The sequence below is a fragment of the Neopsephotus bourkii genome, unplaced genomic scaffold (genome assembly GCF_033783945.1).
Source record: "Neopsephotus bourkii isolate Nb327-2 ecotype Australia unplaced genomic scaffold, CSIRO-AGI_Nbou_v1 NB_1589, whole genome shotgun sequence".
Lineage (NCBI taxonomy): Eukaryota > Metazoa > Chordata > Aves > Psittaciformes > Psittacidae > Neopsephotus > Neopsephotus bourkii.
In genome coordinates, this window is record NW_026902065.1 from 7,168,428 (window position 1) to 7,240,121 (window position 71,694).

General features: G+C 40.9%; 3 protein-coding genes across 3 annotated transcripts in view; 2 read left to right on the forward strand and 1 right to left on the reverse strand.

Moving 5' to 3' along the window:
• The first annotated feature begins 4,017 nt into the window (after window positions 1-4,017).
• On the forward strand, window positions 4,018-30,085 carry FAM180A (family with sequence similarity 180 member A). Its single transcript, XM_061372010.1, has 3 exons — window positions 4,018-4,513; window positions 26,171-26,271; window positions 27,231-30,085. The coding sequence occupies exons 1-3, from the start codon at window positions 4,438-4,440 to the stop codon at window positions 27,570-27,572; spliced, it is 519 nt and encodes a 172-aa protein (XP_061227994.1). The 5' UTR covers window positions 4,018-4,437; the 3' UTR covers window positions 27,573-30,085.
• A 1,561-nt stretch (window positions 30,086-31,646) lies between these two features.
• Window positions 31,647-59,872, forward strand: SLC13A4 (solute carrier family 13 member 4). Its single transcript, XM_061372023.1, has 16 exons — window positions 31,647-32,285; window positions 37,841-37,969; window positions 40,548-40,684; window positions 41,230-41,411; window positions 44,337-44,391; window positions 46,046-46,085; window positions 46,765-46,842; window positions 48,477-48,667; window positions 49,447-49,566; window positions 52,417-52,518; window positions 53,694-53,795; window positions 54,796-54,893; window positions 56,018-56,148; window positions 56,950-57,111; window positions 58,655-58,792; window positions 59,436-59,872. Exons 1-16 carry the CDS (start codon window positions 32,187-32,189, stop codon window positions 59,571-59,573), a joined length of 1,902 nt encoding a protein of 633 aa, XP_061228007.1. The 5' UTR covers window positions 31,647-32,186; the 3' UTR covers window positions 59,574-59,872.
• A 7,754-nt stretch (window positions 59,873-67,626) lies between these two features.
• Window positions 67,627-71,694, reverse strand: part of STMP1 (short transmembrane mitochondrial protein 1) — a 6,471-nt gene continuing 2,403 nt past the window's right edge. The window contains exons 2-3 of the mRNA XM_061372011.1: window positions 70,455-70,508; window positions 67,627-68,091 (exon numbers count right to left, since the gene is read on the reverse strand). Coding sequence (XP_061227995.1) covers window positions 68,011-68,091; window positions 70,455-70,508 — 135 coding nt within the window. The 3' untranslated portion in view covers window positions 67,627-68,010. The remainder of the gene's footprint in view (window positions 68,092-70,454; window positions 70,509-71,694) is intronic.

The following is a 71,694-nucleotide window of genomic DNA, read 5'->3' on the forward strand; positions in this document are numbered from 1 at the left end:
GTATCTAATCATATCACTGAGAATGGCATAGATGTCCATTTTCACCTCAAACAGCTTGCAGAGGCAGCAGTCACATCTTTCCTGTGCCTGAAAGGTCTAGCAAGTACTAGGAGCACTGGCTTGCAGCTTGGATTGGAAAAGATCATGATCTGTAGATAAGCCTGGCCTTGAACATTGCCAGAGATGGGGCAGTTACGGCTTCTCTGGGCAGCCTATGCTGGTGTCTGACCACCCTCACAGTGAAGAGCTTTTTCCTTATATCTAACCTAATTCTCCCCTCTTTCAGTTTGAAGTAGTTACCCCTCATCCTGTCACTGCGTGCTTTTCTGAAAAGTCCCTCTCCAGCTTTCTTGTAGGCCTCTTTAGGTACTGGAAGGCTGCTATAAGGTGTCCCCAGAGCCTTCTCCAGGCTGAACAAGCCCAGCTCTCTCAGCCTGCCTCCATAGAAGTGCTCCAGCCCTTGTATCACCTTTGTGGCCTCCTCTGGACTTGCTCCAACAGGTCTACATCCTCCTTGTGTTAAGGGCCTCAGCTAAATGCTGTACTCCAAGTGGGTACTTGAGTGAGAGCAGAATTGAAGGGCAGAATCACCTCCTTCAATGCGCTGCTCCTGCTCCTTCTGATGCAACCTAAGACATGGTTGGTTTTCTGAGGTGCAATCGCACACTGCCAGCTCATGTTGAGCTTCTTGTCAACCAAAGTAATCTGAAAGTGTTCAATATTTAATGAGGATTTCTACCCTGCTTTAGCATTCATTATAGTTGAAATGATCCAAACCTCCAGCATAGGCAGAAAATGCCTTTAGCTTAAACTGAGCAACTATCTAGTAAAATATAATAATGAGATAAATAGAAGCTGTATAGATGAAATGCCCTGAGCATGTTTGTAAGATTTATTTCCTGGCTTCAGCTGGAGGGCTTTCTACTAGGAAGGATATGATTTTCTGTGTATGCATCCATATGGGAGAGAAAAAGATCTACAGGTTTGAGGGGTATTTACACTTCTCAGGGAGATGCCACAGGGAAGCCATTTCTTATTTTACATGGACCTGTTGTATTTACAGCTGCATTTCCTGTAAGAAAAAAGGTGTGAGTGCATGATTCAGAGTCTTAAAGTAAAATTTGCCCTTCAGTTGTGGTACATGCAGGGAGGCAGTCAAAGCCGGAATTCCTGATGACTGTGCTGAGGAGTGTGGCCTTGAACCACAGACAGGGAGAGTTTGTATTTGAGCTCAGATAAGGAAAAGGCTGCTAGAGAGGATTCTGTAGCCTGACTCAGATAAAGGAGAAATGCATAATAATAATTAAAAAATCACATATAATATAGATTCCAAGCAGTACTTCTAGGGTCTCAAAAAGGAGAGAGCAGTAGTAATTTTATACTCTCATACCCCTTTGAGCTGTATGCCAATATTCTCACACATCTCTTCCATCGTTCTCAGTTGCTGTTCCTCTGTTGCTCCAAGGGTACTTGCTCCAGAGGCTGGACATGGAAGGGAAGATTAGGGAAGGAAATACCTGGGATTTTTCTCCTCTCCATTTCTAGGCCAGAAGCGACAATGAACAGCCAGGAGGTACAGCCATTCTGCAGAGCTCTTTCTGCAAAATAGTTCTGATTCTGGTTTAGAGGCTGATGGAGCCTGTCTATGCTCCTTCATTCTCTTCTATCAGCTGCTGTTTTCTTAGATGTAAACAATGAAATCGTACAGAATTTCAGAAGAGTTTCCATCCCTTCATCCCCCAAACCCACTGAAAATGTGTTCCTTTGTTATCCCACAGGATTTTAAGTTTTCTCATAACTTTCTTTCATTTCTCAAGCCTGCAATGCGCATCCCAAATGCTGCTTCTCCCTTGTCTCACTCTGAAACATGTTGTTCACAGACCCTGATGACATTACTTATTATACCAGTGTAGTTAGTTAGGCTGATGTAGTTACATGCAATTCTGGTATGTGCAGTTCTGGTGTCCTCAACATAAAAAAGACATGGAACTGTTGGAACAAGTTCAGAGTAGGACCACGAGAATGATCAGGGGACTTGAGCATCTCCTGTATGAAGATAGGCTGAGAAAGTTGGGGCTGTTCAGCCTGGAGAAGAGAAGGCTGCGTGGAGACCTCATAGCAGCCTTCCAGTATCTGAAGGGAGGGACTCTTCATTAGGGACTGTAGTGACAGGACAAGGGGTAATGGGTTGAAACTTAAACAGGGGAAGTTTAGACTGGATATAAGGAAGAAGTTCTTTCTTGTTAGGGTGGTGAGGCACTGGAATGGGTTTGCCAGGGAGGTTGTGAATGCTCCATCCCTGGTTGTGTTCAAGGCCAGGTTGAACGAAGCCTTGGGCGAGATGGTTTAGTGTGAGGTGTCCCTGCTCATGGCAGGGGGGTTGGAACTAGATGATCTTAAGTTTCTTTCCAACCCTAACTATTCTATGATTCTATTCTATGATTCTACATTAAGGAAGCCATTTATATCCACTGTGTTTGCTTGCTAGATAATTTTTATTAAGGTGGTTTACTAAAATTAAGGGCTACTTCCTCAAGCCCTCCCTGCTGTTTGAAGTCTTTCCAGTAGGAGTTACACCACAGTGTTTTGTCCTCAGTGATTAACAGATCATTATCCCCTTATTATGGGGTAAGTAAGTTGCACCTTCTTGATGAAAATTGTCTTGATGTACATCACGTCAGTATTGGCCATTCTAATGAGTGGATCCACCTCCTCCAGGCAGCAACTCATTCTGTTCCAAGTGTCTTATCTGAGCTAAGTAGGAATAATCATCTTCTTGTGTCATCTGCTTTTCTTTCCCCGTCTCTAGGGAACGTTAAACTAGTTTACTCCAGCTCCGTAATTTCCAGACAGTATGAGTGAGCCTACTCTTAGCTTTAAGTTCCATTCAGACCCATCCTAAATATGTTACAGTTAAAAAGAGTACATAGCAAAACAGTTACTTAGCCACCTTCTGCTTGAATTACACCTTTTGTCATCTCCTTGGCATATAAAATACTGTCTTACATTCATATGCTGTAATGTGGGAGTAACCTGAGGCAGCCTGAGCACAGGAAAATCTGTATATGTAGGAAAAGAAGGGGAGTTGTCTTAAGGAGGACAACCTTATTTGACCCTCCTCCTTCCTTCATAGTTGGTGTTACTTGAAGCTGGGACAGAGAAGAATGAGGGGACTCAGGCTTAAGGCCAGATGTTGGCATGAGACATATAGGAGCTGAACAGGTTTTCTCCGTGCCTTCCTGCCAGTGCCCATTAATTCTGAGCCACAGTGCCCTCTGTCATTCCAGCTCTTGATCCTCTCCCTTAATTCTTCTATTTATACCTTCTGAGCTGGAGTCTCTTTTCTTATGTGCCATTTTTACACCAGTGTAAATTCATGTTTGTGGATTTGCTCCTGGCTTACACTCACCTATAAAAGAAGAGAATTAGACTCATCACTTCTAGGCACCACATGGTGTATCCCCTATCCCTTGATTCTGCTAAATACTCATTTTTTGTCATTCTGTTCCAACAAACAGTAACTTGCTGTTATTTATTCCAGTGTTGTATTCCCACAAAGGACCCCTCAATGCTGCTGCTACAGCTGTGCCAGGGACAGTAGGTACCTGCAGTTTCTTACACGCTGGGCTGCTCTGGGGTAAACACTTCAGTGTTGTCTTCCCTGGGGTCAAGGTCAAACAAGGAGACCTCTATCAGTAGCCTTGTCAGCACCACCTCTCCACACTCAGACTGGCTACTGTAGATTGTCCTTTAGGATTGCTTAATGTTCCCTTTAGGGTCATTGAAGAGCTAGTTAAGGATTTGGACCTTCCTGTTCTCTTCACTGGCCAAATGATTGAAAAGACCAACTGGTCTAAGTGTGGCATTTTATGTTCTTAGTAAAGGAGTGATTATATGAATCACAGTAGCAAAATGTTCTTGCAGAGCACATACCCCACTCCCTGACTTTAGCATCCAAGGGAAGCTGTTTATCATTCCAGATGAGGGCTTTACTTTAGACATGGGTTAGCACATAGCCCCCTGCATTACAGAGCAGTAGCTACTGAGCTAGGATCCAAAAGTGTCCTTAAATGAAGTTACTTGTGGCTCTTTATTGGACAAAAATAAATTCCAACTGGCCTGTATAACAAATGAAACTCAAGTACAAAAATGTAATGATATTTATTCACACAGCTGCCAGCAAACTCACATGCACTATGAGTCATTCCAGATGTGGATAAAAACAAAGTCTGTCTGTGAAAGTAAGTTTCCTGATCCCGAGGAGACTTGGTTTGGGAGTGGAGCTGCACACTGACTTCAGCTGTACTCAGAACAGACAGGTTCTCCTTCAAAGGGGGAGGGGGAAAGGAAAAGCCATTTATTTATTCCTGAAAAGAAAGGAACTAGGAAATTAAAAAAGCTACTATACAGCTAGACATAAGTATTTTAAAGAGAAGGATGCTTTGGAAGACTTTACTGCTGCTGCTGTTCTATTACAGTGCTCATGCCACTGTGACCCACAAATGGAACAGAGGTAAGATTTAAACATGAAAAACTATTTAGTAGAAAACTTTGAGTTTTTAGATTTGGTCTGAAATTATGTTATATTCTACATATACATACATATATTTATATGTAGTATATATAAATATATATATAATCTGTCCCTTCCAACTCTCAAATTCTTTTTCTCCTTTAAACAGGTCAGCTAAGTAATTATATAGACAAATAGAAAAATGCACATGCATAAGTGCATAAAGGTAAAATGCTATATGTATTGTATTATAATATAAATAATATATATAAAATATCCCAAGAGCCAAGCCAACATTATTTTCTTAATTTTTTCTTTCTCATTCTTTCTCCCTTTTCTCCTGCATTAATAAAAATCGTAGATGATGAAAGCTTAAAGCAAAAGCCTTTGCAGTCACAGGTGGCAAATACCAGGCAGATAACTCATAATAGTAAACACAACAATGCCTGGATTTTGAAAGGTGCTTAGGAATGCCTACGGTGTTACACTGACAGACTAGCACATAGAACATAAGGAAAGTTATAAGGCTTCAGCTGCCAATATGACAATATGTAGTTGTGACATATTTGTGTTCAAGTGTGTGACAGTAACGTATGAAATGTTTTGGGACTGTTGGATTGTATAGGAGATGCTTGCTTAAAAGCTAGGGATGATGTCCTTTCCCTTTTTTGTTTTATTCTTTCCTCGGTATTTGGCATGGGTTCAGTAGCTGCTTGAAGTGGAGAAAAGAAACACCTCCCCAAAGATTTCTTTGGTTCTGATATTGAAATTCCCAGATATTTAAAAGAACTGGAGTCTGTTAAGACCTCAAGCATTCAGGTGCCCCTGTCTCCACCCCAATCACCCATGTCTTCCTCATTATAACTATAGCTGATTTCTTTCTAGTCTACTGTTTGGGTTTGGTTTTGATTTTACAGGGGAGGCAACAGCTGAATGAATCAATGAAGAGGTATGCAATTCTGCTAGGGCTGTATGAATGCTTAGTTGCTCCTTGCAGTTAGTGGGGCTTACTGTCAGGGCAATGGCCTGGGACTCAGAATGGCAGATTCTTTCCCCAACGTTTTCATCAGTCTCTTGGATGACACTGGATGAGTCATTATACCTGCATATATCTTACTTTTCTCTTACTGTATAATAGATGGTAATGACACCAATTTTCATAATAAAATCTCTTAATTCTGTGGGTAAGTGTTCACATTTTCAGAGGTGACATAAAAGGGTGATAAAATCAGAACTAAATCTGTATATATTAAAAAAACCCAACCCTACCTTTTGGAAGAATGAGATCACCTTACCTCTGAAATGGAAAAAAAAGAAAAAGGTTCATTTCCATGGAATAATCTCTATGCAATATAAGGATGTTCTTCAGTTCTGCTAACACTTATTTTCATTAACAACACAACCCTCAAATGAATCCATGCAACTATTAAAGGCCCATTTAACTGCCATGAATATTTAAAGAAAAACATCAGAATTCTATTATGCCTTTTGGGAAAGCAGACTGTTTTCATTTTGGAAACTCTAGAGTTTGTTTTTTGAGACTTCAGAGGGAAGAGAAGATTCATTCTCCGTTGTGATAAGGAGTTCAGTTCTCACAAGCACTGTATACAGACATTTGCTGAGGAGGAAACCACATTTTTTCTCCACAACTGTTGGGACTATTCAGCTCCAAATGTTTTAGAGGCATGATTCCTTCAATAATAGTTACGTCAGAGAACCTCCACTCCACTAAACTATCTATCTGTCAGCCCAACCAATGCCATCCTAATTTGCAGTATCTAGAAGGCCAGAGCACTGTCCTAAGATTTGATTTGCTTAGAAACTTCAGAGGCAATTTGAGCACTGAGGCACGACACACCCTTCTGCACACTCAGAGCTCTTCCCCCCTCCACAAATAACAACTGACTCTGGGTTAAACCTCAGTCATTTAGGTCTTATCCTATTCCTGATCTAAGTTTTGCAATGGAAAAGCAAAGACCTGGTCTGATGGAAATGAAAGACAGCTCTGCATATGATCTCCATTTTTACTAGCAGTCCAGATTGTTTACAAACCAGTATGACAAAGGATCCTGCCTTAGTTACCAACAGTGGTTGGTTGCAGTAGAAATGGACAGTCAATACCGGATAAAATCAGGTCCATCTTTTATTGTTTTTTCACTAGGGGGCACTGGGGCAGCCTTGGATGCCCAGCCCTTGTAGCTAAGTATTGAAGCTTTGGCTCAAGAAAAAAGTCAGACGTCAGGAAAGATGAACATACTTGTGCTGACTGGTGAGTGGGAACTCCAGGCTGCCACCTCCCTTTTCTCTTTGCTTTTGCAAGTGTCAATGACTGGAAATATATATACATAGATACATATATATATAAGCATTTATGCAGGAAAATTGAGTGGCTTTGTTTTCCTTTTTGTTTTTTTTGGCTTTTTTTTTTTTTTTCTTTTTCCTCACTCACCCATCCATTTGTGTTATAAATATCACAGTCTTCAACCTGCCTAGATCCAGCTGTGGATATTAGTCCAGAAGTCATACACAAAGCTTGGTCCCTAGGATGGACGTGTTCGGAGTAATAAGGAAAAGATCCTGAATGGTGATGAAATAATTTGTTTGTCATCGTCTCAGGTTTCCTTGAAACTATTGTAGGATTAGCTGTGTGGCATTACACTCTCAGATTTTGTGAAGCACCTCTTTTCAGGGAGAAAAGAAATGTTAGGTCTCTAATGCGTGATATTCCCTATGCGATGGTAAAGGTGAGGACAGATTTCTGAAGGTCACAAATAAGAATCCTAGATCTTAAGAGGTGTTTCTGATGGAGAAACCAGGGAATAAATCCTGTTATTTGTCAACAAAAAATAAACAAAATCTCCCATGCAGCTGTGGTAACTACACAAAGTGTCACTGGTTGACACTCGTTGCATTCATCAAACTAGTCTGATGAGCGCCGGTATGTTGGAAAGCAGAAGTTATCTTCAGATCTGCAATGTAAGAATTGCCTGCTTCTTCGGGAGAAACCTCTAAGGCAATCCTTATTAGCATGTTTCACCTTGGCTGGCTGTAATTTATTTGCTGTAAGGGCTTCCTGATCCAAATAAATGACACACAAACAGTACCACGCTTAACATGATTGCTCAGGGAGTGAAGATGCTTTTTGATTTTCTGTGTTGAAGACATGAAATAAGAAAGTAAAAATTTTCACTCTCAAGTGCGAAAATGATGTAATAGCTATATTAGCCTACCGAGGTTTCATGCTTTTGCAGAATGGCTGTGCTGTACCTTTGAGACCTCAAAAGCAGTTACTACAGTTGCATCCAGCCCTATCTGGTCCAAGTGCATTATTTTGTCTCTAGAGCTCTGTGAAAGTCAAATGGTTGTTCTAAAACATCAGAGGAACAGTTTGCTCTCCTTAGAGGCGTTCTGCAGAAGGCATTACTTGAAAGAACAGAAGGCCCATCCTCATAATTTCCTCACAGCAGTGTAAAATTTTAGTATTTGCTCTAGTGTTGTGGCAACTGAGCTTGTGAGTTTGATGGAGCAGCTGCTACATGAGCAACTTTTGCACGGTGCTTCTGCTTGTGGGCGTAGCTACAGCAGGCTGGCAGGTCTCTGGTGCCAGGAGAGGGAGGAATATGTAGAAGACAGAGTTAGGCTGTTGCTAGAAAGCCAGACAGTCCTTTTATAAGGAAGCTGTATTTAACCTATTCTATATTATGTAATAATTTGCTATATAGCAGGTTGCTGGTGATCTTGCTGTGTGGGCAAAGGATGAATGCCTTGGAGACTAGGGCATGTGGTGTATCCCCACACCTTGTGCCCTTATTTGCCTCTCTTCGTCCCTCATTTCACATGGAATCCTTACAGCCAGGCACTCCCTTATTGAGCAACTTGTGGGATTCCACTGCTGACAATAACACTTGGTTTGGCATTTTGGCTTGTACAGACAAGCAAAAGGAATATGGCCTGAACACAGCATGTAATTACAACACAAATGGTCAAACACATATACACGTATGTCCAGAGGGCCTTGAGTATACCAGATTGTGGTCTTGTTAAAAAACAATTTGTCCTACACTGTAAGTCATAGAAAGGAGGCATTAGAAGAATATTTTCTGCCCTTTAAGCAACCAGAAGAAAGCAAGGACAAAACTACATTTTCAAGCAGATCTGGAAAATATGTGAGAATTAATGAATGAAGGAGGTAAAAAGGATATCTGCATGGCACAATGATGTGTGGAGTAGCAACCACAGACACAGGGCTGAGAAAAGCTGCCTGCCTTGCGCTTCACGGGATAGTGTAAGGACTCCAGCTGGTGTCCCTGCAGGATGATAGTCACATGCATAGGACGTGCCCAAGAGAATGAGCACTGCCTTTCAGCAGGAATCACCTGGTTGGACCCAGTACCACACTGATATGCTTACACTTCTTCTGGCTCTGACACCTCTGCCCTAAGCTTTACTGTGTAGCACAGACATGGCGTCCTATTTCTAGTGGCAAATTCCTTGGGCATCAGCTGCAGTGACAGTCTGAAACTATTGAATAAAGAGCTATTGCAGAAAGAGCAGAGACAGAGGACTGAAGAAGGGGCTGAAAAGGGATTACGTATTAATACCTGGGACAACTGCTTGGTGTTAAGAAAGGTAGCTAGAATGTAAGAGTCTCTTAAAGGATTTAACCTGTGTAGGATAAATATCCAATGGGGTAAGGCTGCAACTGTAATCAAAATCCTTTTTAGCATGTCCTGATTCCCCAAATACTTCTTTGAGGGCAGACTTAATTAATTTAACCTGCATGGAGGATGATCCCTAAATCAGAATTCACAGTGGACACCTGAAACAGAAAGACTTAAAGGATTCTTTAAAAAAATCAGAGTTTCTAATCTCTTCTAGAGCAATGATGCCAAACTGTGATGAGATCAGAAAGAGGATAGATTATAGAATCTTCTACAGTTTAGTTTAGATCACAGATGGGTATTGTACTTTATAAAAGCAGTCATGCTGTTATCAAGGAAGGCTCTAAGTGATTCTGAGGCTCTTTCTCCCCAGGAAGCAGCCAAAAATGGCTAAAGATTACAGCTCATACAGTCATAAACTAGATAACAGAATCAAAAGTCAGAAAGGAGCTAGGCAATTTTGAAGAAAATTGGGTAAGCAACAAGTGAAAGACACATGAAGTAAAGATGTTTTCTGTCTGATATGTGCTAGACTAAGTAAGAACTATGAGCTAAAAATGGCACCAGTACAACCTTTTCACTAACCCCAGTTCCATCCCAGTACTGAGGACTGGCAAGTCAGTAAGGCATTTGTTGCCATTTTGCTCCTTTTTTTTTCCCAGGATTCTTGGATTTTAGGACACTACATGCTGTAGTGTCCCATTTATTTGCCTCAGTGCCAGGTATAGAACTGTCATGGGATCTGGATCAGTTTGTACAAGAGTCCTCATGTCCCTGCCAAAGTTCAGCTCAGAAGCACCTCCTGCCATTCAAATCCCTCCTCACACTTTCACATGGAAATACCTCCCTTCACCTGACCTTTAACAACCATCTCACCGCTCTTAATGTATGCTGTTAAGAAAATGTTCCCTTTCACAGGTGAAGTAGCTCTGTTAAAATGAAATAACTCATGAACACATGCAAAGATGTACAGTGCTATGTGAGTCCCCTCCTGATTATCTTACACTTGACTGATGGGCCTAGAGACCCCATTGGTACCTGACATTATGCGAGCACACAGAGTGAAAAAAACCTTTCCTTCTCCAAAGAACTTTCAGTGTACTTAAGGAGAGGAAATGTCAGCATCCCTTTTCATTGTGATGCACAGAGTAATTAAATCAGTTGCCCCAGACCTCTTCAGGACAGCTCTGTGTGTATGGTCCTGTATGTTGTGATTTAAAAAAAAATCTCTTTCTGAAGCATAAAATGCTCTTCTTGTTGGGTAAATCATGCCAGATTCATCAGGAGCGAATGACTTCTCAGGCAGAAGAAATCTTGTCAAAAGCACTGAATAGTACAATGTCATTGAAAGGAAAGTCAGCAGGTCCTAATGAACATCACCAGGCTGCAGAGACTCTGATTATTCAAATAGTGACAGCAAGATGTAAATTGCTGAGGTAAAGCACTGAGTGGTGGAGCAATTAACTTTGCATGCAGTGCCTGTGCCTGGGTACAAGGCAGGGCAGGACCCATAGGGCCAACTTAGGTTACTGGAGATAAACACTGGTGCTTGCCTGCATGCACAGCCCACACTCACCTTCAACCAGGCTCTGAAAAACCTAACCCTAACCTTGGTTCTGCTGCAGGGAGCTGAGTTTGTCCAAGATGCAGAGAAGCTAACTGGGTACATGGTACATGGACCCAGCTGCAGCAAAACTGGGAGCTGTGCGAGTGTCTTGGTTTGAAGTGGGCAAAATAATCTGCTCCTTGTTTTAACTTTGAAAGCACCTAAATGTGCAAACCAGCACCCCTGAAGTCAATGGGAGTTTTGGCACTCACAGGAGTGAGACCACAATCTCGGTCATTCTCTGGAATTTGGTTTCCTGTAGTAACCCTGGTTGTTCAAAGCTTCCAGCCCAAATGTGTTATTTGTTGGTTAAAGTGGTTTTCAGCAAAATGGCACTGGCACGGGTGAAATTGGTGCAGGTCTGCTACATGGATAGGTGATGGCAGAAAGCAGAGGAAATGTATTAAAGCATCATAAAAAAGATTAGAAACAAAACGTAACTTGAGGATGAGCTGCAAATAACACTTGTGGAGAGATACGCAAAAAAATGCCTCCAAGAGGAGTCATCTATGGGATATTCTGTCCCACTTGAAGGAAGTAAAGCCAAGGAAGGGATCCTCTATGCCTCTATTGCTCCTGTGTTTCTCATTACCATGAAATCCTGTTTTATTTGGCTGTTTCTGTTGCAGCTTTACAATAAATCCCCCACAGCATACATGCTCATTCAGGGACATTAAACTAGACTGTCTGCACCACAAGCCACGGGGCTCCCTTGCCTACTCAGTGGCTAACCCTTAGCCACTAACTCTTTTTATTCCCACAGAGGGTGTCGAGGCTGCAGCAATAACCTGGCTCTTCTTTTCTCACTGCCACGGTGCTCGTGGCAGCGCAAGCTCAGTGCTGGGCTTGTAACTAAAAAGAATGTGAGGAGGAAAGGAGCAGAGTTAAATAAGCTCCGCTATTCCCAGTTTCCACAAACATTCCTTTCCTCTGGTGAAAGCGTATGTGCGGCCTTTCCTGGCCCAGTTTGCTGGTTAGGCTTGGCAACACCCCCATTCCCCTGAGATCGGCACACATACCACTCATCCTCTGGAAATTCCTCCCCAGCCACAGGGAAACAGGTCACCAGCCAGGAGCCAGGCTCCAAACTTGCTGAGTGTCTCTCTGCTCAGGAGGGGCCAGGTGGGTAGCTGAACAAAAGTTGCTGAGAAAGGGAAAAATAAGTTGTTCAAAGCTCAGAGGTTATTTGGGAGGAAGCGGTACAGTGGAAAGGCAATGATGCACTGCAGTCTCTTGTTGGAGACCCAAATGCACAAGGTCTGCTGCGATGCTTGTGATTACCCCACCCTCTGGCATGACACTGGGGGAGCAGAACATTCTGGTTAGTTTTTGCCTAATTGTGAAGAGAGTAAACTGCACTGGACTGGATGTAGGTATCTGCTGTGAGCCAGAACATCAGGATTTCATCATATCCATCTATTTGGCACATGGTGGCATGCCCAAAACAACGCTGATGCTTCTAATCTCTGTCTCAGAGAAAGTACAGACTTTTCAATCTGTCAGGGCTTGTCTGAGCCACTGAGAGGCAGAAAAGAAAGGCAAAGTTGAAAGCCAGACATGCTGTGAAAAAACAGAGAAAAAGCTGGAGGTGAAAATGTCAATGGAAGGAGGTAGCACAAATGAGAGGAAGAAAAAGGTAAATTGTGGAGAGACAGAAAAGGTGATAAACATGGATGGGAAAGATTAAAGCACACAGACATTTAAAATTAGGGTAGCTGACTCTTGTCAGCATGGTATGTATCCCCATTTGAACCCACCCTTCAGAAGATGCCCATCTGTCACAGCTGGTCTTCATCTTACCCGTCTGCTTGTCAGGCTCATGGGATAGTTCAATTTCTCTGGAGCTGGCACTGCCTTTTTCTCACGTAAGCAGGACTCGTGCTTGCTTCTGGTCTGACCAGCCTCTCAGCACACTAGGATGATGAGAAAAGCTATTCTGGGCAATTCAACACTGATCACAGTATACAAGTTAAAGTTACTGCTACTGAATCAGCAATATGTCAAGGTGACTGCACGGTTATTTTTTTTCATGTGTGTCCTTTTGGGCTTTATGAACTATGTAGGTATGAAAAAAAAAGACTTCCTACAGCCCAAGAAACAATCTGTTTTATTCCACAGAAGCTGCAAGAAACTTTCTCGTTTATGGGGCTGTTGGACTGCAGATTTTCCCATTAATGCCAGTCGTAGTGCCATAGCTCCATAAGTTCCTCTTTCCCCCTGTCAGACTCTTGAGGGGTGGATCAAGTTCTGCAAGCTCTCACTTTCCTCTCTGGTTTTCATAACAGCCATGACATTAAGTTTCTGTTTATGCGTGGCACTGAAGGAACACAAAGTAATTGTTTATTCAATTTATTTATTAAATGCAGGTTTTATGTCTGAGGGAACTGTTCATGTCTTAAGCCCCCTCCTAAAACAAAATACATTTCAGTCATGCCTCATTTTTACTTACTGCAATTGTTCATAGCTTGGCACTGAACAAACTCCATTTTCAATTAAACACTACTTGTAGACATCCTAATATAGTACAGCCTGTGTTAAATGAAACCATTCATTTGTCACAGCCACAGCAACTTCTGGTTTTCTGGATTGCCATGCCAATTTGGCAGAAAGCTTTGGAAGGTAGTAAGTCTAATGACAAAAACATATATACTGCTTGTTCTGTTGTTTTCTACCACTGGGGTTTTTAATAAACAGTACTCAAAGGGGTTGACCTACCCTGACTCGTACTTAACAAATCAAAAGCTCATTTGGGGCCCCTCAAAGACAGAAGAATAGAAAAGTACCCAAAGGTTTTTCCACCCTGGTTATCCCATAATAGGAGTCAGATTTAGCCATCAAATATCAGATACAATCAGACTCAGGCTCAAGTGGCAAAGGGCAGTGTGTGACTGTGGTATGTTGGGCTCTCCAGCAGAAGGATGAAGATGATGTGACCCTGCTTCCACACAGGATGCCTGGGAGAAGTCAGGGTGAAATGAGCAGGCAGCACAGTGTCTGAGTTCAGCTCAGAGGATCCCAGTTTTGATAAATTGAGCACTCATACAAGGTGTTCTCTGTCAACCACCAGGAACAGCCAAAACCTGCTTTCTGGCCCAGGCTTGGGGTTTTTAGCTTCACTATCTAACTTTCCTGCCATTCTGTATCAGGTACCTCTCTCACTGTACCCAATCTCTCCCTAAAACTAGCCCGGCTGCAGAGAGTGGTAAGACACCCACCACTTGGCTGAGGTCTGGGCAGCGCTGCATGCTGCGGTTGGAGGGAATCCCCCAGTTATGCAGAGAAGGGATTCAGATGTTTAACAATGCGACTGAGAAAGATGAGGCAGTCACAAGCTGGCAATTGCACAGGTTGGGGCTTGTCTTGCTATGGTGCTTTATTTCTCATGTTCACAGCAGGCAAATGTGGGCTCCAGCTGATGAAGAAATCTGTCTTTTAAAGAGTCTGCCTGGTAAATAGCTGTTAGGGTTACTGTAAGCAATTGTATATCCCTAGAAAGACACTCCTTTTTCTAGCCAGAAATGGTATTTAGGGAACAGGCTGTTGGACATTTGCTGGGAATTTCTGGATGCCCTTCAAACCCTGAATGACTAACTGTATGTGCCACAGACCAGCAATCTGTCAGTCCAGCACACGCCCAGTTATGTCAGCCCTAATCTCTGTGCATGCTGCTCACAGCCAGCATGGTCCAGCTGAGGTGAACTCTAAAGCTGAGCGACACGTGCCCACATATGCTCCAAAGGAACATGTGAGGGCTCCTCGGTGAAATGTCACCTTCAAGGCAAGGAGCTCAGTTTCTACTTGCACATATTTGTCATTGAGGTAAATGTAACCAACTCATCACATGTCTTAAATAGTCGGTACCCCTCCTTCCTCTCTATTTACTTGATTGAGGATGGAAGTGTGTATCATGTCCAGCTGGCTTTTCAGACCCATCTATCATATCCCCCTGGACCTTCTAACGTTTGGTTGAATTTGTGCTGCCAAACAAGGCATTAACTCTTGAAGAAGCAAATGTATCTCAATTGATGCCTCTGTATATGAACGCTGCTGAAACCGAGGCTGGACCTCAGCACCCCCTGAATGTCTGCCCACCAAGGTGGAAAAGAGTGATAGTCCTTCTCACTGCAATTCAGCTGGGAGCAGCTACTTGAACATATTGTGATTTACTTACGTTTTCAAAGCCCATTTCATTTCCTTATGGGTGCTTTTGCTGACAAAGTAGCCCATGCATTATTTAAACAAAGTTACAATCACCTTCTGAGAGTCCTTTTCACAACAAACTGGAGCGCTCACATAAGCCTCTGTCTGTAACCCAATGTGATGGGTAACAGCTACTAACCCAGCATGTACAAGGAGCTCAGCCATGACAAGCTAGTTTGCATTTTGCTTCATCCTTAACATCTGTGCACTGCTCAGAGGTCAAAACAGAACTTAAAGATTACTGGGGCAAGTATTTAGAAGTATAAATATGGGGACAATCAGTCCCTGCCTTATTTTATGGCCATGCAAAATGTCAATCTACTCCTATAAATGATTATTGTGTTGTATTAGTGTGCTCCAGGATCTCAGGCAATGATTACCTCTTACCTATACTCCAAAGACCAGTAATAAAATTCCCCTAATATGACAAAAGACTGTCATGAAGATGATGTAAGACAAGTATCAATTCCAGGCTCATAATCAGATGATCTCTGCAAACTTATCTGGAAGATCATTACCACCACCAAGCTGAGGAGGAACTATCATGTAGAATTATCACACGATGAATCTAGTGTTTGAAAGGATTGCTCCTCTAGGGACAACAGTTGTCAGATTGACCAAAAGGTTTTTGACTGGCGGCCTATAACCACCTACGGAGTGTATACATGCTGGCCAAAACTTTTCTAAGTGAGCACCTTTTATAATGCAATCTTCAGAGTGTTTGAATTAGTAACAAGAAAGCATAAATACAGGGAAAGACAGCTGAAATTTACAGTATCAGCATCACAAGAGCTTAACAACTTCTCCAGAGTGATAATGCCTTCTTTAGCAGCCACCATGCACAGAAGAGTTAAATCAAAGACTAAATTCCCAGCTGGTTTCAGTCAGCAATATGCTAGATGTTTTCACTGGAAATTAAGTCTTCCTCTCTTTCTCCAAATTCATTTTTCCTAAGTTTAGAGCACGAGGTTATTAACATTTTTTCCTTAAACATTTTCTTAGCCTATTTTCCTGTAAGCAAAAATCTTTTACAACTTCACCTCAAAAGACTCTAGGAGAAGAGAATATATGGTAAGGAAGAACAGCACTGAACCAACATGTGGGAAAAATTGGCAGGGTCATCTTGGGCTGGGAGCCATTGAGGGATGGCATCCATAGGAGCAGGAACTGCAGCAGCAGATGATGTTGAGTTTTGGATTTTCACCAATTTCAGAAGCAACTGTCAGCATTTTTGTGTCTTTCAGGTCATACTCTTCAGAAAACAAGGTATTTGGGTTATTTTGTTGGCTGTAAGATTTATGTAGGCCTGAATCTAACCTTCTTCTTTTCCCTCAGATCCCGATCATGTCTTTCACAGCACAGGACCCCCTGTGACCTGGCTACCCATAAAGCAGCATCACAGGGCTGACAGTGCCAGCTCAGGTCATCTGAGGACCTTGTCCACAGTGTCCAGCTGCCTTTAGCAACTTGCAATACTCAAGGTTCTAGCAGGTCTTTATGTACTTAATGGTGAATCCAGTTGTATGTCAGTCTCAGCTTTATTTCAGGAGACTGAGAAACCTGAAAGATCTAGGAATAGTCAGATTTCAGCAAAGCATGAGATAACAAGGAACAGTGAAAAAAACAACAGCTTTGTAGAATGGAAATCCCATATTTCCATGGAGTGTGGGGAAGGCAGCTATACAAACAATTTTTGCATTGATCTGTCAGATTTCTTTGCTATGCTTCTGGCAGTATCACAAAGATTGTCATGGCCCACCATCAATCTGCACACATTGAAATTCACCAATTAGATTTTGTGAATGATTATATTTGAGTTCCATTTTTTTTTTTAAATACTGTTTTCATGCAGATGCAGAAATTAACGTAGTGGGGCCCAGACATTCATGCAGGTGTGAACTTGACAGAATAGATGCCTTCTTACAGTGCTCTTCGCTCACTGCTGCAGGAGGGGTTCCCCTGCCTGTTACCCAGGGATACAACACAGCTTTTCACCCTTCATGTTCTGCTCAGGTGGCAAAACAGCTGTACCGGTCCAGTTCAGAAACATACTTGAATCAATATTCAGCTCTTAGTAACTTTCCCAGACGTCTTTATCATCACTACTAGAAAATATGCAATGTATGCCCCTACTTTTTCTTTATCGGGCAAGGCTGATTTACACTCTTTCTCTATCCAGCACATATTCATGTCATTAAGAAAACCAGCAGCAGGTGCACTGACATTTGGAGCTCAATGAACAGCTGGAAAGGCAGCTGGGGTTTCCCTGTTTTTAAAGAACAAGTCAAATCCCAGAGCAGAGGAAGCAGAAAAATAGGATTTGTGTGTTCTCCTCCTAACAATTTATTTCAATTGGATGGGGATTTGAAGGAAAATGGAAGACAATTCTGACTCTTTCTAATCTAAGGAAGAAGATAGAATCAACATAATGCTTATTCCTTCTCAGTTTTGAGCTGCACTATTGATAGTGAGTTTGAGGATGTGTGCTAGTATACGTGGGTGAGCAGTTCATACACAAATAAAATAATAAATAGTTTGTTATCAGTTCAGTAATAGTTCCTAACTCCACCATCAAATACTTGAATTTACTTGCTAGTTGAAACAATTCACAGACTGCTTAAGTGAATAATTTCAGGATCCCCATAATTTCTCCTGTTTTTCTTTACCTCAGATAACAACTCCATGATCTCAGGTAGGACAGTTCCCATAGGATAATTCAGCACAGGACAATTCAGTCAGCAATAACAAGAAACCTTCATCATTTTTCTTAATATGCAGATCATAAATTTTAAAGTCAGAATAGCCATGTATTTTATCCATTTGGCCACCTGCACAGAATTTCATGTTGTGTCCCTTTCAACATATCCAATGCACTGTTACTTCATTAACACACATTTCTGAAAAGGCAGACACTTCAAACTGGAAGCCATCACGAAATGGTAATCTGCTAGTTCTGTTGTTAACATGTAGTAGGGCATTCCCATTCTGCTAGATAAAAAGGCATGATAATTTTAAAGAGACCTCTTAAACCTACATAGTATTGGTCATTTAGATAAAGCACATGATATTGTTCCTACTCTGAATAGACATTTTATGGAAGTAGTCAATGACAGCAGTTGATATTTAGACTGAAGAATCTGAGCTGTCATTTGTGATAATGAAGAAGTTCATACTGCTCCCTGCTAGATGTGTGGTTCAGACTGGATCTTTGATTCCCTTCTCACTATCCAGTCTGTGAATAAATTTTAGAAATTCTTTGTGCCGGTTGAATTTACTCTGTTAAAAGTTCTGGGACATGTAAGCATAAAGGGAAAAGAAGCATTTGGCAGCTAGTGGTCCTGCAGCCAATCCTCACCTCTAGCAGGGGTAATGACTACACTAGTTGAGGTGACCATCCACAGAAAGGAGCCCATTAGTTTGGTGATCTGATCAAGGGTGTGCAGGCATGAGAAAGGGCAGGGCTGATACCCATCTTTGTGTCATTTGAGAACTGGACTGTCCTAAAAGCAGTTGGACCACAATTTCTCTGTTTCTCACAACTAGGAGTGCTGGTAGCGTAGTAACTGTGATAGGGAGTGAGACAGCTAAAATCTACCACTCTTTTATTGGTTTGCTTTCCCCCTTCATTCATGACCAGACAGAATGCTGGCTTGACTCACTGTGTGGCCATGCAAAGCAGTGTCAGCACAAAGAGAAGGAGGGAGAACCTCACTGCAGGTCCAGCGTGCCAGACTGCCCCTTGCAGCTGCAGCTGTGATTAGGTCAGCCTCAGCAAAACCCTAGCTTCTCAGTTGCCTTTGCCTGCCAGGAAACCAAGGAAGCCTGACTGAAAGAGTGAAACAAAATGTAAAAAAAGCCATTCTAAGCTACTGGACACCTCTCCTCTGTGGGGTGTCTCAGCTCTGTATAAATACATACCTGGGAGGAGGTGGTGTGAGGCTTGAATCCTCCCTTTGGGCTCTGTGATGGTAGTACAAAAGGAGAGCAGAGAACTGGAAAAAAAGAATTTGTTTTGAAGGGCTATCTTTTCAGAGCAGCAATAGCATGATGCATAGAGCTCTTGGAGCTGCTGCAGCTCTGCCTTTTCCCATGAAGCAGAGCTTTGATTTTCAGTGCTCTCACTCCATTAACAGGAGTCATCCACTTCACTCTGATATGGTCCTTCCCTATGGCTCAGCACATAAACACCAACATCCAGCTGTATTTCCTCCCTCCCTTCTCTGCTTCTTCCTGAATAAATGGAAGTAGAATGGATCATCATCAGATACCTTCAGTTGCTCATTTGTAAGAAACATTTTCAAATTTGTTTCATTAAGATTGTTTTGTTTCTTTCCCTTGTATGAGAGATGTTGTGAGCAACACAGATTGGGAAGGAGAGCTTGCAATGAAGACAGAGATATTAAACACTGCTTCCTTTTCCAACTCTGCCTGAAATTTCCTGTGTTGCCAAAATTTCTTATCGTGTCAGTGTTAAACCTATGGAACAGAGTTAATAGTTCCTTTATTATTTCCTTTCACTCATACAGTGTTCACCATAGTCTATCCCCTAGTTCCTGGTAATATGGCAGCAAATGGAAGGATAACAATGTATTTCACATACTTTCAGTTTCTTTGTGTTCATTTTTTCTCTTCACACCTTCTGTGGTAACTTTACTCCAGCTCATTAAAAGCCTCTCTTGGCTGACTGCATCTTCTTTTTTTCTTTGGGGCGGGGAGTGGGGGGGGGGGGGGGGGAGATTTATAATTCCAGGTGGGAACACCCTTCTTATGACCAAAGGAAGAATAAATAACACAGTGTATATTGCTACAGGCTGGTACAGATGAAAATGCTGCATAATGGAAATTTCATCTGAGGGAATAAACTCTAGATCATTCCAGTTGGTTGATGCCAGTCACATCTTTGAAACCATTTTACTTAAATAATAAGAAAAGAAAATCCTCCACCTCTCACAAACACAGTCTCAGAGGTGTCATTTCCTTCTCCAGCAATACACACTTCTGTAAACACAAGGGGTTTTCTGGTCTTTCTAATACACCTTCACATTTATTATTCATGCCAAGTAGCTGGAAAGGCTATTATCCCTCTAGATTTTATGTAGAAACACTATTGCACGCTAATCTAAAATAACACATCTCAGGACATTTATGAAGAGCAGAAGTTAGGTTGGAGTGGGTTCTGTTTTATGGAACTGGGATACCCTTTCAGATTACATTTGTTTCTTACAAAAACAAAAAAGATATTAAAAGATAACTTCGAAAAAAATGGTTTTGTGATGATCTAAGGATTTTAATAGAGTCTGGTATTAATTCTAAGTGTTTTAAATGGTGGGTGGTTGTGGGGTTTTTTGACAACTTTTTTAGGGAGATTACTTCCTACATCCATATTGACAAAACTTAGACTTTTGAGAGAGAGCTTTTTGCTCTTAACCACTCTTTTTATAACTAAAGAAGAAACAAATTATTCTTTGCACTTTTAGCCAACCGGCAGGAATAAAGAGAGACCATTGCCGCTACTAATTTTAGTCTTAGGAGCCAAGATAGCAAAGATGTGGAGCTGAAATTAAAAAAAAAAAAAAAAATAAAAAATACAACAAGAAGCAAATTCTCTTGGTAGCTGCTTTTAAAAATATGCTAGTTCATGTTGGTTTGTAATTAAAATGTCTTCTCCATCTCACAGCTGTGTTCTCTTAAGGGTCGTTGGGATTTAATCTCCCAGTAATGGAGATTTAAATGTATTAAAGTTGGAATGTAGAAGCCTTTGCATTGCATTTATTGTCATGGGAGGTACTTGCAATTCCAGATACAAGTTTCAGAAGCTGAAGTGTTTTCCCATCTTTCTAGGTTTTTGTGTGTGTTTTCCTTATTTTATTCCTCTTATTTTATTCCTCCAGCTTCCCATTCTTTCAATTTCTCCTATGCTAAGGCAAATTGTTCAATGACTTGCAATACAGCAGTTTTGATGCATAAATGCAAAAACTCAGGAAGCATAGAGAAACTATGCCTGAGCATGCTCTGCTGCAGGTCTAGCCAGCCAAAGCTCCATTTTGACTGTGGCAGCGATTGCAGGCCCAGGCAGTATAAATACCTTTTAGGTGATGCACAGACATCCTTCTGGGGATGAGGAAAGTGCAAGACAAGAAGCAAAGGATGGGATTACTATACATGAAACCTGTTCATCACTTAGCACTGCATTTTTTGTGATTTATGCCACTACTTTCACTGACCACCACGCACCTCCCATAGGTCAACACCACCCTGAAGTTTCACCACTGCTGCTGGTACCAATACCTGCTGAAGGCACAAAGCAGCAATGACTTCTAGGAACTGCCCAGCAGTTGCTGCAACAGAATAGGTTCAGCCAGCCTAGATCACTCATAATTTTTGCGTGGCATTTTAATGGCTGCTGCTTCTGCCTACACAATCACCCTGCGGACAGTGCTGATTTCATGTGCTCTGGGAAATGCTTGAATTCATCTTGAAGATTCATCTTCATCTTTCAGTGAAGTCAAGGCTAGTGAGGAAATCTCTAATCAGGTTATCAACAAATATCTTCTTTTGACAGGAAACTGTGGGTGTGCTAAGACCTTTTTAGTGCAAGTTCCAGGCAAGTTAGAGAAAAATGTGGTGACACAAGGAAAATTTACAGCTCACTAGTGGAACCAGCAATGCTCCAAGCTGACTAGCAGCAAGCTTATAAAGGGATATGCATCTATCCTGGGAGATGTCTTTCTCAGCTCTTGCAGAAGCTCACATGAAAAAAAATCTCAGCATAGCCATACTTTATATTTTATTAATTTTCCTAGCTATGTGATATTTAGGCTAGCGAAAAACTCACACCAGTGGAGCATAATTCAAATGCTTTGTTTCTCTGGGCTTGTTGTGGGGCAGAATAAAACAGCAGTAGCCAATAAATGTGTATAAATATGTTTTACATACTTTACTGTGCCTTCATGAACAGTAACCTAGAAAGTTTTGCATTTTCCTTTCATTTAGGGGGCAGTATGCGTGTTTGTTTCCACTCATCAATATACTCCAGTGCCGAACAACTGTTTTCAGTAAACAATTTCATTCCCTGCTTTACTGATAAGATAAAGCCAAATAGGGAGAATTTACTGTCATTATAATTTGGGATGCATTAACTTCCTGTTGAGGTCTAGGAGTCTGGACTTCAAAAGCTTTGAGCAGGAAAGGGAATCTTTTGCTGTGAGGGATCAAGCTGGATGTACTGCTGAGCTTGTAGCTGTTTCTCACTAGTAAGGGGTTCTTTTGAGCTTGCAGTAAAAAGACAGTTGTGGTAGTCTGAGAGGATACGCTCTTGCAGAGCCCTGTTAATCCCTGTTACAACTGCTGGTGAAGACATAAAGGAGGCATCACTTTTCCTTTTGAGGTGTATCACTGTACAGGAACTGCTGCTGTCTGTGCAACTGCTTCTTGCTTTGCACTCTCAGAAATAGGGGCTGGTCCCAGGAAGTCCATGATACCCATAGAAATGATTTTCATGAGTTACTTTGAGTCAGATCCTAATAATCTAAGACAGGAGGATACAACTGGCAGCCTGCTGACTGAATTTGGCTTACAGGACAACTCCAGCTGGGCCACTACCTTTCACCACATCAACAGGCAACTCCCCTTTGCTTTGCTTGCGGGGAGACAGGAGTTTTTGGCCCACACGTCCTTCTTGTTCCTCTGTTCCTTCCATCCTTCATAAAAAGGGTCCCACTGAAACAATGAGATAGCCCTTTTCCATGCCTCTGAAGTAAATAGAAATAATTCCTACTGAGTTGTGACCTCAGTTAATCTGTGTTCATGGAGCCCTGGGGAGCTCTACGTGCTTTGGAGCAATTGGCCTGATTCACGGTTTTGGCTTTATAACTTTTCATAGAAAAAAAGGGCATTGATGGTACACAAATAATTGAACACTCCTGCAACTATGCTCTGTACTTACTGAGCAAACACATCACAGGCAGCAGCTGGGAAATGGTGAACTGGAAAGCAAAACTAAACATTGTAACATCACCAGTAAAACTACATGGGAAACCTGAGACCATCACAAATGTTTATTACGAGGTTAATGAGGTACAGAAAATTCTGGCATGGTTCTTATGACAGATGAAAGCATCTTTAAAATAAAACTATTGTCAGCCTCAATATGCTTAAACTGTAAAGAAATTTCTAAGCTGTCATGAGCTAAATAGAAGCAGGCCAATGAGTTGGCAAACACAGCTGCACCTTTTGTTTAAAAACCTGGGTAGCTCTGAAGGAGAGGTGGAGTTGAGTTGACAGAGTTGTGGGAGACTGGATAAGTTCCTGCAGTGAGCAGTGCAGAAAACAGGGGCTCCTGCACCACATTTTGATGCAGTTTTAACCATCCTTAGGAGTAGACTTGTTGCTGCCCACTGTCTTCAGGCACAAGCAGTGATGTACTCCAGGGCATAGGATAAAGCTGTTCAGAGCTGGGCAGGTGGGCTGGGAGCACATGTCTGTGCCCAGCCCACCATTCCCATCCACCTCCATCCCCGAGACCTCAATGGGCACAAGGGAGGTCAGATCAGGGAGCTCTACTAAGGCCCCTCTGAAGAAGGGATACATAGATACACAACAAAAAATGTTTTCAGTAAGGATAATGAAAACCCCTTATTTTTCTTTCTTCATCTCTGTCAATCATAAGCTTTTTATTATGTGACTGTTCAACCCTCAGGACGTAAGCACCCACATCCCCACTGAGATGTCTCGACACATTTGTAGGAGAAGTAAAACCAATAAATCACTAGGAGTCTCTACATTGACTTCAGAGATCACTGGGTTGGTCTTTCTCTTGCTAATATTGATCTCTGCTCAGACATTCACAGCTACTGCCATTGAAATGAATTAGCTGCAACATCAACATAAAGTGACACACATTGCTCTGCATCTTCCTATGGAAGATCTGCTTGATGGCTTTACTTGGAACTCCATTAGGGAAGAGAATAGTAAAGAGATGGTAAGTCACAGTAATAGCCTTTTGCTGTTCTCTGATAGTGCGCCACTAGCTCATGTCAGATATGGAAGTAATTGCAGGAGATAAAGCCAGCAGAGAAGCTTCAAGTAGAATTTGCAATCCCTAAATGCAGAAACTGGCTTCAAATCTTTCTCTGTCCCAGCTTTTGTGCTAAATTTACATGTGTGTTAAGTAAGTGTTATGAAAATCAGAGAATGCTTACTCTGAATACTTGCACAGTCTCAGAGGAGCTTGTGAATTTATGGAAAGGACTGTGTAGGGAGAGATGCTGGAAGGATTTGGCTATTGTGCAGAAAGAGAGAGAGAGGAAAGGAATGAAATAAAACGTAGATCACGAAAATCAGATTGTTGTGACAAAAGCAAATGAGCTCTGAAAGAGTTTCTGAGTAGATTCTCCAAGAACTGTAACAAAGTTTGATATGTTTTGGGAACAAGATAATGAGATCAGGGAGTCAGTGCTAGCCTGGTCCCTGCAGAGGATGCTTCTGATATGCATATGAAGTCCTTTCTCACAATATAGCAGCTCACACTCTTGTCCTTTTGAATCTTCTAACCTAATCCATGTTATCCTGGGAACACCTGGGTAGGAAAACTCAGCTGCTTTCTGAGATCCCATGATTCAGCAAGTGGGTCACTACTAAATTCCTAATATGGTATTCATTTTTGTGCGAGTCCTTCACTGGGGTTTTTCTGGCTGAGTGGTGATGGGCTGAATCTGATGACTCCCAGCTCAGCTCCATGGTGGGAATCTGCGCTTGAAAGCGAAAACTGATTGGTGTCGTGACAATAAGCAGGAGAGCACCGAAGGAAGATGCCACAGGCACCTTTTCCATGACTCAAAGTATATTTGAAGTGTAAATCATCTGCATATGTAAAGGCTGTTCCCCCTGAAAGAGGGTCTAAAAGAGATAAAAATGGATTGTCATCATTATGGACTGGATTTCTGCCAGCTGCTTAGCAATTAGAGTTTTAATTGCCCAGTAATAAAAGTTTTAATTACTCAGCAATTAGTGTTTGAAGTTTGAAGTGATTCGCATGCACTCAATATCATTCTCGAATTGCCAAGAGCAGAAGATGGGATAGCTCCATTGTGTCTCAGCAAATCTGTGAGCAAACGGGGTGAACATCAGAGATTGAGTAGCAGCAGAAAATGGGTGTAGGCCAGTTGCCAGTGGTCAGCCAGACAAACATTCTTGCAGAGTAGAACCTGAAGGCAGCTTGTGGCCTTTCCCAAACTCACCACATTCTCAGCTGTGCCAGACAAGATGGTTGGGTGTTAAAGGCATCATGCTGGAGGAAGGCTACTGCAGAGACCAAATCCTTTTCAATATCTCTGTTTTTTTGCTTGGCACATTCATGGTCTGTAATATAGAATTAGATGTTTTCTATACTCTGGACTGTACAGGTCACTGATTCCACATGTGCTCTACCTCACTGGGATGCTGAATTTAGGAGCTATACGTATTTTTTCTGTCTCATTTCCATGAACCAATATCTGTAGTACACTTTGCAGTAGTGAATAAGTATCTCATCATAGCATACTCTGTTGTTTCTAGCTATAACACTGTGAAGTATCAAAGTCATAATAAATGGGATTCGCCTCATTGAATGTACCTATCTTGTCTAAGCTGGTAACAGGCTCAATGAATAGATAGGTATTCCCAAAGGGTGAGTAGCTCTTTCCAGACATATATGCCCAGGACAGATAAGGTGACCTACTCTGAAGGCGTAGTTTTTGTCAGGAGAGACTAACATTTAGGCAGCTGAAACCAGTAGAAACATAGGGTCTTAGAAGTGTGATGGTAGGAGAGTGGCCTGAAGAAAGAAGGCTTTGTTGAGGGTCATTATCAATTTCCCCTTGCAGAGCCAGGAGAAGAATATGTATTTCAGGCAATGCTGATATTGCAGTTATCATTATTATTGCTTACATCATGGCTGCATCTCAGAGTCCCAGGCTTGGACATTCCCTCTGTATTAGACTGTACAGATACAGGACAAACAGCTAAACTCCATCCTTAGTAGATTAGAGTCAAAGCAGACCACGTCACCCATTTTATTTACAGTGAGAAGTCAGTGTAGAATAAGTCTTTGCAACAAGAAGTTCTTTGGTTGAATCTACTGTTGAAAAGTACTTCCTCTTTTCAGTGTTTGCCACCCTATGGAACCTCTCTTTTCCCATTATTATTTTCCAGCTATGCTTTTCCCAGCTGCTCAGCGATTCAAGAGGTCCTCAGCTGCCTTCCTTAACCCAGTGCTACAAAACTCGCTGGAAGATGTGGTCCTGCTTTATGAGGTTCAGTATACTAGAGCAGATGGTACCTTAAACCTTAACCAAGACTGGGGTTATTGTACACACTGGGGTTATCCATTATCTGTCTTCATGACACTTTTACTCATTCCTGCAGTAAACCCATTGCTGACTATGTAACAGCTCACCAGAAGGGAAGGAATAGACATATATACGACAACCTCAGCTTTTTCAGCACTTATGCAGGCAGAAGTTGCCTACAGTACCTCAGACTAGTGGGTTCTAGTTCACTGACAGGCAAAATGAAAACCAAAGCAAACAGCTTTCTACTGAAAGCAAGTTTCTTCCAGAACAGTTATGTATTAACAACATAATGCATTAAAATTCTTTGTTTTAAATCTTAGTCCCAAGATCCCAAGGGCCTGAGTGTTTCACTTCAAAATAATTCAGGTCCCCTCTTCCACAGCAGTGGAGACTGCAGATATAATGCACAGTCTACAGTATCATATGGTCAGCTAAGGAACAGTGGCCCACCTGAAGAAGGTACATGGGTCAAATCTATCTATCCCACACCTTGAGAAACTGGGGCTAGTGTCCAAACAGGGGAAATGGGCAGGGAAGCCAGTGCTGTGCTCTCTCATAGAGCTAGGCCACTGCTGGTATCCCTGACAGGGTAAACAGCCTTTCCCAGCTCTGCTGCTGTCTCTCTAATACCCATGTAGCACCAGCAGCAACCCATGCCTGTTTTTGACAACAGAAGACTACCTAGATTTTCCTTTTCCTTCCTCCTTTCCCCATAGCCTGTCTCTAATTTTCCCAGGTAGGTAACACAGAAGTCTAATATTGGCATGAAGTCTTTCTGCACCACCTCCAACCAGTGCAATGAAAGTTTTGTCTCTATTTGACCTAAAGTAAAGACCTAAGTACATGTTTTTAATTCACATTTACTGTGCAGAGTTTCTTGGAGAAGATAAATAGCTTTCTGTGTTCTGATTTTGTACCAGTTTCTCTTAGCTGAACTTGACATTGACAAAAGTCAGAGGATCTCCATCAAAGATGAGGAGCTTGCTTCACTGAGGAAGGCTGCTGAGTTTGACACCATCTGCAATGAGATTATCCCCAAGAGCATCACAGAGATCCGCAGGCTGAGTAGCATGCTGTCTTCCTACCCAAGGGTCCTCAAGAAAGAAGATTTTGAAAGGACAGTGTTGACCATGGTCTACACAGCCTACAGGACTGCACAGTCCCAGGGGCACCAGAAAGACGCTTGGGCTGAATCCTTTGTCAGTCTTTACAAAGCCCTGAAGCACGACTTGATGTTTCCATACAACCAAGACACATCATAGTGGGAGACTTGATGCAATGGTAAATCAGCCACCTCTTGTGGTTGATAAGGGACAAATACAGCACGTCCATCACTTTATGCTGTAAAGGGTTTAATAGTCTGCTTCAAGAAAGATTATTTGTTTTCTAGCTCCCTCTTGTGGAATCCACTTTCTAGTTCCATGTTAAATGGAGAAAATTGTTATCTTCGGTCCTGGGAATTTGATTTTTGTGCTGGCTTGGGAGGCACATTCTGTGACAGGCAAAGAAATTTCAGTGTATGCCCCAGACAGACATGTGCTTGTTTCATCCTGTGGGTTTCCTATAAGCAGTACAAAAGTATACTATACTTATGCTTACATACCTATGTGTACGAGCTGGAGAACGCTGATTTCTTAGCTAGGGAAGCAAATTCATATTTTGGCTGGCCAGAAAAACAATATTATAAAGGCATGCAAAGGCCCTCTGAAAAAGGAAGAGGTTTCATAACTGTCAGTCTAAGAAATTATGCCATATATAATTCATTCCAAATATTCTTCTAATAAGCACTGTCTGATTCACTTCATTTGGCTGAGCCAGTTTTTAATTGCAATAACATTTGCAGAAGACAAAGGGCATTGTGGATACCAGCAGCAAACAATGCCTGTGAACATACCCTCTGCTTCCTAGAGCTGTCCTCCCAAACAGTCTGCAATGATTCTTTCATTATTTGCACATGACTTTGCTTCTGCTCCTTCTTTTTTGAAGGGAACATGTCCTCAGCAGAGTCAAAGGCCCTGTTTAATTTAATGATGACACATTTTTTCTGGTTCTATCACTTGAACGTAGGTCATCTAAACCCACGCTTCAGAACCCTCCTGAGGCAAGGGAGGAAGGTGCATTAAAACGTGGTGCTGAATTTAGCAGTGTGGCTCATTTTTGGAAGTAAATTATATATTTACTTGTGTGTATATGTCTGTGTATGCGTGTGTATGTTCATGCATAGGTGTGCATCTAAGTGCTGAGTACATGGAGAATCCTGAATTGTTCAATCCCAGAACAATTATATCCAGTCACTTAGCAGAAAAGGACATTCATCAGTCCAGTGATGGGAATTATGAGTCTAGGAGCAGTGGAGAAACAGCACTTGTTTCAGCAGCAAAAACTGTTTGTAAAAATACTGCAACTATTATGAACTATAAAAAATCATGGACAGAAAATGGACAGAAAAAGAAAATAAATCTTGTCAGACAGATGTCTACTGTCGAAAAATGCAAACTCTTCTAAAGCAAATCCCCTACATTTTAAGAGCAAATTACACAGACTGTTTCTCCATTGATATTAAAGGTTCTTCTACTTCCAGAGCATGGGAAAACAGCTGAATATTTATTTCATTCTTTCATACCAGCATTCCCTATGTCTATATCTGCATAATATTTTAAGCATAAAATCACAAATCACTGAGGCTGTAAAAACGAACTCAGGACTCCAGCCCCTGTTCTGAATCACATTTAACTGCTTTTGCATCACCAGAGTGAAAGGAATGAACCCTTCTGTGTCCCTTAACAGGGATACTCCAAGGACCGAAGCTAAAAAACTCCAGCCAACACTGCCTTGTTGCAGCAAACAGCAGCCAGAGCACACTGGGTTTGGCAATTACCCATGGGAATGTGGATCCACAGCAGCCTTAGGGACAGGAAGCTGGACAAAGGACTTAGACAGTCAGTCCTGTTTCCTCCATCAGTTTCTGTATGTGTATGCATGACTGTACAGATTTGCATTTAGATGCACCTATGTGTAGGTGCACTTTCATACCTGAAGATGTTTGTTGGCCATCTTCAAAGCCTGGCTGGTATATGGCAAAGAAAACTGAAAACCTCAACCACAACGCTATGAGCCACAAGCATCTTTGTCTCCTCTGCTTGCGCACACAGCTCAGGGCTCACAAAGCAGCCTTGCGCTACAGCCCACATGCTTTTTAAGCCTTGAGAATTAACACTGATCATGTGTTTGTGTTTTCTTCCCATACCATGCTTTATAAACACATGGAGGGGAAATGCTTTAAAGTGCACTCCTGCCTTTCCAGCTCTGTTTCTTGGCTCCCTGAAGCACCGCTTGCTGGAAGTGCCTGGAACCAGAGAGATTCATAAATCTCTTACAGCCAGTGGCTCCAAGTCTGCAAAGATAACAAGAGTGAGCACCACAGCAAGCATGCTAGCAGTTACTATCCAGAGAAATACGTCCCAGCCATGCTTCTCACTGCATAGCAAGACTGTCAAGTGGTCAGAATTTACTCATCAGCAAGTATCCCATAGAGAAGAATTATAGATAATTTTGAATATCCAAACATTCCCTATAGCATACATACCTTTCAGTTTGGTAATTGAACTTTTTATCTCCTCAACAGAATATAAAGTTTTTTCTGAGTTTGTGTCCCTCTTGGCATTACTGTGTGTAATGTAAAAAAGATTTATTCCTTGGGTATGTGCTAGGAGTGCCCAAGTTAATTTAACAGAGACTATCAATGTAATAATAAAAATATTGTACATAAAACTAATTGGGTTTGCATTGTATTGATTCCAGTGGCAGGTTTACTATTTAGTAACTTCCAGCTTGTGCAATTGGCTATCTCAGACTGAAACTCTTCATGGGAGTAACTGTATGAGAGAAGGAGCACTCTTCCCTTTGATGGTCAGGAGGAGGTAATAAATAGGAATTAGTACTCTTTGTTTTCCAGAATTCAAGTGGGAAGGAGAAGTCTGTCTCAGGGCAGCTTTTTGGGCTTAGGTCAGCTTCCCTCCCTCAAAATTGCTCAGGATTGCAAGCATAGATTGCCTGCTCCCCAGCTCAGATTGCATCTCATTGCTTCAGACTGAGTCATGTATGTAGATAGTCTTCTCTCAGAGGGTAAATAGCCATTGCCTCTAGATGGAACCTTTATCCACCCTTTGACCTTACAAATCATACAAAAGTGAAACAAAGCACAGATTTTTAAAAATTTTTTTTTTTTTTTGTATTTTAGTCAATTTTTTAGTTTCTTTAAAACAACTCACAAACAGATATGAATTTCCTACCTGGTATTGGCCAACTTCAAATTTTCACATTAAGTATATATTTATTTCCAGAACTAATTGCTAATTTTGCCTCAAATGTCTCAAGGTTCTGTTGCTTGACAGAAGTTTCAAAGTTTAGAAACATTACACAGTCTTAGACATAATTACTAATTCCAGCAAGAATGCACCCTGCACATCAAACTCCTCTGCAGGTCTGTCTGCCAGTTCTCCAAGACTCTTGTCACAGAGTCATTTCAGTTCAATCTAGGGAGCTCAGTTTGTGTCTGAGTAGCAAAGTGTGAGTAGTAGACAGGAAAGCAAGGTTTGAGAGTGTGGAAAATCTCAGCTGTTTGGCTTTCTATGAGATACAGGACAAATTGATACCTCTCTACAGGTCCTGCATTCAACCAGCCAATGTATTCAGTCCTAAATCTCCAGTACTTGCTCCACAAAAAGCATTAATAATGGCAGAGTTGTAGAAATGTTTCTCCACTAGAAGACTAGAGTAAAAGCCTAAAAATCCTCAATTTGAGCCTGAATCCTATGGTTACTGAGGGCACATGAATCAGTACAGAGTTTAGCCCATGCCTTATGAATAAGTGACGTTCATGGATCAGGACGAAAGAAACATGAAAGACAAAAGATACTGTTTAGAAAACAATGATTATTTATTTCTCATCAGTACTGGGATCTTGAAATAATAACAAACTGTTCAACAACTTAAAAAAGGTCTTTTTGTATGTTTGTGTGCATGTCAGAAAAAGGAGGCTGCTGATTTTCTCAAAAGCTCTTACTGGTGTTTGGATAATGGGTGGAGCAACTACTACCTTCTACAGTCCTCATTGGTGAGTTAGAGTTGAATGAAGCTTTTTAACAAGTTTTTGTCTTGCGACCAAGTATAATCTGTGTTGGAATTGCTACGCTGTGAATTCTAAGCTCAAGGCAAAAGTAGGGTAAAGGTAGATACAAAGTAGAAGCCAAAACTGTAGCAAAGAGACAAAACCTGGAGAAGCTGCAGATGGTTTCATTTATATTTTTTATTTTTAAGAAAGGATATTTTATATTTGCTTCTGTGCAATAAATTGGTTTTGATAATTTTCTAGCAGAAGAGAAACTTGTATTTCAGGCATTCAGATTACCAAACAGGAGGAAAAGCAGCCCAAAACATATCTTTCCTGGTTTATGAAAACAGGAATTACACTGTTAGATGATGGAAGAAAAAAACTTTCCAGAACATGGGGATAAGGATTCAACACAGCTATACCTGTCATTTTGAATTAAAAAGAAAAATTATCAGAAGATCACTATGTTCCAACTTGCAAGCCTCTGCATGTTATGGTGTGAAAATAATTTGGATCTGCTGGTGAGCCCTACATAAACTCAATGTCTTTTTAATTGAAAACTCTTTTTAAAACAACAGATTGAAGAATAAATAAATCAAGAAAGATATTTTAGGTGATTGGGTGGGGATACAAAATGAGGCAGTGAGACACCGTTCAGGGTAATCCAGGCACAGGTGAAAGAAAACGTGGAGTGGAAGCTGGAGTATCTGAGGAATCAGAGAAGAAACCCAAGGACAAGAAAGCCACCAGAAAGTAAAAGAAAATGGCAATGATGAAGGAGATTCTCCGATCCAGAAATCTCTTGCTCGTTGTTCTCATTCCACTTCTGCTGCTTCCTCTGCCACTCTTACATCCCAGTAGCGTGAGTACATTTTCATTTTCTTTTTTAACTAAACCTGTGAGTGCAGTAGGTAGTCATGCTGGATCAGTCTGCAGTGTGAAAAGGAAAAACAAAGATCTAAACTAGCATCACTCTTAGAAAAATCAAGGACTTAAATTGAAAGGATTGGAAAGGTCACTGACAAGTCATCATAGTAAAAAAACAGAGCTGCCTTTAGTCATGTTTCAAACAGAGCTGAAAAACCAGGTGAAGCTAGTAGAGCACTACTGTAAAAGAGAAATGTTCTATCTTTTCTTTTTCTACAATAATGTGTGTGTGGAAGGGGAACAGAAAAAACATATCCATAAAATTTCCTTTAAGGAGAGGTCTTTAAAAGGAACACTTCCCGTGCATTTAGTTTTTAGTAATAAGTATGCATGGAGGGACTTTCAATTTAGTGTGGGTTTATAGGGCAGCAACTCAAGTGAGCCAGGAGCTAGGACTCAGGGACAGACATGTAGGACCATACATGGCAGTTAACTGTTCTAAAGCATGTGTAGGTACCTCTACTGAAACATTGTAGATCTGGCAGTAGCTAATAAATGATGTCTCAACAATGCAAAGGAGGGAACAGTTTGTGCTCTAACACACAGACAAGGGAATAGGAGTAAATGCAGCTACATTCCTGATACGATTTTGAAGCTACTGAGTGCTCTTGGCCATGTGGTCAACTCCTCTCTGTGCACGTCTGTGAAGTCATAAACCATAAAATAAGAGTGTTTTCCTGCCTTATAGAGATGGTGACGTTTAACTTATCAAAATGTGCAGTGTATTAAAAATTTTGCATCTGGTGCTTCCACATAATCCTAGACATAAATCTGGCCAAATGGTACAGCAATTCCAATTATGTCCTCTACTCTGCTAAAGATTAATTCTTCCTTCCAGTACCAGAGGATTTGTGAATACTTCTGCTTTATCAAATAGAAAGGCAAAAGGCTAGAAATTGTATAGCAGCTTTCAAAAATAAAACTGTAGTATTTTGTATTGAAAGGAAAACAGGATTCATGGAAAGGAAGTGTTTCTATACTGCTGAACTGTATGTTGCACTTTGAATGGGTTTTCCTGCCCTGAGCTTCGATGTATATCTCAGCTGTCCTCTTACAGTAGTTTTCCATCTCTTACCTCTCAAGATAGAATGAATGACAGATAATCGTGCTCTTCTTCAGAGAACAGCAGGGCTCAACATTTTATAGAGGCTTGTTTTTAAAAAGAGTTTAATCTCCCCCAATGTCACTGTAAGGGCAACAAGAACAGATACTCCTGAGGTGTTTATATGACACTATAACTGCAGTATGTTTTTTGTCCCTTGAAAACCTCTCCTAGGAAACATGAGATTCACTGCATTAATATTTGTCACTTTTGTTTGCTCCCTGATGGACACAGGGACACACTATGCAACAAGGAAACTTTTTAATAATCAAAGGAATTGTAGTATCAACATATGAGTGCTGAGAGAGAAGTTAACTAACACTACTGCTGCAAGAATTGCTACTATACATTACAAGCTCCTCTGTGCTATTACTCCACACCTCATGGTGTTGCTTTACTGAGAAGTGATATGAAAAGACATCAGATGATGTTTTACATACATTTTATATATACCTGAATGATCACAGATGGTAAATTATAGCTGGAAATCTGACCCAGGGTTAAACAAATGTTTATAATTCCATTAAGAAAAAATCTACACCAAATGAATTCAGTTGACAATACACTATTTAAGTGGTTTAGTGTAGTATTTACTTTATTACAACCCATTGACTATGATTACTTCTTAAACCTGAGAATTAAATTTGCCTTCTGCTCACTTACTTATGTTTTAATTCATCATACAATTCTATTAGTTTTCTTTCTTCTAGAAGTCAGAATTACCAGGTGGTTTATATTTCCATTTCTGCAGGGAATCAGCTTGCAGTTTCTTTGATCAACACAACTCTGGAAACATCAAAGGAACATTACATGTGTAGTGGCAAGAGAAATCATAACAAGCACTAGAATTCAGAACTGTTTGCAGATACAGCTAATGGGAATACCGTCAACAGCTTATTTTCTGTTGTCTTATGAAAAAGAATGGTTGGGTCAAAAAGAAACCTGAGAAAATTTGCTTGAATTCTTTCTCCCTTTCCAAAGGGAACAGATGACTTATGTTCATTCACCTTTGTTTTTACTTACACAAGCTGAAGGAAGAGATTAATAGTGTGATCCCATAAACTCAGAGAAGGTAGTCCAGAGGCTAGACTACCTCTTCTTCACACAGCTTAACCACATGCCTGCATGCTAGGTATGCAATGCACATCATTAAGTGGTCAAATCTCCAAGACTTGACAAACAGTTTATTCTATTTTAATCACTCTGAGATCTTCAGATGTTTTAGTTCTAACAGTTTTATGCATGACCTTTATTGTGATTTTTTTTTAGCCATGCTTTCCTTTCAGCTCCTTTCCTTTCATGTAAGGGGTTAATTGAAGATAAGTGGTAGTCCCTCCAACCATCATGTTTTCCTATTCTTTGCTTCAAGCCCTGAGATGAACTTAAAAGTAATTTTCAACTGTACAACAAGAAGTGAAGACAGTGAAACAGTTAAAATTATACAGCCACTACTCCATTCCAGTACTTAGTAGTTCTGGTAACCATTAATTAAATATATAAATCCAGTTCAATTAAATAGAAGGGATTAATATGGTTTTCCTGGAAACGAGTTGTTTTAAAGCACTGAGAAAACAGAGAAAGTTGTTAGACAAGCTGATTAAATTTTTAGTGGAGATTAAAAAACTTGGCTTTCCTAGTACTTCCCACTCAGTTTTATACCATTTTAAAATATGTGTTATTTTAGTTTTGTTTGCAAATTGATTACAGCCTAGCGTACAGGAAACAAAAAGACTCAATGCCCATCTGAGCTAGGTTTTGATAGAGATCCAACCTCCCTTTCTCCTATTCTATTCCCATTACAAGTCTAATTTATGGCTACACACAGTGAGGCAATAGAAGATAACAAGCTATGCTCAAAGAAATTAGAGAAGTCTATTTTTGGAGTAAAAAAAAAGTTTGGAATGCAGTTAGGATGAAATTAATTTTATATATTTTTGCAAGGTATCTCTTGGATCTTACATCTGGACTGCTTTAAAATAAAAATCAATAGTTTTTTCATTATGAGGCATTTTTTTCCTCCGGATGTATGACATCCAAACAACTGCTGGATGTCATACAGAGCCCATGCAAGCGTAGTAACTTGTTAGCAGAAATTAATGGGCTAAAAAATAGTCAAAATGTGTCAAATAGTTACTAAGTCACAAAAATGACCCTATGCTCTTCTCTTTGTGGAACATTAACCATGAAGTACGTTAAAGTTTTAATTAAAGGTGACTGAGCAGCAAGTGGGCTAATGTTTGCAAGCCAACCCATCAGTTCAGTCTTCCTAGTAGAAATTACTACAATCCTCTGACGCCTGTCATGTCACCTTTTAAATTATTTAAATTTTTAAGTAATTTTTGTTTGTTTGTTTTGTAAAGAGTGAACACTCAAAGTTCTTACAAACTCAACATAAATCTTTGGAGTTTCAAACGGCATAACAATTCCATTTTGTAAAATGCATGCTTCAAAATCCATGGACATTAAAAAAAAAAACATCCTCTAATCTCATCCATTCTAAATCAACATTCTCTAAGCTCTTTTATATCTTTTTCTTAGTAGTAATGAAGCTACAACTGCTATTCAATTTTTAATTTCAATATTTTCCTGAAGGACCTGATTATAGAGGGCTAGTGAAACCTCTACTGGAGAGTTAAAACCTAAACTACTCTTCTATAATAGTTAAGTAAGAGAAACAGGTATGCAAATTTCCGTGTGGTTCAGAGTCCTTATCCGTTCATAAAGGAACAATCCAGGGCTAAGTTTCTTCAACAGCTTTTCAGATACTCTTTCTAGTCTCTAAATTAGTTGGAGGTTATCTGATTCAAGGAAATTATGTTTCCTGATAACCTTATTTCAGCTCTTTTGATGGTCCTGCCTGCTTGTATTAGAGCTGTTTAATGTTACACTTTTCTGAAATAAGAGTCAGAAAAGGAGGTCTGTCAACTTCTGGACGAGTTTGCCTGCAATCTTTAAGCAAGTAAAGGAAATGGCACATAACAATCAATCTTAACTTTTTGTCTGTACTGTGTTCTGCCTCTTGTTACTATAAGCAGCACTAAAAAAAGAGGAGTAACTGATTGTGACTCATGGTTAGGGGTAATGTAAAAAGGGACGTGCAATTACAAGATATTGATTCATTCCATTGAACCCACATCCGTGTATAGTCTTGCTTCAAACTTCACTACCTTGTTCGTAAGACTGATGGGGGAAAAAAAAAGTGTGACACCCACTCACTGATTTGCACAAGATTCTGTGGGAATTGTCTGTGTGACTTCTTGAAAGCTGCTTAATTTGGGAGTCATCCAGTCAGGAAACAAAAGTAATGAAATTGTGTTTTAACCCATTCAAATAGCGTTTGTGAACAGTGGATTTTCTAAAAAATAGCCATTGTGAACTGTGGAACCATACAGCTCAATAAATTCATCATCAGTGAGTAATGAAGAATGTTTAGATTTATAGCTGGTGTAAACTGGTGCTGACCTAATTCCATAGAACTGCCAGTTAGCCTTAGTAATTTTTGTAATTATTAGCAGGAAATGTCCCCAGGTTTCTAAATATAACAAATTGAGCCTAAGAACTCCACTGCATGCCATAAAAGCATACTTATTAACAAAAAAATGGACTAGAGGACTTCTGTAGAGTAGCTGTGTTTTCCTGTTAAAATCTTCAGCAGATAGAACCTTTCTCCATCATATACCAGCTCTCCATGAGCACTCAGCATGATGTTGTCATGGCTTTCTCTACCAGAACCTTTGACAGCAGCAAATTTGTTTTATGAACTCTGTTAATCCACTGCCTTTAAACCCTTCAGGTCTGTGGTCTTCTTCCACGGGTCTGTGGAAATTACTTGAGAAAATATAATCAACTGACGAAAAACTTAGGTTTGCACACTGTTAAAAAAAAAAAAGAACAAAACAAACCAACAAATTTTCAGAGTATTTCCCCCAAAAAAAAACAAACTGTAGCTTTATCCATGCTATAGCAAATACAGATGTTCTCATCTGATTCTGAAAACTACAAGTTCCTGTTCTTGTCCAATATTGGAGAGAAATACCAGCTCCACAGGACCAAACTGAGGAGTTGAACACTTGGTAAGTATTGGACTATTTCAATCAAACAAATCTGTAAATGCACATGGAACCATTATTCTGCTGATAAATATGTTTATCCCAAAGTTTTGCCTTAGCTATTGCATGAAACCTTTCATTAGCATCTTCTGGAACTGGCCTTTCAGATGGTAGCCTCGATTTCACATCCAAACAGCTGCACCTTAGAAGGTCCTTATGCAGTCCTTGTTCAGTTTATGTCCAGGCACCTGCAGTCTAATAAGTCTTATGAACACATCCACAAGGTTCCCACAGCAGGTTGTGAGGCAGTCATGTAACCTCTGTGTTTTCTCCCTGCAGGAAGCTTCATGTGCCTATGTGCTGATTGTGACAGCTGTATACTGGGTTTCTGAAGCAGTACCTCTTGGTGCAGCTGCCTTAGTTCCTGCTTTCCTATACCCACTTTTTGGAGTCATGAAGTCCAGTGAGGTCAGTCCAGTGTGCACTTTTTTAACTTTTAATATTCTTACACTTAATTATTCAAATAAAACTAATCTTAATAGACTAACAAGACTAAGAGCTGTAGGAGGAAAAAAGGTGCATCTTGTAATGTGTAACTTGGGCTGACCAGCTCCTTCTTCTACTGAAGATAGATATAGGAAAGGCTATATTAGTCAAGAGGTATGTCCATCCTGTCAGCTACTGCACCAGAAACAATTCCTAAAACCTACTGCATCAAAGGATCACACCTTTCCACTTCTCCAAAACCATATAAAGAGCAGTTATTGATTATGTATAAGGCAAGAGATCACGTGTGCTAAACACAGTTACCATTTACGGTTAACACTAGGTAATTTTGTTATCCAGGTGAATGTCTAGTCGTTTTTCCAAACTGTAACCCTGGTGCTGTCTTGTAGCCATAAGTTCTAAGGCAGAGCAGCCATACAAAAAAGTCTTCATGATCAGTTCTGAATTTGCTTACTTATTTTTTGAATGTTACTTTCTTTCACGGTATGCCAAAAATTTATTTTATTTCACCTACAGCTTTCCCCCTCTTCATTTTTCTCTCTCCCTTTTGAGGGTGAGGAGGCATCACTCTTGGTTTACAAGGACTAGAAATATGGATAAGAACACAGAAAAATATATAGCAACCATAAAATTGTTGAATTTCTAACACAGTCTAGCTCTGGGAATACCCATAAATGGGTCAAGCATGAACCAAGAGTTTTATGACCTGTCTTATTCCTCCCAGTGGAGTGACAATTGTGTAATATAGTCAAATACATTTCCATACCAACACAGTTAAATATTTTCAGGATTTTTACTTTTTTTTAACATAAAGGTAAAGTAGTTATATGTTTTCATCACAAGAATCTACAGCGTATAGGAGAAGGAAAATTTAAAGGCATCCTGACAGAAATTCAATGTAATATCAAATTATATGACAGCAAGACTACTGCAGAGAATGTATTATTTGCTTTAAGAACATTTAAAAACCTCCGTATTTTAATATCATCAACTCTAACGATGCTGCAGTATTTCCTGTATGCTGTTTTGTAATGCCAAAGAAACCCAAGGCTCTTGCATAGCAGTTTAAGGTACAAATAACTCACAGGGGCTTAAGAATATGACTTAGTGTGTTGTATATATGTATGTGTGTGTTAATAAGAATATTAATGTTTGCTTGTTTCTCAAAAATGGTTGTGAAAGAAAGAAAGGAAAGCAACAGATTCTTTATGCTGCTGGCTTGAAGGATTTCTTTCATTCATAGAATCATAGAATAGTTAGGGTTGGAAAGGACCTTAAGATCAGTTCAAGATCTTTTTTTTAACAAGATAGCAGGAAAATAAAGAAAGTTACTGGGAAAGGAACCAGTGAAAGGAAGCCAAAAAAAAAGATATTTAAAAGTTCAGGCACACAGCTACTGTGGCCAAGTCTATTTAGGTCACTATGGGGATTTGTTAAATAATTAAATACTTAATATGCTCCAACTTTCACAAAATAACATTAATGTCATTCTTGCACTTTTACGGAGGAGCAACAGTATAACTGAGGACAATGGAAAAAATAGTGCTTCTACTGATTTTAATTGTTTTAAAATCCTGGCACCTACATTTTGTTAGAGGTATAGTTTTAAAGGGAAGAAAGGATGTTTTTGTAAAAATTTCGCAGTAAAAACTTGGATAGGATTATGTCAGAAAAAAAGAAAAATTTAGCTAGACTCCAAGCATCTGTTTGTAACTTTTGTTTTCTCCCATTTTGTTTGCTTTCACACAAGAGAGTGTGTCTGTGTGAATGTTTCAGCTTGTTTCATTTGTTATTTTTTCAGTCACTTCACAGAATATCCTCTTAGCAAGCCCCAGATTCAAGAATGCTGTTTTAGAGGACCATGCACAATTTCTGCTATTTTTCCTGATCCAGTTGATGTTTTTGCTCAACCTCTTTAAATTAAAGCTCTCTTTTTTGAAAATATTCCCTATTTTCTTGATAGAATGGAGATGGATTTCCATGTGAAAAGCTCTGGCACAGGGTTTGGGGATCATCACAATAATATCCCTTTATTGCATTCAGAGAGCATGTCCCAAAGGACATTTTTCCTGAACTGTAGGTACTAGGGATGCCACGTCTTGCCAAACATTTCAATATGACATAAAAAGTATAAACAAGATAGACAATGACAGCTCCAACATTAAAAAGCAGCTGAAGCACATGAATAAACTGCTTTCAAAGCAGAGGTTTCTCTGTGGTTTTTTCAGTCTGGGCGTCGCTGAGTATGACTGATTGTCTGCAGGCAGTGAACATCCTGCTCAAAGTAAAATTTCCCTTGGTTTCTTCAAAGCTGAGAAACCTATCAACAAGTGGGTATTGAGCCCTGTTTCTTGTAAGCACGGCATAAAATATTAAAGAGAACATTTTAGCTTATGACTTCTTCATTTTTTCCAGCTCCCTGTCATTTTTTCTCTAGAGGGAAATACCACGATACCATATTTCTTCTCATTCAGCATGCTCTCTGTGTAGGGTAATTATTGCTTTTTAACTGACTGTTTCCCCTTTACCCTTAATGCAGGTGGCTGCTGAATATTTCAAAAACACAACTTTGCTCCTCATGGGCGTGATTTGTGTGGCAGCTTCTGTAGAAAAGTGGAATCTTCACAAGAGAATTGCCCTGCGCATGGTCATGATGGCTGGAGCAAAGCCAGGCATGTGAGTGAATCTTTGACTTCAGGATAGCATGAGCGTGACAGCAGCAGCTGGAAAGATCAAATAACAACTCTGAATTTCCCATCCATGGGCAAAAGCTAGCTTGGTCTGGGGCTATTTTTCATACCCATCTTGCCTTTCCAAGTTGGAAAGCTTCCAACTTTTTTCATCCTCTTTCTGCCAGCTCCTACTCCTTGGCTCGTTGTCCCTTTGATTTATATTTTTTACTGATATTGGTTTTAGTCTCTCTGTTCCTTCTCTGCCTGTTGTTAAACAAGCATAAAAGGATGCTTAAATCCTGGATATGTTGAAAACCGCTGTTTCTCACATCCCATCATGATTTTGCATGTGGCAAAAGTCTTCCAATGGTACATTGTCTTACAACAGTTATCAGCACAAGGTAGCATTTTATCTGCACACACCATAATATTTTGGCACCTGCAAAAAGACCCCATCTAGTTACCCGTTAACTAATGAAACTGATAGGCAAGGAGACCTTCAATATTTCTGAAAGTGCCTCAAAAAGATTTCCCTGTGTTGCACTCTAGGTTGCTTCTTTGCTTCATGTGTTGCACCACAGTGCTCTCCATGTGGCTTTCCAACACATCCACCACAGCCATGGTGATGCCAATCGTGGAGGCAGTTCTCCAGGAGCTAGTGAATGCTGAGGAGGAGCACGAGGTCATCAGTACTGCAGGCAGCACCATTACTGAAGAAACCAAGCCAATAGGTATTTGTCAATATTGGCCATTCTTTTCTCGTTTGTTTATCAGTGACCAGGCTTGTTGATAGGCATTATCCAAATTCTATCAAGGTCAGAGCTGTCTGACTTGCACTGCCAAAGATGCTGATCCACACTCTTTCTTTTGTACTCTGACACTTCTTTAAAAATTAAAGAAAGTTTCAAGATGTGGTGGAAGAATTGGATCCAGGAAACTGTTTATAATGAATTAGGGCATGTACTGGAGTTTGTGTGTCATAATCTCTTAGGATTTTACAGGGTTGGAAGGGACTCTCTGAGAAGAACGTCAAAGAAATGTAGAACAGACCTGAAAACATTCCCTGTGACAACCTAACACTTGCCAATTTACCCCTCTCCTTGAAGGCTGCCTAGGTCAGAACAGGTGTCACAGAAAAACCTGGTAAGAGCTCCAAGGTTCATTTTGTTAATGCCTTCTGTCGTGGTTTAACCCCAACCAGACAGTTTGTTCACCCACTCCCCCCCCCCTTCTTGCTCTCCCCCTATTCCTGGAGGGACAGAGGGCAAGAAGGGGGGGGGGGGGTGGGGGGGTGGGGGTGTGAACAAACTGTCTGGTTGGGGTTAAACCACGACAGTTCTTTTTGGCGCCCAACGTGGGGCATGAGGGGTTGAGATAACGACAGATCTGACCGGATTAATAGTCACTCGTCACAATGCTGATTTATTGGCTCCCAGAGTTGTTCCTCTTGATCTCACAGCTTCCGAATGTTGTAACTTACTTAGAGCCGGTATTTGCTGTGTTAGTGTTTATCAAGTGTGGGGCTTGGGCTAAGGTTCCTGTCTCACTGTACTTTATGCCAATAACTTGTAATACGGGTGGGCTCCAGCAGCAGGGCGGGACGGACGTGGGCATGGACTGGTCCCTGGCCGTCCGGCTGCTCCTCACCGTCCTGGCCCTCGCCCTCGCCTGCGTCTGCGTGAGGCTCCGGGAAGCCGAGGGGGGGTGACCCCGGGAGCCGACGGCTGCTGAAGCGGCCCGGGAGAGCGGCCCCGGGGACCAAGCGGGAGCGGGACCGGAGGCCGGCGGGGAGCGGCTGCCGGTGGAGGAGGTCGGGGCGGTCGAGGAGCGGGAGGGGGCGACTGCCGAGCAGCGGGAGAAGGCGGCGGAGGAGCCGAGCCCCTCGGCCGAGCCCAGCCCCGCGGCCGAGCCCAGCCCCGCGACGGCCGAGAGCATTCCCCGGAAGCCGCCCGCCGAGCGCCAGGAGGACGCAGGAGACCCCGCAGCATTTCCCAGCAAGGCAGAGGAGGAAGAGCTGGACTCAGGAAAAGAGAAGCTGGTGGTGGGAGAGCCGGCAAGCACAGCAGCTACACCAGCCCCAGTGACAAGTACAGCAGCATCGTTTGAGAGTTCTGAAGGTCTTGGATGGCCTTTGGGTACCCTTGGGACCTGCCTGCTGACTGTGATGGTGTTCACCATGTTGACACACACACAGACTGTGTTTTACCCACCACCATTTTGTCTGATCCCGAAATTTAAGCAGAGTCAGGTTTGGGTCTTGTCTGGGGTTAGACGACGATATGGGAGGAGCAAGAGGTTTTCCCCAAGGCTGGACAGCCATGAGTGGCAGGGCATGTGGGACAGTATGGGCAAGTATCTAGTCCACTGGGCCCCTCCAGTGCTTTGGAAACATTGGAGATGGAAGACAGCTGTATGGAGTCCCCAGCAACAAGCTGCAAAACCTGCTGAAGGGGACAGTGAATTATTTTGAGCCCGGTGGGCCCATGGCATTTTCAGGCCATCAGAGCAGAGATGCAACATCTAGATGGGCCTGTGATCAAGGGGTGGACTTAACAATGGACACTATTGCCCAGGTTATTCATGTGTGTGAACAGTGCACACAGCCTCTCCTCCTCTGAAAGACTTTTACAAGAGATGGAGCCTGGCATCATGGACCAGATGGACTCAACAGCTTTATAGGGACTGGCCCATGCACTACGATGATAGTGCACTTAGATAAGAGTGATGGTATATTGAAAATGTGGGATCTGAGCATGACGTGAATGGTATGGAATAACGGGTGGATAATGTCCTGGGTTTAGCAGCAGCAGTCATTTTTTCTCCTTCTTGGTAGCTGGTGCAGTGCTGTGTTTTGACTTTCGGGCTGGGAACAGAGATGATAAAAATGATGTTTTGGTTTGGCCAAGGATTTTGTGAGCCTCATGCTCTGCCAGGGAGTAGGGAAGCTGGGAGGAAGCAGAGACAGGACACCTGACCCAAACTGACCAAAGAGGTGTTCCATACCACAGCACATCACGCCCCGGATGTAACTGGGGGGTTACCCAGAAGGGCTAAGTGGACTGCGGGGTTGGAGGAGGTATCGGTCAGTGCTTGGTCAGGCTGGGGGAGCAAGTTATCGGTCTCCTGGTGATGAGGTGGTGTATTCTCTTCCCTTGTTATTTCCTTTATCATTACTGTTATTGGTGATAGCAGTAGTGATTTGTGTTACACCTTAGTTACTAAACTGTTCTTATCTCAACCCGTGGGAGTTGCATTCTTTCTGATTCTCCTCTCCGTCCCTCCAGGAGTAGGGGGAGGGCAAGAAGGGGGGGTGGGGGTGGGGGGTGAACAAGTTGTCTGGCTGGGGTTAAACCACACCACCTTCCCAGAAAGAAAGGATTTGGGAAAAAAGGAACATCTCTTTTCTTTCAATTCATAGATTACAGGCTGGAAATGCTTTCATCTACCTTCGCCTATGTAGATATTATACTATTTTAATTGCCAGAAGCACATGACCAGGACGGTATGACACAATAAAATGCTGCATAATGGCCGTAGAGTACCTGAGGTGGCTTGGACAAGCTTTTGTTTGCTGTAGCTTCTCAGGTTCAGTGGTATGGCCCAGGGGCTCAGCTCAGTTCTAACCCTAAAGGCTGCTTTATCTTTGTTCATTGCAGATCTCAGCGAAAAGCATGGCCAACCTTCACTGGAGCTTGTCTTCATCAATGAAGAGTAAGAATGAACCCTGTACATCACGACTGGAGATTTGAGCCCTATGCATGTTGAAAAGAGGTGAACCCAGGAGTAGAGCCAGGAAGGGCGAGCAGAAGCTTACAAGTGAATGTTTCACTTATGACTGACAAGGAAGGCCTGTATGAGAAATGGGATTAATGTAATGCTTTGGATTTAACTAAAACTTCCCAGTATTCATTTGGGTTTTTTAACTCTATGGCCATTTTAGAGAGAAGGAAAATATTTTTCAGGGTTTAAACAATCTTTTTTTGAAGCCTGTGTTTTGTGCTGTATAAAAGAATGCCATCCACAGATTCTTATTTCTGCTCCCCTGAAGGAACAGTGATGGGGGGGACCCAAGCACAGTATGGCGTACCCACAGGACATATCTAGTGGGAAAACACTTACAGAGAATTCCTGAGGAAAGTCTCAACTGTCTATATTCAAGAGAAAGATGAGAGCAGGGGAACAGGGGGAGGAGAAACTAAAAATCTTATCACTTTTCTCCACCAAAAAACCTGCAAAATATTTCTTTCAGTATAAACAAAGTTCTTTGGAAGTTTGAGACACTAACAGTTTCAACCAGGTCTCTATTTTGGGTAAGATCTAGTAAGTTTAAAAGGGCAAATTAAGAAAAAGACTAATTTTTGTCAGATCATCAAGTTAAACAGCAGTTCAATATACTTGAGAGAATATTCAAAGTTATAATCTTAAAATTATGTTATAGGCTAAATCCTGAAGAGCATTTTCTTACAACGGGTGAGAATAAATTGCACAGTCCCTTCTTGAGCTCCTTCTATATTGTTAACAAGCATTTAAAATGAAAGAGAAACAAGTTCTTGCTACACCTTTAAATACTTACTTTAAAACGAACACTATCATTCAAACCCCACATGTTGACGACTTTCAGTTAACTTGCAAGTTCTGAATAGTTTTGTCATTAGTCTGGAGACTAATGGGTTCTCCAATATTCCCTCTGCTGTTTTCATCCCAGGCATACTTTTCATGAGGTATAGAATCAAGTTTTCTGTTTGGCATTGTGCCATTAATCTCTTTAAGCCCTACTGAAGAGTATGCGTGGGATGTTTCATGACAGAACTACTATTAAAAAGTATTACTTGAAAAAGAGCTTGAAATTTGGTGGGAGAAGAAAAGTAGTACATCTGGTATTAAATCTGGTTTCAGGGTCAAAGTAAAAGTTCAGTGGCTTGTTTGCATAGTCCACATGCTACACAGGAACGATTTTTATGAGGGCTTTAATGTGATACAGGTAGGTGCTCAGGAAGCATTGGAGAGGTTGGCAGAGGAAGAATTTGAGTAGAACAAGTCAGCAGTAGCACTGTGTTGCTCGGAGATTCACTCTACTGTGAAGGAGTCATTTCCTAGATTGGGGTATATGCTCCCTAGAATATGTATTTTTTCTTGTGTGGAGGTAGAACCCCATTACTATGCAGCTATAGATAGAGCTGTGAAACATAATGACAAGTCTGGCCAAGTCGCCACATAAGAGGTACTAATAAAAAGATTTCTTCACCATTTCTGCAGGTGCTAGTTCTCCAGCAGATCTTGCCTCTCCTACCCATGATGTGTGCCTTTTAAGGGAGCTGGGTGAACAGGCATTTTTAAAGTATTATTTTCCTTTCTTTGTTTTTAGTGCTACTACTACTGACTTCAACTCCTTGATGCACTCAAAGGTATTGTCATAGGTAGTATCTTCTGAGTTATATTGTCTTCTAATGCAGGAACCATCAAAGCGCACACAGCTGTGCAACAAGCTGCCGTTTCCTTTATTTTAAACAGGTAGTGGTTGTTGGCAGAGAATACGTAATGCAGAATGTCCTGCTTTGCATTTAACCTACCAGCCTGCTTGCACAAATCAAATTGGGGAACATTAGCTCTACAGTGCTTGTTGTACTTATTGCTGGAGATCCTGAGACTGAGTCAGTAAACTAGCAATTCCATACAGTTTATAGCAGGTTCAGGTATGATCTTTTATTGTCCAGGTATTGCCAGCTTCTGCAGCTGAAACACCTCAGTTACTAGAACAACCCACACATATTACCAAGTCTTAACCTCTAGAAAGGGACCTGTTGGATTCACCTACATAGCAGAGGGAAAAGACCCAAACTTATTATAACCTTACTTTTAAGATCACTTTAAAATAAAATCAGTTTGTAGTGTGTTGTTTTGTTTTTTTTTCTCAGACAAAATTTTAGTGGTGTTTTTTTGTTTGGTTGTTTTCTGTTTGGTTTTTGGTTGTTCTGGTTTTTTTTTCTTCACTACCCATGACCTTGACAAAGCGTCAGGAATCCTGATTTAAGTGCTCCTAGGAAGAGAAGAAAGGCTAATCCAAAGCCATTTGCCTCCCTACAGAATATGAATGGTGTGCACATGGTAAACAACCCTATTGGAACGATGAATTCTAAGAACAATGAGCAGCACCTACCTCAGGTAGGATAGATGTTAGATCTGGGGGGTGAGGGAAAAGACAGATGTGACCATCACTTGCTCCCACTCTTTCATATTTGTTCCTTGAAAGCTGTGTTACATGAACTCATTCTCCACCATCCTACAGCAGTCATGGCTTGGCCCTTTGCTAGCTCTTGCTCCCATTTAGATGCCCCCAGCACAGGTATGTTAAGAAGACCTTCCTCCAGCGGCTAGCACAATGCATTTTAGCTTTACATTCAGTAATGAGGTGTACCTGCCCATGGCGGGGGGTTGGAACTTGGTGATCTTAAGGTCCTTTCCAACCCTAACTATTCTATGATTCTATAATGTGATCACAAGTTTTCCTTCTTATTTCTCTGTTCTACCCTCTTTATTTCTGCAAAGCCTCCTTGGGAAAAACAAACATAGAAACAGACACCCCCCCCCCCCCCCCAAAAAAAAAAAAAAACAAACAAAACAAAGCTCGACACAAAAATAAGAGCCCTGACTCAAAAAACCCTACTCAGAACTAAACCAGCAGCAAGCATGGACCATTTAACTTCTCAGTCGATTAGTCTTAGTATCCACTTTTTGTCTTGACAAACATCCACCACCAAAATCCTTCATTACATCAGCCCATTGCAGAATTTCTACTTCTCCTGAGTGGATCCAAGAAATGATTGCTGTTTGGACTACTGTTATGTAGTATCTTGATGGTATAAACTGATGTCCAGGAAAGACTGGCCTAAAATCTACACGCAAATTTGCATTCACAGTTCAAAAGAATCTGAGTGTATGCTTCCAAAAAAAGGTAAATGTGCAGCTCCTGGTACTTAATTATCTCTTATACCCATTTACAATACATAATCAGTGATTATTTTGTAACTAATATATTCACTTCACTTTTAACCTACAGGGATTTTAGCCAGGGTCCCCTCACCATGATGATGAACCATAGCATGACGGATTTTACTACATAAACCCAAATTCAAATTATTAAAATTAATAAATTTATCTGAACCATTTTCTGCATTTTTTCCTGATTCTAAATTGCAACCTTGGGATGCATGCGAAGTGCCTTGAAGTACTGTTTCTTTTTTTCAAGTTGATTTTCCAATACAGAATCTTTCCTGTCACTGCTAAAAAAGCTTCTTTGGAGCAGTATTTTCCTGCAGCTTTTTCCTCCATATATATTGCACAGTCTTTTTCATGCTGCTTCTGAGACACCTAGCACTCTATTCCTAATTAGAGGCGCTGAGCCAGTACAAGTGCAAAAAGATCAACAAGCATACGTCTGGTGGCTGCTCATAAGCCTCAAGGATTATGAATTCCTACTGCTGCAGTTCTAGTGTCCTGCCCCTGCAGCCCACAGAGGGTTTTGGCATTCCTCTGAGATTCCAGTTGGAACTGGAGCTGGCCCAAACCACAGCCAGAAGTCTGATTATTGGTTGTCTTACATTTCTGCCGCAGACCAGGCAATTTCAGGGCCCTGGACAGGTTTCTAGTTCTGACCGCAGTCCATTCCTGTGAAGAAAAACTGCCCCCCTCTTAAGCAAACCTGTTGTTTCTCTGGGACCAATATTGCCATGGCATTAGAACCAGTTGGGCTGCTGTTCTGATAACCTGCTTTCTTTGGTTAATCTATTCCCTCACAGGCTCAGATACTGGTCCTGCCTCCTAAGCCCTCAGAACTGGGCCTGACCACCAAGTACCGGTATCAGACCAGACATGACCACATGATCTGTAAATGCCTCTCACTGAGTATCTCATACGCAGCAACCATTGGAGGACTGACAACCATCATAGGGACCTCGACTAGTCTCATATTCTTAGAGCACTTCAACAAGTAAGTGATATTCTGGTTGTGTGAGAATGATGGTTGGGTCATTACTGTCTCTGTGCTTTTCCCCACAGGTTATCTACCACCTCAAGGAACCCTTGTAAGACAATCTTTCTAAAGGCAATTTTGTTTCCTCCTCTGATGGAGGAAATGTAACTTTTCTTCATGCACAGAGATGAATCTGAATATTTACTGCTGTCACTGTTGTCATGGTACCTTTCATTTCTTTCCCTGAAATGGTGGTAGCAAAGAAAACTAATTTTGGAAGATAGCCTTAACCCAAGGATTCAGATTTTGCTTTATTTTCAAAGATCTTGCTGTTACTGCACCAAATGCAGGTCAAACATTTTTGTCAGAGCCCAGCAGGCTACACTCATTATTTGTGTGATTGACAGTAAGACATAAATAGAGATTCTAGGTGAAATAATTCTTTAGTCTGTCATCATTAAACAGAGCTTTAACAAAATCAACAAGTAAGGCCAGAATTTCACTCTTGATTAAGGGGTTTTGTGTGTGGCTAGACAATCCAGACCACCTGGTCTTAAAGGAGAGAAGTACTATATGGCTCATCTCTTGGTCAGGCACTGTCAATGGTTGACATTCTATGGCAGTTGATATCCCTATGCACATATAATGCAGCTGTTGCAAACAAATAGTGACACAATTTTTCTATCATGCCATGACATACATGTATGTGAGTGTGTGTGTGCATCTATATATACTGGGGGTGCCTGTCCTTTTACTGTTCTGACTTCTTGTGCACCCTTTTTTTCCTTCTTTTACAGCCACTACCCAAAGGCTGAAGTGGTGAATTTTGGAACCTGGTTTTTGTTCAGTTTCCCCGTCTCCCTCATCATGTTGGTCCTGACTTGGTTCTGGATGCATTGGCTGTTCTTGGGTTGCAAGTAAGTTCAGATTGCTCAAGATGCATGGATTAAAAAAAAGCAGGAAATATGTGTCTCCTCTAGAAAATCTGTCATAATGAAGTTTCCAGTTGCAAATGGCAAAATCTAAGCCACAACTTCCTTCTTCTTGACAGAACAATTACTGGAGGAAATCATTGCTTAACTGCACTGCATAGGCAGCAAGCAGTGTACAGTATTGCTGCTTGAGAGTGAAGTGCCTAGGTTTTGCTGATAGAAGACTTTACTATGCATTCAACTGGTTTTTTGACTCTTATGACCAAGAGGATCCCATTGTGGACCAAAAACCTTGTTAAAAGTCCTTTCAGAAAAGTACAGCTTAAAAGATGAATAGAAAAACAGCTACAAGTGAACAAGTTACTTTTCAGGTCTGCCCCCAGCTCAATGAGATTAATGTAAGACCAGTTAAAATTAAAAGTAAACAGACTCCATATGTATTTCTGTAATAGCCTAGGAGATGCATACCTTTTGATACCAGTAAGTCCTTCAGCCCTAAAATAAGAACAAGGTTCAGTCTCCCAGTTCATTTGTACCACCTATGTGCTTTGCAGTACTCAGCAACAGCAAAGTTAGTGAAAATTGCCTAATGTGTGCATTTAGAGTGGATTAGTTAACATGCATTAGATTTTGGTGCAGACACATTTACTCAGAATTAAAGTGACCTTAACTTGATTTAGTTTACTCTTAAAACTGACATCACTAATTTATTTCACCTAAGATGATGAATACATTGATAATGACTTCTGCTTGCTGCTGACCTTGACTAGATTTGAAGAGGTAATTTAGAGATGAATAGCTCCATGCTGTTCTTTCAGTCAGTCTCCTGAGCCTTGTAGTTTCGAATTAAAAAGCTAAAGTAAGTTTTTTGGGTTTTTTGGTTTGGTTTTTTTTTTTGGGGGGGGGGGGTGTTTGGTTTTTTTTTTTTTAATTTTGAAAAGAAACAGGCCTTAACATGACCCTCAATTATTTTTTTTTTAATAAACATAATTGAAATTCCACATTGCATCCAAGACCTCCTGCTGTTTAATGGTGTTCTAAATAATACTGGCAACTGACGCATTATCGACTTTTTGAGAAGTACTGGTTGATTCCAGGCCTCCTTAATCTCTTGAGTCCTGCTCACTGCAGTTCATTAAAGAACATATTATGTTAAGATCTGGGCTACAATACTCTGCCTTCACATCCACCTAAGCCTAGAAACACTTACGTTTTTATAACATGATGCCTAATGTCTGTGAATAAATGTTTACTGAATTTCTGTAACGTTAAAGTTCTTTTCCTAGGAAGCCCATTGTCATCAGTGGGTTCTTACCTGGCCCAGAGCTTTTTAGGCTCTAAACTAGATCAAAGAGGAAGGATAATGGACCCATCAAATGATTTTTGCCAGCAAAGCAGAGCTAAGTGTAAAAGCATTACTATAGAACTGGCCATTATTTAGTTCTTCTCTTCAGCTGGAATTTACTGGAGTGTAACAGCAATGTTTGAGAGGAAATTTAAATACTTAAGAGTTGCAGTGCTAAGAGCACTAAAACCAAGTGTCACATAAGTGCCCACTTACAAGTGAAATGAAAAGCCTGTTCAAAACTTTTTGTTAACCAGACATGGTCTGCCTGCATCTTGAGCTCTGCAAATTCCTTAGAGTATCTGTCCTTAACCAGATACGTAGAAGGAGATCATAGTCCATAGTTTGGCTGGTGCTATGGCATGGAACTCTAGTTGGGTACCAAATAATATATTGAATAGCAGGAACCAGAAATGCAGGCCATTGTGCTCCCATGGTATTTCATTCACTGACGTTCCTGTTGCTGCAGCCTACTTCAGACTGTCTTAGCTGCAGATGTTTCTCAACCTACCCAACACACCTCATGACAGAGGGCACAGTTGGAGTGGAAAAGCAGAGATCTGTGCCTCAAGCCACAGCAGAGTAATGCTACTGGAAAGAAGAAAAGTAAAAGGTTATAATGAGCCTACAAGTATATTAATTCCAATCAGGAATGTCCAGGCTTTGTTATAGTATGAAGGCAATCTGAATAAACTAAGAATTTAACCTAATTTTCATACAAATGCGGAGCAGGTTTAAATATATTTAGCCATGAAATGTGTTTGCACTTGTATGTCCCTGGCAGAAGCACACGGATTTTTCACCAGGACAAAACACTAAGCTGATTGCCTTGGTCTGTGGCAGAGGCCATTTAGTGCTACAGTGATTGTGCCTGGTTTAGAAACAGCTAATATTAGTAGAAATAGACAGGTCGTGAAAGCTATTTGAATCTTCAGCTCAGCTTTCCCACACTGCCTACTGTGAATCCTGAATATTCAAGTCAAACCTGGGCACAAAAGCCAGACCAGGCCCCATAACGTGTTGGGTACGCCTGATCCAACTGGAAAGCAGTCTCCTATTAAATATCTATTGACACCTGGCCTCTTGTCACAGTCTGTCAATATGGTGACACAAATTATCCATTGGAGGCTTCTGGCACCAGAAAAAATCCAACCAACTCCTGCTGTTTGAGGAAGCCTAAACAAAGGGAGCCCAGCCACAGCTAGAGATGGCTCAAAGTTATCAGTTAGTATTAGTCAGACCACCTGGGGGTACCTTCCTACTGTGTCTAGGATTGAATCTCAGGAGATCTTGAAACTAGACTACACAAAGATGCATGACATCAAGCCATCAAGCCTTGCCCCAGTCACATCTTCTCCCAATAGCCCCTGGCAACTAGAATTTTCAGTCTGCCTCATTACTGTTATTTTTATGAGGGTTTGCTTTTTTGTTGTTGTTTTTTTTTTTTTGCTTGATGCCCTTGTCTAATTTTACTGTGCTACATACTTCAGTTTTAAAGAGACCTGTTCTGTGAGCAAGAAGAAGAAAACCAAGCGAGAAGAAATGTCAGAGAGAAGAATTCAAGAAGAATATAAGAAACTGGGAAATGTTAGGTAAACCAGACCTGCCTTCCTTAGGAATTTGCCTAGGGAGGAGCATCCTTTCATATTGCCTTCCATGTTGATTTTGGCTCATGTAGGTTATTCTTAAACTGTCAGCTCTTTCTTCCCCTTTCCAGAATAGAAGCAGAACTAAATGTAAAAATGAACTAGTATTAAAGACTATTAAAAGCATGCATTTATATAGTTATTTATTTCTAAAGAAAAAAGAAATAAAATGAAAGATTCAGATTTATACCAGGATCCAGACCTCACCTGAGTCAAAGTTTGTCTCTGCCTTTGAACTAACGTGCAAATTGTTAAGGAACCCCACTTCGCAATTCAGGGACATACTTATTTTAGTGGATAGAAGTACACTGTTTAGCTGAGGCTTTGCAGCAGTCTCCCATGCCAGGAGATGTCCAGCCTTCCCAGTTGCCATCATCTTTTCTCATGGTGACAAGAAATGTCTCTTGAAAAGATTATTTTGCAATATTTTCATTTTTCAAAAGGGATGATATCTCATTAAACTATTATTCTTAAAATATATTTGTGTTGTTCAACTGAAATGTTGACAGATCAACTTGCTGAATATGATTAACTCCGAATCTAGATTGTTGTTCAGACTGCCTAAATATGAAATCATACTTAATTTAAATCTACCCTACATTAAAACTCAGTATCCTCAAGTCACCTTGTACTTGTTCCACGTTTAAAATATCTGTGCTAATTTACATTACAATTTGTTCATACGTTTTCTACACTTTTAAAAGATGCAATAAAAAGTGTTTACAGTGGAATATTAACATAAGCTTTAACTTGTTAACACATTTAATTAGATATTAATCCAAATACAAAGCATTTAGATATAGATTTTCCCTTAGTTCTTGCCCATGAAAGATTGAATTGCAAATACAGATATTTTTAGCTTAATTTTTTACTAGGTTTACAGAGTTTTCAGCTGGGAATCAGATGTAAAATTCTTTAATTCAAACTAGTCTTCCTTTCTATTTTCTGTATTTTCTGGGTTTTATCCTTTTTTTTGGAACTGATTTCTACTTTTTCAGTAGAAATTTCTAATTTCTACTGGAACCTGCTCCTGGGTTTTCAGACAGACCATGGATTTAATTCCTAGGGTTTTTTCTTTATTTCTTTATTTCTTTTTATTTTTTTTTATTCTTTACTTCTAGCTATCCTGAGATGGTGACTGGATTTTTCTTCATTCTGATGACCTTGCTTTGGTTCACTCGTGAGCCTGGCTTTGTACCAGGATGGTCATCTTTTTTTGAGAAGTAAGTGAAATTACCTAAACAATCACAGAGTGCCTTGCTTCTTTGAAATTTCTACAATATTTTTTGGCCTTATAACATTATCAGCCACTTTTCATAAGGTGGTGAAAAATGAAGTCTTGTTAATCTACACCTGTTCACATGATGGAAAATTGTATTCCTTCTCAATAAGCAGAGTGAATTAAATAGAGAAAGTAAAATAAACATATTTCAGGTGTAAAAACATATTTCAGGAGGGTCAGATTCTGAAGTAAAAACATTTTAGTGCATTCACATAGAAGCTGTCAATGGAATAGATTGCAACTTAATTAAAATTGTTCATTTCAACTGAATATTACATAGATGGTGATTGAAGCAGATAATTGTTATTTTATTTTAAATAATGTTGAATCAAATTTTATTAAAAGTAACTATAACACACAATAAGCATATAAAAGAATAAGTGATCTAAAGTTACATTTTCTTTACTTTTCTACTGCATAATTATTATTTTTTTTTAATCCTAATTTTGATAGAAAGCCAGTTTCTAATATTGGGATTTCCTGAGGCTCTCTGGAGTATGGCACTCCTCAAAATATTTTCTCAGGATGAGTGTTAAGCATTTAATTTAACATCAATCTACAGTTCATTTTTAAAGGATCACTTGGGTGTGTCTTTTCTCCAGAAGGTGTTTAGAGTTTCTTGCTGTTGGTAAACACACTGTTTTTCTCTACTTCCAAGTTATTAGATTTGTAAACCAAGATGGATTCCTTTTTTTTATCCACTGGAATATTAAAATTTGTTGAACAGTCATTGAAGTTGGCTATAGAAGTCAGTTTAATAAATAGGGAAAAAAATCCAATTTAAATCTTTAATAGTAGACATATATTTCCAGTGTGCTGTTAGTAAGACTTCAGATGTGGAAATACAACTTCACCTGCAACAATTACTTGGAACCATGTTCCTTGTTTGGAAAGGTTTCTTTTAGTGTACTTCTATGATAACCCTACTGTTTCTTTCCTAGGAAAGGTTACAGAACTGATGCCACTGTCTCTGTGTTTCTTGGTTTTCTCCTTTTCCTGATTCCAGCAAAAAAACCTTGTTTTGGAAAACGGGAAAAAGGTGAGAAGGATGCAGCAAGAAAGAGATCTGGCACATTTTCCAGTTTCTTAATGACATATTTCTATTCTCTGTAAAATGTTCCAAGAAGAGATTTTTATTGTGGTGGATCAGGGTTCAGCTGATCCAATATCAGCCCTTTCTATGTCAAACCCCCATTTTTGTTGCTTTAGATCATATTGTCTCATCCAAATATGGCAAATAGATCTCTTGCCTGAGGCCACTATCTCTTCTTAACAGAGTTAACGAAATTTAGGACTGAGTTTTAGGAAAGGTTCAGATGGAGTTCCATATAGAGAAATATAACGTAGATGCTTGCAAAACTGGCTGAAGATAAGCTCTAATAAATTATTTGGTCATCACTTATAGAGCAGAAATCATCAATAATGTCATAAAATAAGCATAAAAGAGGTCACTAACTGTCAAAGTGTCAATTTTGTGCTATGCTTCCCTTACAGTCTTCTTGACAATAATTTCACATTCACGTTTGGGTAGCACTCAGTGGAGTTGACAAGTTTGCTGTGCCAGGCTTGTGTAAAAGTCATATTGCCAGCATAGAGTCTTATATAGAGCTACAAATATATGCAGATATGTTTATTTTTTATATTGACATATATTATGCAGCATTTAGGAAAAAAAAAAAAAGTAACACTAAGAAAATACTCAGGCATCTAAAAAATAATGTCCTCCCATAAAACCTAGGGGCACAAATGCACTTTATCAAGCTTCATGGCCTAGTGGAAAGAGTAAATGACCTTCTTGGAGAAAATAATCCCATTGTAATTTTATTTCTCCATTTTTGCATTCTACATATATTTTACATATGTATAAACACAACAGAGCACATAGTCCCTCAAAAAGCTATAGAATGAAACAAATGAGTTTATAACTGCTAGCATCAACAGATCAGCCAGGGGGAAGGCAGGGCATTTGGAATTTATAAGCTGCATTTTCTGAGGCCAAGCTAACCAGAGAAGTAGGCTATGTGCTTATTCACCTCTTTTACAGATAGTTCTCAAGATAACTCCCATGAATACTACATTATTCCTATTAGAATGAAAAAGGCAAAGATCTTTACTAAAGGGTCAATGTAACACTGGTCACGCATTTGCTTTATTTTGATACAGGAGATGGTGAAAAGTCAACAGACACTAACACACTGGATCCTATTATCACCTGGAAGGACTTCCAGAAGACCATGCCCTGGGAGATTGTGGTGTTGGTTGGAGGAGGTTATGCCTTAGCAGCTGGATGCAAGGTACTGATTTAGATTTTTATCCTCCTTCCTAAGAAAATTATAAACCTGGACTTTAATCCCTCTGTATCCCTCCCCAGTTTTGATTTTCAACGCGGATACTTTCAAGTTGGTACACAATCTACTCCCTACTCCCTGCACTCAATGGACAGCTATCTAGCCAACAAAAAGTGAACATCTGCCATTTCAGATGCTTTTTCTAAAGCATCTGAATATCTAGATATTCCTACAAGGCTGGCAGACAGGACACAGGATCTGAGGGAGATGTCACACTTTCTCAACTAGCAACTAACCAGATAGAGGGGGAGCATCAGCTGCCACTGGATGCTCTTCTTTAGGCAACTGAGTCAAGTTCCTAGTGCTGACTGGACAAATAATACTCTAGACTTTACTGACTATAACTACACTTAGTATAATTCATGGATACACATCTAACTCTCCTATAGGCTTTTACATGTAGACAACTGAATTTGTATGTTTTAATCTCAAAATGAATTCTACCCAGAGTGTGCAATCCAAACCACCAATTTGCAACACTCCAGATGCGTAGATCAGTATAATACTAAAAATACCTTTTTAGTATTATTAACTGCCAACTGTAACTCTTTGTTACTAGGAGCAACTATTTATGAGGCAGTCCAATGAAATTCAGTTTACAGAACAAAAGAAAATGCATAATGCACTGACTTGAACTTTCTTTATTTGCTGGTGGCATTCTCTGATGCAAACTGCTCCAAAGAGAAGAATCTGTTTTAAAAATATACCAACTATTCACTAATTCTTGTGTTTCTGACCTTTCTCCAGACCTCTGGCCTCTCTACATGGATTGGAAGCCAAATGCTTTCCCTCAGCAGCCTTCCCTACTGGGCTGTAACTCTGCTGGCCTGCATTTTGGTGTCACTCGTAACAGAGTTTGTCAGCAATCCAGCAACTATAACCATCTTTCTACCTATTTTATGCAGTATGGTGCGTAAAAACAATGACATTTTCAGCCTGTTGTTTCCTGATAGGCTCCTAGGAATGTTTCAGGTTGTCAGGGTATTGACACACACATTTGCCCAACCCCGGCTCCCAGTTGGATGCATTCTTTAGCTTAGGAAAAATAATAAACTCAGGAAACCAAAAACATATTTTAGCACTGAGGAATTTATTCAATACCTTTCAAAGTGAAAACAGATGCTGCACTGACAGGTTCATAGTCTGTGTACAAGAAAAGGTGATGATGTAATGAACAACGTAGGTGAAGCCCACATAAGGCTTGAGATAATTTTATCAATGTTATTGTAAATGTGATGTTCATTAGCAATTAGTCACACACTCACAACTTGTAAGAAAAGACTGTAGTACTGAATTTTAAATCAGATTTAAATGTATTCAAGGGGATGATCTAGTAAGCAGACCATAATCCAACATGGAAAGCAGCAATATTTGTAAGAGACAGGAATAAAACAGGAGATTGGTGATGAAGGCAAAGGAAAGAGACACAAATTTCATTTCATTTTATACTGGAATAGCAGTTACAGAAAATCCTCTGATTTATTTACTTTCTTTGTAATATGAAGTTTTTCTTACCAAGAATGTGGGTCATTAATCGTGTTTCCCTATTATAACAATTGTATGGAATTTTCCCAAAGTATATTATGTGAACAGCTCTGAGTTAATATGAAAATATGGTCAGATGAAAATAAGTAATTATGTTTGTATGATTTATAGTTCAGATTTACTTCTGCTCCATGCAGGAAGAGACTCTCCTGAAAAAAATTTAGAGCAGTAATATACCTTTAATAGTCTGAATTGCCATCTTAAGGCAGTGTCTCTTTTTTGACTGCAAAAGTAACCTGGAAACACTTCCCTCCCCAAAATGAAGTTAGCCTTGGGAGTAACCTTCCCTTTCCCTCTGATATAAAACTAGGCCATGGCAATGTAAACAAAAATGCAACATTTCACCAATACTGAAGGCTGCAGTGGAAGAACAATTCTCTAGACCACCATAAAGTGGCATGTGTGTTTGTACCACAGACAACTAGTATTCTCAACCACTGTTTAGGAGGACATTACATAATGGTCTCAGTATATTAACAGTCAAAAGAAGGACATTCTTCATGTCAACTCGATGTGACTTCTGTTGGGCTAAGACTGAAGTAGCAGTCAATGTTAAGATCCAGAAGACACAACACACAGAATGTCATGGAAAACAAGTGGGAGAATGAGCAGAGGTGGTCGAATAGTAGCAATATCCACACTCCCTCAATGTGAAACGTCTCAAGAGAAATCCCTGGAACATGATCAACTCTAAATTTTTGCACTTCTTAAAAAAACCCCAACAACCAACCAAACCAAAAAGATCCAAAGCAAATAAAAAAATACTTCCACATGTAAGTTCAGAAACTAGGGAAATGAGATCCACAGAATCTTGTCTTCACGTAAAGCAGAGAGGGTCCTTTCATCCTATTGTGAGCAGTGGCTTTTCTTGGTTAAGTGAAACACCTCTCTCCCTCTCTCTTTCCAGTCAGAAACCCTACTTATCAACCCTTTGTACACCCTGATTCCTGTCACCATGTGTATCTCATTTGCGATGATGCTACCAGTGGGTAATCCTCCAAATGCCATTGTCTTCAGTTATGGGCACTGTCAGATTAAGGATATGGTGAGTCTTGAGATCAGGTATATCTTCCCATGCTTCATGAAACCCCACCTTGTCCCCATATCAAACAGCAATGATAATAACTATGATATTGGTGCTAGTATGAAGCCTTCATATTAGAGACTGCACTGCTACTTTGCAATTGACCTGTCAGGTTAAGAACATCCATACATCTGCTGTATGATATATGTATTTCTCAACTTTAATTTTCATGAATGCGATAGTCTAAAGAGGTATTAAAGAACAGGAGTACACAATCCTTTGCATTGACCTGCTAAGCACAGGACAGCATAAGAAATTAGATTTGTCACAGCTCCACGATAAGTCATGTAGTTATCACCCTGCTATGAGTGATATAACTCCCTATTCTGATTATCAAATTGAGAAGTACAAGTGACAAACTGAGCCGTTTTCCAATGTACTGCATCAGCCCATGACTGCCACTCCTGAATACTCCTCACAATGGACAGTCTGATACACAATACTCACTGTGCATTTCTGGCTCTATGAAATCAGTATACACAATTAATCACACTATATATGTCAGTATACATACAGACACTCTACTGATTTCTTTTTCCCATGTTAACTGCTCCATGTTAACAAGTTGCCATTGACTGTGCTCTGATGTATTTTGCTTTTGTAGGTGAAAGCTGGCCTGGGTGTAAATCTGATTGGCCTAGCTGTGGTCATGGTGGCAATCAACACTTGGGGAATTAGACTCTTCCAGCTGAATACTTTTCCAGAATGGGCAGTGGTCAGCAACATCACTAACCAAACATAATCTCCAAAGGAAAAAAAATAATAAAAAATTGCAAGACCAAAGTGAGTTGGGAAAAAATATTAAACCTACAATGCACATATGAAGAAAAGAGAAAATTTCTGGATACACAGAACTAGGATCCATAGGAAAACCATGAAGAAAATCAACAGGGAGGTCTTCTGCATAAGCTTTTCAGTTCTGAAAATCAGTATGAGTTAAAAGGAAAGATTAGCTTTGCTGTTACTGCTTTCCTTATGATACATAACTCTGAAAAAAAAACTCTCCTCCAAGTTGTCTGCCTATGGCTTTTTCATGCCTGAGAACAAAAAAGGGGATAGAGGACTCCAGTGACCGAAGACACTGTACTCAGTAGTAGGGTATAATCCTACCATTAATTCCTTTATTTTTTTATTAATCCTACCATTAATAAAGAGAATGGAGAGTCTTATTCCCAAACCCAAAGTTTTATAAGTCTACTTCTTTTAAAGGCTAGTTATTATTCTTCTTTTGAGGTGACTCATCACCATGTTGGAAAATACCCAACACTTTCTCACCTCACCCATATGGTCTGGACAAAAACACAGCTACCAACTCTCAGCTACAGCACTTCAAAGGGATAACAGAAGACACTAATCAGATAGGAAGTCGTCTCCTCAGAAGGAGAATGTTTTTTTCCCCAAACACTATTATAGTTTCTAGTATTGCAGTACTTGCAAACTATGCTTTGGAAGGAAGAGCTTCAGAAACATAAAGTTTTGTTCAATACCTACTTTCTTTGCCATTGTACTGCAGCTTGAACCTTTTCAGCAGGGGAAGCTGTGACCAGTAAAACCTTACCAGGCCAACAGACTCATTGCTCTCCTCTCTCTTTGGCTGCTGTTTAGATAGTTATGATTCCTCTGACAGAGATAGTACAATGACATCCAAGATGTCACTCAGTGCTGCTCCATGAAGGGAGAGGGCTGAAGTGGAGTGGTGCTGGTGTATCTCCTCATCGTGTGCATTCACTTGAACATCACACCCACCTGCTCTCTAACAGCCCAGAGAACAGGCACTTCAAATGCAGGAAACTGTGACATAGAGCAGCTAACTACCAAATCAAAAGGCTAACCTTTTTATCATCTGCAAAGTGAATGCCTTGCTTTTCTGATTGGATCCTTGCAATACTCAATAAACCTTTTCTTGTATTATGTCTTGTTTTTAATAATTTGTTTAATGTCAATACATTGAAGCTGTATATTAGGATGATTGGATCTCATGTAATCACACTATAACTATACTTTAATGAATTTTATGCTTCCCACTTACAATCTAGGCTGTCTAGCTCTTAGTGTGAATGTCTATTCTGCAAAAATAAAATATTAATAAAATGAACTATGCATGACTGTCTGGTGATGAGGTGTTGTATTCTCTTCCCTTGTTATTTCCTTTATCATTATTATTACTGGTGGTAGCATTAGTGATTTGTGTTCTACCTTAGTTACTAAACTGTTCTTATCTCAACCCGTGGGAGTTGCATTCTTTTTGATTCTCCTCTCCGTCCCCCCAGGAGTAGCGGGAGGGCAAGAAGGGGTGGCAGTGAGTGAAAAGCTCTCTGGCTGGGTTTAAACCACAACAGCATCCCAACTGCAGCACATCAGAACTGCTCAGATGGCTTTCAAACTGATTATGGGACAGTGAAAGAGCCATTGAGATGGTCTTGTCCCTTGGAATTGGCCAGCCAGCACGGCGTGCAGCCCATATATTGCCTATTTAAGCACAAGAGTGTATTTCAAACATCTCAAGAGGTAAAGTTAGGATTGTCCTGGCTAGGAGAAAATTAATATTTTTATTACTTAGAAATTAACATGATTCACATGACTGTAAGGGTGGTGAGGCACTGGAACAGGTTGCCCAGGGAGGTTTTGAATGCTCCATCCCTGGTGGTGTTCAAGGCCAGGTTGGACAGAGCCTTCGGTGACATTGTTTAGTGTGAGGTGCCCCTGCCCATGGCAGGGAGGTTGGAACTAAATGATCTTAAGGTCCTGTCCAACCCTAACTATTCTATGATTCTATGTTCCCTATGAAGGTGCAGACCCTTCAGGGCTCGTCCTTATTGGCTGCTGCACAGCCGTTCCTGACCTCCAGTCTAACAGAGCTGTGATGTCACAGCCTGGGTTCCACCAGCAACTGCCCGTTACCAGGGAGAGGCACAACAGAGAGACCTTTGCCCCTGCACCCTACCCTGTGCTCCCTCTGACCCCTCCTGGACCCCCAAACTTTTCTGCCCTACTCTCAGCCCTTCTAACCTTCTGCCTGCCCTAGTCTCCTTATCCCTGATCCACAGTCCTAACTTGGTACCACCATGCAGGCACCTAGGAAGAGCCTTGTCCTGCTGGCAGCCCAGCGCAGCCCTTGCAGGAGTGAGGAAACAAAAACCTGCATCCGCAGAGTAAGGAGCCTGTGGGTGCCAAGGCAGGCACGGGACTGGGTCTGTGCCCGGGTCCCGCAGGCAGGGAGCACGGTTGCTAACCCCTGTTCTCTCTGCTCCGCAGGTCCTCAAGCCATTACCACCCTGCAAGGTGCTGAGGCACAGAAGGTGCAGACTCCTCCAGCTTCAAGTTCCAGCCTGTCAGAGCTGGTGGGTGCTGCTGGCCAAGGAGCCCCTGGCCTCCCACTGGCTCCTGCTGGGGACATGCCCGGGGCCCCAACACCCCATGGCTCTGCCCGGGCAGCGAGATGGGGCCCAGTACCCAGGCCCTTATCCCACAGCTCTGTTCTGCTGCCCAGGGCAGCACCAATGCACTCTTCTGCTTGGCTTTTCCTTAGGCTGTTCCAACAATTGAGAGAGCTGGAGGAGGAGGCTGCCAGCGGGACCCAAGTGGGGCTACAGGGGGAAGAGAGCATGGAAGTTGAGACAGAGTTGGAGGAGAAGCAGGCAATGGAGGTTGATGTGCAGTTGGAGGAGATGGAGGAAATGGAGGTGGACTGTGGAGTGGTAAGGCAGCACGTGCCCCCCATCCACTGCCAGCAGTGAGGTTGGCTCGGCTGCTGCTGCGCTGGTCCTGGGGCTGTGTGCGACAGCCCCACTGCAAGGACGCGGTGCCTGGTGGTCTCTTCCTGGCAGCACAAGTTCCACCACAGCATTGCCCTGTGCTGCCTTTGGGCCACGCGAGCCAAGTGTGATTGCATTGAGCCCGGCTCCCAGCCACAGCCAGGAATGAGCCCCGAGGCAGAATCCCGCTCTCCCCAGTGTGTCCCAGGGCTGTAGCAAACACAGTGACCCATCAGTAGCCTCACTGAAATGACCTTGTGCTGCTTGCTTCCAGGCTGATCCAGATGGAGGTTTTCCCGTGTTGGCAGATTTTTACAGAAGACTTGTTTTCCACAGAAGATTGCTGGTTTTTCTCAGAAGGTTGTTGTTTTTTCATAGATTATTGGTTTTAGATAGAATAGTTGTCATTTTAAGTAGAAAAGTTGTCATGTCTTGTGCTGTTTGTTTTGTTTTGTTGTTGTTGTGTTGTTTGTTGTTAAATAAATACATTTCTTGATGCTTTATTTATCCAGTCTCTCTTTGTATTTGCTGTTGTTGTGGTTTAAACCCAGCCAGAAAGCTCGTTCACTCACCCCCCCCATCTTGCCCTCCCCGAACTCCCGGAGGGACGGAGAGGAGAATCAAAAAGAATGCAACTCCCACGGGTTGAGATAAGAACAGTTTAGTAACTAAGGTATAACACGAATCGCTACTGCTACCACCAGTAATAATAATGGTAAAGGAAATGACAAGGGAAGAGAATACAACACCTCACCACCCGCCAACCAATAACCCACTCCCCCAGCCCGACCAAGCACCGACCGATACCTAGTCCAACCCCGCAGTCCCTAGCCCTTCTGGGTAACTCTCTGTTACGTCCTGGGCATGACGTGCTGTGGTATGGGATACTTCTTTGGTCAGTTTGGGTCAGGTGTCCTGTCTCTGCTTCCTCCCTTTTTTCCCCTCCTCCCTGGCAGAGCATGAGGCTCACAAAGTCCTTGGTCAGACTAAAACATCATTGTTATCAGCTCTGTTCCCAGGTCGAAAGCCAAAACACAGCACTGCACCAGCTACTAAGAAGGAGAAAAAATGACTGCTCCTGCTAAATCCAGGACAGCTGTGAGCACATGTGGTGCTGACAGACAAGTGGTTTCCACTTGCTCCAGGTTCCCAGGGCTGGAGGGGTCAGGAGGTGCTGGCCCTGGGTGCCGGGGCACCCCAACTGTCCTCGCATGGCTTCCCTGCCCTGGCAGAGCAGCTCTTTCAGGAATAGCAGAGAGGAGAATCAAGAAGCACTTGAAGACATCTGAAGGAAGTGTGATTATTTTAAACATGGGATAGCTCTGTGTTAATATGCTAAAGGATGCCAAGTCAATAAAGGTACTGAATATCCACTGAGTACAAGACAAATAGGGAAGAGTCGGGAAGATTAAGCTACATCTTAAAGAACATATCAAATGATGAACCACTAAGCTGGTTTAGGCAACTTACGGAGTTTACATACAGGAGGTGCTCAGTCCCCTGATCATCCTCGTGGCCCTCCTCTGGACTTGTTCCAACAGTTCCGTGTCCTTTTTATGTTGAGGACACCAGAACTGCACACAATACTCCAAGTCAGGTCTCACAAGAGCAGAGTAGAGGGGCAGGATCACCTCCTTTGATCTGCTGGTCACGCTCCTTTTGATGCAGCCCAGAATACGGTTGGCTTTTTGGGCTGCAAGTGCACACTGAAGCTGGCTCATGCTCAGCTTCTCGTCGACCATCACCCCCAAGTCCTTCTCTGCAGGGCTGCTCTGAATCTCTTCTTTGCCCAACCTGTAGCTGTGCCTGGGATTGCTGCTACCCAGGTGTAAGACCTTGCACTTGGCATGGTTAAACTTCATAAGGCTGGCATCAGCCCACCTTTTCCCCCGGATGTTGGCAGAGATTTTAGCTTGACATTTTCCAGAGCTTTTGGCAGTGATTTTGCCAAGGCTTTTTGTCATGGATTTTACCAGGGCTTTAGCCAAAGCTTTTGCCAAAGAATTTCACAAGGCTTTTGGCAGTGTTTTTTACAGGCTTTTTGCCAAGTCTGTTGTCAGGGCATTTGCCAAGGTTATTGCCAAGGATTTTGCCAATGATTTTTCCAAGGTTTTTACCAGGTATTATACCAAGGTTTTGCCAGGGATTTTGTCATGCTTTTTGCAAGGCTTTTGCCATGTATTTTTCCAGTGATTTTGCCAGGTCTTTAGCCAGGGTTTTTGTGGGGTCTTTTGTCAAGTCTTTTGACAGGTATTTTGCCAGATATTTAGCTGGAGCTTTTACCAGGACTTTTATAAATGCTTATGTCAGGGGTTTTGCCAGAGCTTTTCCCAAGTATTTTCCCATGGTTTTTCACAGTGATTTTCCAAGGGATTTTGCCAAGGTTTTTTCAAGGTTTTTTGCCAGGAGTTTTACCACAGCTTTAGCCATTGATTTTGCCAGGGATCTTGCCAAGGTTTTTGCCAGGGCTTTTGAAAGTGATTTTGCCAGGGCTTTTGCCATGGCTTTTCAGAAATGTTTTACCAGGCTTTTGGCCATTATTTTGGCAAATCTTTTCTATGGAATTTGCCAAGGCTTTTGCCAGTGATTTTGCCAAGCCTTATTTGAAGGCTTTTGATGTGGATTTTTCCATTGATTTTGACTGGTCTTTTTCCAGGATTTTTGCCACAGCTTTTCCCAAGGCTTTTATCAAGATTTTTACAATGCTTTTGACAAGTCTTTTGCCAAGGATTCTATCCAGGATTTTGCCAGGGCTTTTGCTCCATTATCCTAGAGTCCACGGATATGTACCCTGCTGCCTTGGATGGTTCATTTGTTCTAAACCTTTCAGGAGCACCAACATTCCTAACAACTAATGCCATATGTTTTTATGCTTGGGCAGTGTGTCTTAGAAATAGTGGAGAACTATGATCCACAGTGAGCATTAAGACTCAGTGAGACTGAGCTCCCTTTTAACTTTGGAGGCAACAGGTGACAGTACCACCACTCCAAGGAAACCGGTCAACTCCTGACTGTGGTTGCAGGGTGGATGGTGTGGCAGGTACACCAGCCCTGACAAAATCCTTGACAAAAGCTCTTGTAAAAGCCTTTGCAAAAGCCCTGGCATACAGAGTGGAGCTGGGCATTTTCAAGGAGTGTCTGTACCCCACAATTGCTTTGACTGCACCCTGTAAGGACAGTGGACTGCCTGATCCATGTTACACTGAATATGTATCATTGATGTTGGTGGATCTTAAATTGTATTAGAACAATTAATATTCTTTAATTTATTGATTCCATGCCATTTAATTGTACCACTGGGTTTATTGAGTCTTATGGATTTAGGCAGGTCTATGCAAGGGCCCTGTATGTCTTTATCGCATTGGTCAGCCTCTCCTGAGACTCCCATTCATCTCTTCTTACCTTAAGTTCAGAGCCCCCCTTAAGCACAGATATTGAGCTCCCACCTCCTTTGTTCATTTGGCCTCATCTTTTGCATAGTTGCTACACTGCAGTCTTATCTCCAATCAACTCTCTGACTCCATCTCCTTTTGCTTAACAGGCTTCTTGAGATGGATCTTAGGACTGGTTCACCTCCTTGCTGTACCTGGGACATATAATGGACCCCGCTACCAGCCACTGATTCTTACATGCCATGTATAGTGGTGCTCCACTGGTGATGACACTGGCTGCAAGGAGATCACCCTTGGCTCCTGATTTTCTAACAAGAAGTGCCTCTATAGGCACACCAACTGAAAGGGAGACCTAAAGAAATGCTGAGGGAGTTGGCTGATGTCATTTTGAGGCCACTCTGTATTGTCTTTGCAAGGTTATGTTGACCTAGGGAGCCCCCAGAGGACTAAAAGCTAGCAAATGTCACTCCTGTCTTCAGGGAGGAAGACTATGGGAACTACAGGCTGGTCAGTCACAGTTCAAACCTTGAGAAGGTGATGGAACACATCCTCCTGGAAGCTGGTTCTAAACATAGTAAATACAAGAAAGTGACTGGGAGTAATCAGCATGAATTTATGCAGAGGATATGATGCCTCATCAACCTAGCAATTGTACAACACAACTACTAGTTTGGTGGATGAGAGAAGAGCAACTGATGTCATTTTGCGAGGCTTTTGGCAAGGCTTTTGACAAGGCCTGCCCCAGCAAATTGAGGAAGCATGGACTTGATAACTGAATGGTAAGATGGATGGAAAACTGGCAGAAATGCTGGTCTTGAAGTGTTCTGGTCAGCACCACAAAGTCCAGCTGCAGCCAGTCTCCAGTGGGGTACCCAGGGAAAATTACCAGGGCCAATACTGAATTAATGGACACTGGCATATTTATTAATGGCTTCCACGACAGAGCAGAGTGCACTCCTGGCAAGTTTGTATACAGTACAAAACTGGGAGGAGTGGTTGGTGCACAAGATGGCCATGTTGTCATTCAGAAGGAATTCATAGGCCAGAGAATGCAAAGTCCCATATTTGAGGAATAATCCCACACACCAGTACAAGCTGGAGCTGACTAGCTGGAAAGCAACTTTGGACCTGGGGGGCCTGGTAGACAAGTTGAACATGAGTCAGCAGTGTGCCCTTTGAGGCAAAGAAGGCCAACAGCACCCTGAGCTGCATTAGGCAGAGCATCCTTCACAGGCTGAGGGAGGAGGTGGTCCTTCCCCTCTTCTTAGCCCTGGTGAAACACATCTGGAGTGATTCATCTAAGACTGCATATTTTAGCTGGCAATTCCACCTATCCCCATAGGCACTCTGAACTTGCAGAAGTTCAGAGTACCCATGTTAAGTGAGAAACTTGCTCCTAGGTATTTTTGAAGCAATGAATTTGAAATGTAGGATGAAGTTGATGGTCTTTTAGATTTTTTTAGATCACTCATGTTGGTGCAAAGTCTACACTGCTGGATGTGATCTTTTAACATTAATGGAAAAAGCAGGAGCTTCCACCCCCCCAGGTTAAATTTTGACAATCAAAGTTTCCCATCTCCAACAGAATGCAGATCTTAAGAACAGTGAATTACTGCTGCTCACAACAAATGACAAGAAATCCTGAAAGTTACTTCATAATGAATTGAATTTCTCTTGCAATGTTCCAAGAACTAGGGCACTACAAAGTGTGAGGTACACATAATAACAGGACTAACAGGACTCCAGCTGGATCAGGTAAAAATGGCTTACAAAATATTAGGAAAAGCAATAACAAAAAAACCAAATGACCTTATCCAGTCACATATCACCTGGTAATCCAGATTCTGAAACCCTTGAAAATGAGTCCCAGGAAAAGTTCAAGGTTACTCTTTTCAAAAGAAGGACAATCCAGTTCTAGGAGACAGGAAGTGGAGGAAACTCCCATGCGAACCCTTTACTTGATCTTTGTTGCCTGAAAGGTAAATTGCATCCTTGATGTGTGTACAGAAGTGACCTGGATAATATTGCTCTGTTAGGACTTGTCACTGGGAGGTTTCTTCTTGGCTTCCACATCCTTCTTAAAATCTTCAAGCTTCTTTGCAATGTTAGGAATCTTTAAAGACAAAACAAACAACAAAACCCACACAAATTAAAAAAAATCCCAAGCTATATGAGCCTCAGCAGGAAAGACAATACCATAAAGACAGCAAGAAATCCTATGTTTAAATTGGTTTCTAAAAGATACTTGCTTCCAGGATCTGCTACCTTACACAGAGGTTAAAAACAAAGCAACATCAAGCAAACAGTAGCTGAAAGTACCTCACATGAGGCTTCAGGAAATATTTTAGATTGTTAAGACTAAGATTCAGCCAGGGGTGATGGGAACAGCAGGGAGGAAACAAGATCACGTTTTGCAGTAAAATTAGTAAGACCAGCCTGGCTTCCTCACTGAAAGGACAAACTACCAATAATAAGCAGATTTAAACACTGATGCACAGACTTTAATAATGAACTATGCTAGTCACAAACCAAACTAAAAGAGATGCTCAAGAGCAGCAAATATGTTCAAGAAATTTATGAAGAAATACTTCCCCATGTGCACCTCATGGGAGCCAAAATTGCCCATTGGAGACTTTTATTGCATTGCAAACTGGTAACCTTTTGCAGTTTCACACTTGTGTGTGAATTTCAAAACTTCAGCTTTGTCTTTCAAATAAAAGCATTTTGAGAAAATAATCTAACAGTAAATTTTGACAACTTTAATAATTAAAAAACCAAAACCAAAAAAAAAAAAAAAAAAACAAACAAAAAAAACCAACCAAAACCAAGCAGCAACTTTTAAGGGCAAGGAACAGTTTATCTCATGATTCTAGCTAAAACTGAGAATTGATAACGCAGGATTTTATAAATTGATTAAAATGAAAGTAAAGCAAATTTCCACTGATAGTTGAGGAGGAGGAGGGAGAGGGAGGGCTTTTACTACGTAAACAACCAACCAGACTGCAATTGTCTCATCAGATGTTTTGAGGATGATAGTACAGGTAATACCATTAGTTTCTTTCTTGCTTTCCCTTTCAAAATTAAGCTGTTAAATTAAGAACCTCACCTATACCACACCTGACATTTAAGCTAAACCAAGAGAGCTCCACTGCTATCAGCAGAACCCTCTATGCACCAATAACTAAGCACATTTGCATTCAGCTGCAGAATTAGGACCTCAGCATGACAGATTTATCCTAGATGTCATCTAAAACAAACTGTCTTCAATACCAGCAATAAAATTACCATGTTCGTCCTGCAAATCAGTGTTACATTCTCAGGGAACCGTTTCCTTCAAATCAAAGGCATAAGGCCCCCTCTTGTGGCAATACTTTATTAATGCTAAGAGAAAAGCATCAAGACATGCTTACATTACATATTGATATACTAAAACATGTTCTTACGACTACATTTTCATAACACTGTAAAACATACATAAACCAGCCCTTTTATGAGTACTCTTACTGGAGTGACTGGACAGGAAACATTACAAAAACATGTGCATGAGCAAGGAGCAAAAAGATAAGAATTCTGCCAGCAAGATTACTTCAATACTGAAGGTGAGATGGAAGTAAAACATAAAAATATAAATGTCAGAAATCTGAGTCTCAACAGCTTTGGGGTTTTTGGTTGGTTTGTTTGTTTTTTTTTTTTTTTGACAGTTAATACAGACTGCAAAAGAAAGGAAAATAAATTATGTTAAATTTCATTAACTGCTCTAGCCTGTAAACAGCTAAGTGACACTGCTGTTACAAGGAATTTGCTGACTCCGCAGAAATTAAAAGCTTGTATTGAAGACTCAGTTCTAAATCTTTAGCTCTAACTCTCACAGTGAAAAACCTCCACTGATGGGAGAACTGAGGATAGAAAGTTCATTTCCTTTCTTTTCTCACTGTCATTGCGAGGAAAGGAAATAAAGATTAAAGGTAAATACACTGAAGTAGGAGCAGGTGCTGAATAAAAAAAAAAAAAAGCTGGCAAACTTATTTTCATTATTGGTACATAAGAGAAAGATTTCAGATGATCTGAAGGATTTTTAAGTAATAAACAGGTGGACTGAGCGTATAACACTGTAAGCACACAGGCTATCAGAGTCAGGAAACCTGTATTTTAGTGTCTGTACAACTCACGAGCAGATGCTAAACTTTTTCTGTTTCTCCATCTCTACCTACATAGAGACCTGTTTACTGTACCTGCGCTCTAGGGTCCCAATACCAGTTAAGTCTTTAGGCATTCCGTTATCACAGAGATGTCAGAGGCTGGTGTTTTGGTTCAACTTACATTCAAGTTCATTTGTAACTAAAGTCAGTACATCTGCAGTCTGTTTAAATAAAATAAACCATCTAAATAAAGACCGATTCAGTTCTGATTGAGAGAAAATAGCCTTATATTTTAGGTTCAGAATAGGTTTAACTTTGAGAATGTAAGGATACTCACATCATAGTTCTGAGCCAGATACATCCCAACCACATTGCCAAGAGTAAAACCAAGCTAATAAGGAAGAAAAGGAGAAAATAACAGTTAACGTCCTTCCATCAAAAGCATATTGGTTAAAATTTAAAAAATAAATATATAGTAATATTGCAAGTCATGTAAAGACTGAAGGTCTTCAATTTCACTCCTACTGAATTTCTCACCTTACTTCCAGAGGGGTACAATTTTACCTATCCTCCTCACCAAGATAACCCTGCCATAATTTCCAAAACACAGTACCATTGGGTTTTCAATACACATCTCCAAGACTACTTGGATCAGGCTACGATCATCTTTGTAAAATTCTCTGCACACCCACAAAGGCAGTAACTTCTATAAAAATGGGAGAGACAGAAGCAGGGACCTACATAACAGAGCTCTTGGTCCATGGCTGGATATACTAAAAAGATGCTCAGTGCTGGAAAGGGACATACATTTACAAAGACATAACACAGTAATATACAAAGAAAAAAGGTTCACAGGCTTGAAGGCCAGAAGCTCTGACTGCAAAAAGACACACTCTCACCTTAAAAGTTTTAATAGTAGAGCTTCTCCATCAACTTAAACTGATGCTACTTCTCTTCTGCAGACCCCTTCAACCCCAAGAGATTAGTTTTGAGCCAAATCCACTCTGATTGAGGGCATTCCCTAATGAAGCACTGCTGGTTGGAAGCAGGGCACAACGTCTTTTGACAACTGTGCCGACTTGTAGTTGCTGAAGGGTGTCTATGAAAATGTCTATGAAAATACACCCTGGAAGGAGAGCAAGAACAAAACAAGCACAGTTCCTGGCCCAGACTCTTTGTCCAATCAGGAAAATCCTCAACTGTAAGAATGCTTCTGAAGTAGGAGAAATTATTCTCTTCAAAGACAGGTGATGAGATCTTAATTCAGCAGCTCCACAAGATCCTAGATTTCATTTTTATTGTAACATTTCACAATAAGTATGTCCTATATTATGAAAGCTATTTTGGAAGGGAACATTACTAATGCTGTGCCTTCATTCACTGACAGTAGACAAATCACTGTATAACAGCTGAAGCCAGTTCTGTTTAAGAAAATTGTTATTACTCACGGTCACTGCTTCAAAATAAGACTATTTTAAGAAAAATAAAACCACTGTCCACAATAACTTTGCCATCACATCCTGGCTAGACAACTTTACCATGCCCAAAGCAGGATACAGTACGGATCATCTTTTCAG

Coding starts and splice junctions, on each gene's coding strand:
- FAM180A (XM_061372010.1), top strand. CDS start 4,438: ATGCTTTGGAAGACTTTACTGCTGCTGCTGTTCTATTACAGTGCTCAT. Junction 4,514..26,170: donor GACCCACAAATGGAACAGAG/GTAAGATTTAAA, acceptor ATTATTTTCCAG/CTATGCTTTTCCCAGCTGCT. Junction 26,272..27,230: donor ATGTGGTCCTGCTTTATGAG/GTTCAGTATACT, acceptor ATTTTGTACCAG/TTTCTCTTAGCTGAACTTGA.
- SLC13A4 (XM_061372023.1), top strand. CDS start 32,187: ATGGCAATGATGAAGGAGATTCTCCGATCCAGAAATCTCTTGCTCGTT. Junction 32,286..37,840: donor CACTCTTACATCCCAGTAGC/GTGAGTACATTT, acceptor TTCTCCCTGCAG/GAAGCTTCATGTGCCTATGT. Junction 56,149..56,949: donor CCTTAGCAGCTGGATGCAAG/GTACTGATTTAG, acceptor ACCTTTCTCCAG/ACCTCTGGCCTCTCTACATG.